The sequence below is a fragment of the Spodoptera frugiperda genome, chromosome 5, assembly GCF_023101765.2.
Source record: "Spodoptera frugiperda isolate SF20-4 chromosome 5, AGI-APGP_CSIRO_Sfru_2.0, whole genome shotgun sequence".
In the NCBI taxonomy this organism is placed as follows: Eukaryota; Metazoa; Arthropoda; class Insecta; order Lepidoptera; family Noctuidae; genus Spodoptera; species Spodoptera frugiperda.
Window position 1 is genome coordinate 8014484 of NC_064216.1, and position 52533 is coordinate 8067016.

The window sequence follows — 52533 nt, forward strand, 5'->3', positions numbered from 1 at the left end:
TTGGGACTTAAATAATCAATGCTATAGTACAAGAGGTTTAGAATTTTCGCCTTGTTTTAAAATTTTTAAGTTATCATAAAAACTTTAAAAGTTCGTAAAAGTTTAGTAACTACACACTTATTGAATTCAAATATTTTTTTCATAACGCAATCTAAAATCCATTTAATACTTTATAATAATAAGTAGATTATAAAATTTTATCTCCAATATTCTCTACACATTTGTGTTTCAAAAATATTCAGTTAAAAATGAGGTGTGATTAAAAGTGTCAGTCAAAACCCCTGTCATCAAAATTCCTCGCGTGCTTTAGCGAAAATGAAGTGCCACCCCGCGAGCGGCGCCGACTCCAAACATGAAAATCATAATTTTTCATGAGCTCGTTGATAGGTTTTCGCGCCGGCCGCGGTTTCCCGCCGCCCCGCGGCCTAATTACCGCCGCCTCGCGATACGTCACCGCGGTGATTCAAAAAAATCCACCCATCCCTCTCCCACTAGGCGGCGGTGAGCGCCGGCGTCCCACTCCAACGAGCATTTTTATAAAAACGCAGACACCGACCGCGGCCGTCCCGCTCGTTCCCGCCGCGACACCGCATCACCCGCACCCTTCGTCTCCTTCCCGCTTTTTACGAGACGTAGGGGCCGCCACCCGGGTGGGGGCGGCGACCGCGCGAACGCAAAATATTGACCATCGGAAAAAGTCGCGTCGTATCACAGTCATCAGTTGAAACTGAGTTCTCGTGAGCACGCGTCCCTTCGCCACGACTTCGGTGCGCGTCGTGAGTCTTCGGCTTGCGGTGTCGGCGAGTCACCCGGCCGCCGTTTATTTTTCCGAGTCCCCCGCCCGGCGTCTTGCCGTCCGCGCCCAACAAGTGGTGTAGACGCTGCTCTCTCCTCGCGGCTCACACGGAGTCTCGCGCTCGTACTTTGCACAACTTTCTGAGCGCTCCGCGCGCACGCGACGCACTTCCCGCGAGTTTGTAAACCGGTCGCGTGTTTTGAAACTTTTACCAAAGTGTTTAGAGACTACAGTGCCGTGACAGAGGACTTCAGTGGCGTGTCAAGAGTCGGTGCGGTGTTCGTACAGGGTAGACTGAAGTCGATGCACCTCCCGCACGCGAGCCCTCCGGCCCCCAGCATGGCGGACGTTTATGCTCATATCCATGAGTACTACCGGCAGAGCCACGGTGAGCTGGTGCAGACCGGCTCCCCAGCCGTGCTGTGCTCTGTGCTGCCTGGCCACTGGAGGTCCAACAAGTCGCTGCCAGTTGCCTTCAAGGTGGTGGCCCTGGATGATGTGCAGGATGGCACCCTGGTCACGATCAAGGCTGGAAATGATGAGAATTCTATGGCAGAATTGAGGAACTGTACGGCGGTGATGAAGAACCAGGTCGCCAAGTTTAACGACCTGAGGTTCGTGGGTCGCAGTGGCCGAGGGAAGTCATTCTCACTGACCATCACCATCAGCACGTTCCCCAGCCAGGTGGCCACCTACATGAAAGCCATCAAAGTCACCGTCGATGGACCTAGAGAGCCCAGAACTAAACAAAGTAAGTTTCTAACTTTCGCAAAGTTACTTTCAAACTTTTTCGAACATTTATTTTTCTCTTTTTTATTATTTTTCTATTTAATAATTTTATTATATTAGTACTAGTATATTTATTTTAATATTTATATATCTATATAAAGATTGTATTAATTTTATTTACTAAATAATTATGTTTCAACAAAATTGCACGCAATTTTTCTAAAAAGGTTTGATGAATATTTTAAAACAATAAATTTTAATATTATATAAAAATACATTAACATTTTGCTTGTTAATTATATTAATATAATTCCGATATTTTTGCAATATCAATATTGTCAGCTAGATGTAGAATGTAAAACTTTAAAATAAACGCAAGAATGTTCGTTTACTTCACCGCCCAAAACATAAAAATTAAAAATAAAATCGTACTTGATCGACCGACATGATTAACTAACACAAAGGATTGAAATATATCACCATTTGTCTGATATCATGGAGAAACAATAAAAAAGTCGAAATCTTTATAAAAACGTTTGTTGGATGCGCGTGCGCGAGTAGCTGGCGCGCCGCCAGTCCACAGAGCCGAGGTCGATTTTGCGGCGCCGCAGCATTCAACCACATTCAAACGAGTTTTATTTAAAAATCTAACATTTATTAAAACGTCAAAATTTTGTAAAAATAGTGCCGAGAAAAATTGTTGGGATAAGTTTAAATTTGTACTGAAACTTTTGGAGATAAAAGCAGTCAATCATTAGGACATTAATTACCTACTCAGTTTAATCCTCACTGCGTTTGAAATTACTGGTTTAGGGAACTTTCTCGAAATAACATCGATTGTCTGCTTTAATGTGTAAGGAGTTAACATTAAGGAGCGTCATGTTTTGACGTGGGGCTTATAAATGGTTATTGGTGTTTACAAGAACACGCTTTTATACTTTCGTGTGCTGTGTAAATGTCTAAATATACGAGTCAATTAATGTAACAAATGAAGGTCAATGTTCATGAAACTTTTTTAAAGTTTGTTGCATTATACTGTTCAGTATTTATTTCGTGACGGCGAATTGTCTTTTATGTTTCTACTCCACAAAATAAATATGTTTATCGTAACAAAATTTGCTATTCAAAAATGCTTTCACGATACTACAATCAATAAAATGATCATTGCCAATAACGTAACTAAACAACCAATGATCAAAAACAACCAATGAAATCAAACCGAAACTACTTTTCAATTAGAACTAGTCATTGAGCCACGCAAAAAATCTACCGCTAATTCAAATAGACAATAAATAACAATCAAAGTGAAGGAATAAAGCGAATCAAACAAGCGATACATTTAGTTAGTGATGCGAGCAATCAACAAATTAAACTGAAATCATAATGTTTTCACACCACAAATCTATTTTAGATGTTACAACGTACCGAGACGTCTGTGTAAACAAACAGTTGCGCCCAAACTTCAACCAATAATAAAAAGACAGTATGCGGAAAAACTAACATCCTTGGACCATAAACTTCAAAGGCAACCAGTTAATAAAGCGATCAATGGAGCTGTCTTAATGACCGTACGCTCTAATTAACATGTAGTTAGTAAAATAACTAACATTTAGACACATTATGAAAGTACATAAATCGTTCTTGACGTGGCTTAGCGTCGGATATATTTAGTATCGGTTTTAGTGCGGATATAAAAATTACATATTTCGCATCACTAGATTTTTGACGAAAGTCGTACGTAGGTATGCGAAACATAATTCAATGTTTTTGAATAGCTAAATAAACCCAATGTTATTTGGATTGTCAGAATAGAAACTAGGGCGAAGTTCATTAAAAGATACATCTGTTTAGGTAATTAAAACGCACGTGTCGAAAAATACGTATGTATGTGCGATATTTTATTGATGACACAGAATTTGCAAACAACGAATATCATTTCAAACTTGTATCTGTAATCAGGATGGCGGTGTTCTAGAACACAATTTAAATATTTAAAATAATTGAAGCGTGGAAGCCAGTCGGCTCGGTACGTTGGTATTACCAGTATAGTTGGTGTAGGAGCGGCCAGCGGTTACCAAGTTCGCCGGTTCGGTGGCTGTAACAGATGTAAACAATCTCGGGCCGCGTCGTAAAGTCCCGTTTGATCTCCCCGCCTGCACCCCGACGCCGGTGCCTCTAAAATATGGATTTTATGTCTATGCTAGCTGCTAAAATACCACATCCATAGGCAGTGACCCTCCTAATCACCCGGCTGGGAACCTTGTTGATATTACCAAACGACTTGCGGAAAATTTAACTAAAACTCATTGAAACTACTTGAGGAGTTTGCTCGTATAGTTCCTTCCAACCCACAGATTATAGACCTAATCTTAAATATCCTCTACTAAACTGAACTAGTGTTAATACTTCTAAACGTCCTCCTTGAGTCCTTAGACTTGTTTTGAGAGTCTCGCGAAGTACCCACACTTAATATTAAGATACTCTTTGCTGCTTAAATACAACATCGCATGTCTTGTTCAACAGTTCCTTATTTAGATCATCAACTGATAGCAGTAAATCGCCATAAACACAGACAATTAAACGAAGACGTATATAATGCGGTGTTAGTTATGGGGCACCGTCGCCACCCTCCGAATTATGAGCCATAACTCTGATTCCATTTATTCAGGAGACTCCTTAACATTAATTTACGAGTGACACGCCACTCGCATCTCATCTTGTCGAGATATTTAACGCTCATTCTGACACTTATATGTCGTACGGTCCGTTTATTGTCCGGAGCGGTACGGATTCGGCCGCGACGCGTTTTGATCCGGGCCACATTCTTAACCATTGTACATTTTTAGGTCGCCGGTGATTAACGGACGCAGAAATAACTTTATAGATTTAACACTTTCACGATGTGAGTGCAGTATTTTTGTTTGATTCGAAAAGCTGAATGTTATCGGATTCCAAGGAAAGTTTTACACAATTTACGCTTTATTTTTATTGAAGTTTCATGCAACTTACACTGAATCGCAGTTTTCACTACAAACAAAAAAAGAGCACGCCGATATCAACCACAGCTAAAAAAGTCATGCCTTCTGAAATGTCGATGTAATAAACTTAAAATTTTCAGAACAAAGTCTGTGTCGGTTAACGTCCCCACTTACCCGAATTAATATTAATTCAAGCACTCAGTAATCATATACCACTTCTCAACATTAGAAATGCTCTCTTTACCGCGTTAATATTCAGAGCCCCGCATATGCAAAGGGTCGGGGAACTGAATTTAATTGAATACTGGCATTAACAAATGGAGCGGCCCGTTTCCGAGTTCCACATTTAACTTATTATTGTTCCATGATGTCGGAGCTCGACGCTCCTCAGCCCCGGATTGGCGCGTGACAGCGCGACGGGCCATCCATCAAGTTCTTAATTTAAAATGCCCGCGATCTGGGAAACGCTCTCACGAAACACTCGCTAATCTCTCCGCGGAAAGGGGTACGCTTCACACAACTGAACTAATTGTTTCGTAAACATTTTAGTGCGCGATAAACCTTCATCTGCTCACTTGCGTTAAGAAGTCTGCACCATACAATGCATTGTTTAGGTAACGATATAATTAGGCTACTTAAACAAAACTCGCAACAACAAACTTCGAATAACGAGTCGCTAAGAAGCACCGCGTATACAAAGTTCAAAACAAAGTAGACAAAGTGCTCGTAAACAGTTTAATCCGGTAATAAAAGCGTTACACCTGATCGCATCAATTGGGACGTCTCTAGATTGGATTAAAAATGTAATAAAACTGTCTAAAATAGACGATGGCCGCTGTCTTCAGTAGTGTATCGATTAAACAAATAAAAAAAAAACGTTTCGCTATGAAAGGCGAAAGGCAACGTGACGTTGGAGGGTCGTAAAAACGTATGGCACAGAGGAGCCGGCTAACTGCAGTAGTAAACTGGCTCGTTTTGTATACAGAGCCCTTGTTATAGTCGTCGGGCGGTAAACAGAGCGCGGCCCGTGTGTCGCCGCCTTTACGGCCACCCTTTGTGACTTTAGTAGTTGCGGACGTGGCTCAAGACGTTAGTGACCTCGCCACGTCAATATCTACTTAATAAGCCATCCCTGCGATGTCTATGGCTGACAATCCCATTTGGCGGCAATTGCGGGCCCCGGTTGAAACTCCAATCATTGTATTTGACCAGATACGAAAAGTATTTACTGAGTAAATTGGCCTAATTGGTATCAGAAACAAACCAAACCCATCTTTATATGTTGGTGCCGATCGTCTTCAAAACAAATATTAATGTTTTTGTTTGTTTGTTGCAGATTATGGCTACGGTCACCCGGGTGCATTCAGCCCGTTTCTGTTGAACCCCGGCTGGCTGGATGCGGCGTACCTCAACTATGCGTGGGCTGACTACTTCAGGCCGCCGCAAATGCGAGACCAGACCGCCTCGCTTGTAAAAGGTAACGTATTTTTTTATTACTCGTTATTTGAATTGTTACACATAGTTTGGAAACGTATTTTAGTTTCATAGATGCTACCGTTAGTCTGAGAAAAAATGCAAAACGATCAAAAACCCCGCGAACAAAAGAATCGTATTACAAAATCAGTATAATCCGACTAGCTCTTAAACTTCCGATCGGTGCACAATAACGGTATTTGTTAATTTAAAAATTCCCGATTTAGCAAACAGCACTCAAAAACATGTTGCTCGGAACAGTACCGCCCCTCAAGGCCGTACAACGCAAAAGCGGCTCAAATAAAAGAAGCGACTCTTGAACTCTGCAAAACAACACCGGCCCGACCGAAGCAAAACCACCCGCTGAAGTCCGCACCACGGGGGAAAGTGGGGGGTGCTACTAAACGTACAAAAAAGCACTGCCTTCACGTTCGAGAGAGTGTGGAGTCAATTTTATTCCAATGTAGGCGACCGCGCCACCAGCCACTTTTTGTTTCCGACGCTGAAACGCGAGGAGCGATGTACTCAAACACCTACAGACTTTTATTAAACCTACGTAGCAGCACGCTCACAAACGTGAGACGTACTTTGGAAATGTGTAATTGATTTGCTCTTTTTTCATCAGGATATGATGGAAATAAAGCAAAAGACTTCGGATTATGTACTTCCCTGGCGTAGCGTATCGATCAGAGCGCACAGAGATATTACATTACAAGAATTAAGAGTACATTCCGTTCTTGCTCGCGGATACTACTCAAACAATGCTCTGGGCGCTGGGGACCGGTTAACCCAATAAATGCTAATTAAAAATAACGGGCAAAGCAAAACAGAATCAAATTCAACGATCGGGAATCACCTCAATCAGGCACGACGCCGATATTGGCCCCCACCTCGCCAAATTACCCCCTAGTTACGTCCCCTTCCACCCCCGTTGCCTTTTAAAGTGGTCTGCGCACTGCCACTGCTGCAAACAGAAAAAGTACAAAAGAGAAACGAACGTAGCACCACCTCCGAGCTCTTTGTGGCCCAATCTGCGCCTCCGTCGTGTCCTTTTTATGCGCCAGCTTCTCTTACACGCTATCGAGAATCAAAGCTTCCCGGGGAAGAACTTTTTGAACACAGCTGCTAATGAAAATTTCACATTTCGAGTTCTCTTTGTCCGGCGCGTTCGTAGATACCTGTACTTCCTTATCGCGATGCTCTCGGCTTTGTGGAGTGCACACGTGTCCGCTGCAACACCTACACACGTGCCCTGCATCAATAATGTGCCGACAGATACTCTAGCGTAGCAGGAGCCGTATCGTACCGAATTACGAAATGCCGTGTCTGTGTTGCAAAGAACTACGTCGTGTTCAGATAAATAAATATTGCACACCCTCACCCTCCCGATATCGCACTAAAAAAACATCCCTTTCGGTGATGCCGCCTTTAAACGCCTACAGATTGTACATTATCCTTAGTACGATTATGCACCCCCGTTGTTCGGGGAATAGACGGAGTGCCCGAGCGCCGCGGGCCATCCCCAGGGGCTCGTCTCTCATATTACGTCATGTTAGCAAATCTACCAACGGTAGTTTTATGTATTTCAATATTTTTACCATTTGCAGTAACTTTACACCAAATAAAAATCTTTTTTGAGACAGCATTATGCTAACGATTCATTTCTATTGTCAACAGGTGGTCCAGGCGCAATAACTACACCCCCAGTGACGTTACCAGGAGCAGAACTCTTCCCCTTCGCACCAGCGATGGCTAACTTGCCAACAGGAGGCTTAATACCACCTCCTGGTGCGTTCTTACCACCGAATGGTCTCCTTCCTTTCGGTCCACATCCAGCAGACCTAGCAATGAAGTCATTACCACCCGAATTATCACTAAAGAGCAGCATCAGTCCATACGAAGCATTGAGACACTTACAAAGCAACGTTTCCTCAATGGATACATCGAGTGCTAGACTTTCTCCAACAAGCAGTAGACAAAGTGGAAGCCCAAGAAGTATTGCCAATGCTAGCCCTGACAGATCTAAAGCTGATTCAAAATCTGAGGTCAATTCGATGCACGATGCGACAATCACTGATGAATCTGATGAAGAACCTATTGAAGTAGTGAAGTCAGCATTCCATCCAACGCGACCAGCGAATGTTGAACTGCAGGAGATGAAGAGAGTGCAGGCAGCCGACTCTACGGTGGCGGACAGACCACGCGTCCGCAACGAACTGAAGGCACCTTCCCAGCGCAGCGCACGAGTTCTTTCCTCTAGTCCTACTTCTACCAAGATCTCAAACGGCACGATACCGACACATAAATCAGTATGGCGCCCGTATTGATCGAGTAGTGCTAGTATTAGTTTAATATCTGTCGCGAAGATGGATTTGTTGAAATGTGATAAACCAATGAGCTTGTACATAAATAGGAGTTAAAAATCCTTTGATTTATATCAGATATTTATTATTAGATTTATTTAGATTTCTAGATGTTAGACTAGCCGAGTACGGAGTAAATGTTGATAGATTATTTGTTAATTTTATTGCAGATGTGTTCAAGCTTATCTATATGATTATCTCGTAAATACTTATAAATGTAATGACATTCATTTGTAATTTATGTATAATTGAAATTTTAATATTCTTCGAGAAATGACTGATTATTTTAATGTTTAGAAAAACAAATGTATAGTTGTAAATATTGTAAAAGGGTATTTATTAAACGAACGAAATGTACAATAAACGTCTGCCACTAGGCAATGTATAATCGAAGTGTATATATGTATCTAGAGATAACGTGATAAATGAAAATCTAAGAAATTAATACTGATTTTTATTGCTAAAAATACCTAGTAGAATTATTCTTCTGATAATCGCAATCAAACAAATCACCTTCCTCAATTGAAGAACAAATGAATGCACGCACAATGTGTTTGGCACATGTGAATACTGTTTACCGTGAATGTGTATAAACATAAACAGAATATAACGATGCAGGGAAACAGGATGAATCCGATCAACAAAATACATTTTTATTATTCTCTTATAAGGAACATAATATACATTAAAAAAAAATGTAAACGGTACCCCACAGTAGGGTTTCTCATTTATCTTGGATGCGTTTACAAACATACAAGTTCATCATACACATGACACCGAGACCCGAAACAACAATTTGTGAATCACACAAAGAGTTGTCCCGTGCGAAAATCGAAACCGCTACACGTTGCGCGGCAGCCGATCGCCCAGCTACCGCGCCAACCGTGCAATCGAAATGTGTATTCATTTCTCTTCATTGCCGAATATAGACCATTATATCAGTGAGCTATGGCGTTAGGTCTTGTGCTCTTCGTATCCAACGACTGCCAATGTCAGCCGATTAGCGAATATTGTCACTCTGTCTAGTAGGTTCCCTATATGCATAGTCTATATATTTTATATATATTTAAAAAAGAAAATTTACTTAGACAATGAGTACCTAGTGCAGTAGGCAGTGACGGCTGTTAATAAAATAATAATAAGTGTTACACATATTGACTCGTGGCTAATCACATACTATGTATGATATACGTCAAGCTTTGTAGTGATGTCAGAGTAGTATACATTCCTCATCACCCCTACTCTTCCCGCGGGTTTAGGCTGTAGCATAGAGATTGAACCCGCCATCGCTTATAAACCTAGATCTTTTAAATCGCGATCGTCAACCCGTTCAGGCGTGAAGATTATGGCTAACCCTTTTATCTAATGTTAAGAAGATACAGAGTTCATCAGTGGACTGTCACAGTGGGTATGTTGATGTGATGACGACGGCATTATCATAGAATGGTGAATGAGCTAGGCTGCAGTGATTGCTTCCTACCAGGTAAGCTCCAAGCTTGTTTTCAACCTCTGTGGTAATACATAAATTTAACAATGATATCATTTGTTAACTGAAGTTTAGTATAGTTAATAACAAATACAGTTTATGTACAGTATATAGTTGCCGTTGACTTTGAAAATTCGTTGTATTTTAAATGGGTACTTGTAGTATTTGTCTCTTCATACTTTACGAAAGACATTTTAAAATTAAACAAGGGCAGGATTACACATATTTGAAAGAATTTATCACCAAATTACACCAGTTAACTTCCATTTCAGACAAAATAGACCAAATTTTAAAACATCTAAAATATTCTATAACACAAACAACTAAATAAGTAGACAAAAAGCGAGAAGACTGAATTATCACGTAGGTGCGTATGAGGCTGGCGGGTTGCTATCAATTGTGTTTGCTCCCGACTGATCTGGTTAGCTGATTGCAAGCGGTCGCGCCGCTCCTCAAACAACGTAACACCCTAACGTTTGGATATGACCACCGTTATATATAAATGTGTGTATGAAATAAGTCATGTAAAATAATGTGAATGGGTGTCTTTGGATCGTAGTGAAAAGGTTCGGTTTTATTTTTTGTGTGTTAATATCTTAATTACAAGGTTTGATGAGATGTAATTTTATTTATTATTCTTAAATCGATTCTTCACGATGATCTTTCGTGACTTTCTTGCGACAGTTCGTATATACTTGGAGCTGCAGACTGCCTAGCGCGTAATCAGGAGTAGGAACGGGGTGGTTTTTAGTCAGTAATAGTCTGACACTCTTTCCGCCTCGTCCAAGGCGGGAGAAGTCATTGGATGATTTCCCCCCCCCCTCAAAAAAACAACAGTCAACAGAATTAAATGTTCGAATGATATAATTAATGTGTTAAGAACAATGTGTATAAACATCTATATAAGATTTTAAACTATAATCGTTATTAAAATCAACTTCTTTAGTCACAATCAAACCTTTCTTTAGAGTAACCTAATATTTTAGTAATTTTAAACTAATTATCATCTGACCATCACGTTCTAATTATGAAAATCTTTTAGATGCAGCCCTACATTACACACACACAAACACAAGTCCATATATCCATGCTATTTGGTCGTATTAAAAACTTGTGGCCAGACAGCCGCGTCAGTGAATATATTCTGAATTTGAAATTTTGTTTGAGCCAATGCACGTATGTTTTCAATGCAAGTGATTACAGAAATACAGAGTGAGGTTTTATCTGTGTGTTCAGAGTACCTACGTAGAATATATTTTACCGTACTTACTTTAGAATTAAAAAACATATAACGCCGTACCCTAAGTAAGTAACCATTTAATGACTGTGACATTAAATGGTTACTTACTTAGGGAGCAATAAAGGGGACGTGTTGATCTTATGATTACCTTTAATTAACTTTCGTATACAACTAACTTACGCTACTTATTAAGGCGACATGTCACACACACTACAACTTAACGAAGTGCTTAGCAATTGTTTTCTGTACAAAATCGTTACTAAGGAATATTTTAAATAAGCATTAAACGTCTCTGGGCACGGCAAAGAACATTTATCAATGTGTACATTAAGACTAAAACAATACTAAATTCGAATCATCATTCAACTCATGCTCTGTGTGTAATTCTGTGGACAACTTCTCTGTGTTTTCCAGAGAGGAATATCAGGGGAAAATTAACGGCAAACTCAATGAGTGCACCGCCATACTTGTTCATTTTTGTTTTATTGACTATACAAGCATGACATCCTTTGTAAGACTAAAACAAAAGTTCAATTTGCTTGGAGTTCACCTTTATATTTTTTATCCTGTGATGCACCGACGCCAACGTCCATGTTTTAAATCTTCTTTTCTGTTTAACTTGTGTTCGTGAGCTGTATTTATATTGGTATATACCTACGCTTGTAATACATGCTTTTTGATCTGGTTTCAAATATGTAGCGAATTTCTTAGATTTATTAAAGTTCTGATATGTAGTCAGAGAAGTTTAGTTGCAACATTTTAATTCGGAATTGTTTTTTTGTTTTTAACATTTATTGTTTTTTTCTGGATCGCACTACCATCTCACTTTACCGTTTCACTCTCACGGAAAATCTCTTAAAACCCGTAATGTATATGTATATCTATTCGAGTTCGATAATATTTTCAGCGCGAATAAATATTTTCAGCCAGCCAGCATCGCAGCTTTAGGCTGAATCGTACTTACCCTTTAAGGATAAAAGCGAAACAGTGCCTACGTTACGTAAAAATAAAAACGTTTTAATTCTACCGTGTCGCAATGCAGGAACCGCGGCTTAACCCGCCGCTGCCGGCGGCTAGCGCGCAACAGCACATATCGATAAGATCGACATCGCACCTGCTTTTATTGTTTCAACCCGTTTCAACCCGCTCAACGGAAGATCGCCCCAGGCAAAACCCGGAAAAAATCTAAATGGAACCATCCTAAATGTCCATGAATTTATCTCACTGCTATCACTTAGCACCCATTAGAATGTATCTAAAGGTATGTTTTAATTATTTTTGGGACCATTTACGCCTAGGCTCACAGATTTGGGAAAACATAATTCAGTAGGTATACTTCACATAACCCATAATATATGGTCAACATTTTCATCATTAGTACCTATTCGTTCACTGCTGAGAGTATATATTTAATCAACAGCATGCTACTTTATTAACTAGTTTTTAGTTGAGCTCAAAGTTACTACTGAAAACTTCCATTTTGAGTTTCGGTTGATGACAGATTCGGCAATTATATCAACTGAAAATAAGAGCACATAATATAGGCTACAAAAAATAAGTCTCAATTAAAATATTATCTACAAATTCCAATAAACAAAAACATTGCAGAAGAATCCCTAAAATATAACAGACAAATCCCTCTTGTCAGGCCACTCGAAAGTCATGAGGGGCAACAGGGCTATAGTGGACAATTCAGAAAGAAATCTCGCTGATAAAATTTTAATGCCTGTATAAAAAGGCCATAAATTTGATTTACGCGCCCCCAGCCGATGTAACGAGGTAATATCGAAAAATAACATGAGATAATGTTGGCTTACTGAGCGGGGCAGGGTAGGATTAGGCGATATTTGCGAAGGCAGCGGCCACGGGACGCGAACCTCAGCGCCACCTACTGACACTACGGAACAAACAAATTGGATCTTTTACCTCACTAATAAACAGGCTAATATTGTTTGACATGTATTCCTAACTTATGTACTACGTTTTCTGATTAATAGTATATTCTATGTTTGCTATTCAATGTCTAGTGCAATTATCAGATAAAGGATTCCTTTCAAAATCGTGGCACGGATAAACTCAATTTTGCTTGCCTTCACTTACTCTGTGCTATTTTAGTCGGTAACTGTGTAAATACTTCGAATTTGATTTTATATTCTATAAACACAGTGCACAAGAGCACCCGGAGAATATCATCAAAATACATACATAAAAGAGAAGGAAACAATGTTTTGTTTTTAAAAAAACAGGCAGGAGAAGAAAACTTACCTCATGAAACACATAAAATATTCGTAAAGAAAGCACTTGGATATAATAAATTCCTTATTGGTCCGCGGCAGGAACACAAAATGAGTAGAAGAAGCCACTTAAAAAGATTGGCACTCAACGAACCGGCATAATCTATGCAAATTACGTCAAATTAGGAGTCGTCAACACGCTTTGCCTCCTCTGCGTAATTTTGAAGGCAAACCCTCCTTTATTATTAATATTTATTCCGCTCCTTCCGTCCGAAATAGGGAAAAAAATAAATCTCGCCGAAACACTTCGATCGGCTAATGAATCGGATAAATAAATTGGTGCAAACATTTCATATCACGTTGAGATTTCTCGAATATATTCTGAGATTTATGAACAACGTTTATTTCGTGTAATGAACTTGTTTTGAGCAAAAAGTACGTAATTGTTTACAATTTCAAAATCATTGAAAGGCAGTTCCATGATGATTTTGGTTACACATTTGATTGAGTTTTTTTAATTAGAAAAATCTCAGTTAAAGAGCAATACATATTTGGTGAACACAAGCCAAATTCAGAAACATTAAACTTATGCAATTTCACGATACTTATATCTGACGATGCTACAATTGTTATTATACGAAGGTTTTCGTTGGATATTGACCTGGTTTTAATACAAACTGACATATTTTATATGACAGTATATTTTTATTTGTGTATTTTCTATACGTAGAAATACATAAACTAAATCTTTGAATTTCGAAGTAATCCTCATGCGTTACAGATTTGAAGCGCCAATTATATTGCCTCTTCATGCTTAACGACAACTTGCAGTAAAGTGAAACAATTTTTCGATGGTTGTCTAAAGCCATCAAAATATTTTAATCCTTTGGTATCGTTGTTTCCCAGAGATAAGCAATGTACTGCTGATTATAGGATTAACAGTGGATTATGGTGATGATGATGATGATGAACGGCTTAATAGAAAAGTAATGTATTTATGTACACAATGGGCAATGGATTTTCTGTTCTATCGTTCGACTAGCGAAGAAATATTATTTGTCTTTTTTGAGGTGGAAAAGAGAGGAGAGATTCGGGAGAAAGAGAGTGTTAGACTAAAAACCACCCTGTTCCTGCTTCTGCTTTTCGAACCCCAGTAAACCCGCTAGGTAGTCCGCAGCTCCGTAAATATCACCATTAGTGCTTACTATAGACAGTACATTATCAGCAAATTAAATCAATAAAGTATAGATACAAGGAAGGGACACTGATAGTAATAATCGCAATTATTACATGTATCATATACTCAGCTTAATTAACAATGTAACAACATACTCCGATTAATTTATATGATGTTAAAACTTCATTATAAATTCCACGAAACAGATAGTTAATTACTGAATATTGTATTATATATGGACTCCGGGAACTAAATTAATATATTAAAATTAAATAATAAGTACGTTGAAATACGAACTTATGTGTGCAGTTTAATTTTAAATCTCGCTTTTGATAAAGTTTAATTATTTTTATTGAATACTAGCTTCTGCCAGCGGCTTCGCCTGCGGTCCCGTGGGATAAAAAGTATCCTATCTGTTATTCTAGACCATAGTATACCCTTGTTTCAAATTCCATCCCGATCCCTTCAGCCATTTTGATATGGTTTAGTAACAAATATACACACAAACATGTAAACTCAGAAATACACAAACATTCGCATTTATAATATTAAGTGAGATACTTTTTATTAGACGTATCCTCACACTAGGACTTTCACGTGTCGTGGCTTTACAAACACATAAATTCACATACTCGTCACACTCAAACTCAAAAGAAGAAACTTTTTTTGAATCTCAGAAAGAATTGTTCCGTACGGGAAATGAATTCGCGAAACATTTCTCTTGTACCTACTAGTTACCCAGTCACTTCACCTAATATATTTTCAACTTTAATAATAGCTAAATGTTTTCAATGTGTTGCCATATCAGAATATACATACATACATACATATATACATACATACATATGTACATACATACATACACATACATACATATATGTAAATTACAAAAGAACATATGTCAATAAAAAAAACTTAACACTACAGGTAACATTTAAAACTAAGAAACGTACTAACCTAAGAAACGTGTCTTAATTTACCTTAAATAGAACCATTACATCTGTGTGTTTATGGCTCCTGTCAAAACAAAAACACAATCGTATACACCAAAGAGGTTTTTGTTTATAGAAAGTATAGTTACCGACTGTCGGCACCTTGAAAGGGGGCTACGCAATAAAAAATCATAAAATGACCCGAAAATATTGTTTGTATAATAACCGTAGCTAAACAGAGTTATAAAAATATACCCTACACCTCATGAAAGCTACTGGTTTTGTGAAACTTACCTTTGTGGAATCATACCGTCTATTACAATTTTTATATCACTTTTTCTAAATAGTAGGTAAAAGTTCTTACTCATGTTGTTTTTTGAAGCATTCTCACAAAAAGGTTGAGATAAAGTAACAACAAGAGTATTTGATAACTTACTGCAATAAGTTAAATTTCATTAGTAAAGTATTATTCAGAACACGATTACTGAATAAAAATATAAATATTAATACCATGGTATTTCGTAGCAAGACCGTTGCGTAGCGTAGTCATGCTACGAAAAGCCTAAGTGCTACGAATACGCGTAGCGCTTCGTAGGCTTTAAAGTCTTTGAAGAAATTACCATGTATAAGTATGTTCATTTGACTAAACTTATCTGTATATTCAACACAACTCAAAAATGTAGAACCAGTGCCAATACTCAGAATTCGGAATAACAAAAAATGTGTTCCGGGAATCGTACACAGAAGCTCGTTCGGCAACTGCAAGATCAAAGAAACAAAAAGACAATAAAATATCAAGCCTATGTCTTTTAACCAAACAAATATGTTTGTACTGAGGACATCAAATCTGTGCTGTGTATTAGTGAACCCCCTCTTAATAAAATCTCCACTAAAATCTTAACAACGTAATTAAAACAGACGCCTCGAACGACCCAGCAATCTTAGGTCCCGCAACTCATAACCGTATAACTAGCGAGCCACCAAAATCCAACCGGCTAACCCCCGTTGCACATACGCAAATTGCACACGCCTAAATGGGTTTCGGCGTCCATCCACTGGGCGGCTAGTCATTAACTCACGGAAGCAAGTACAGCGGACCAATTTCCCCAACCGGTTGCCAATTAACAGCACTTGGGTACCGACGAACTGGCCGCCGGGTTAGCAAGGCGGTCGAAGGGTTAGCAAGATGTTTGTTATGATTTACGATTGAGCAAAGAGGGTTGGGTCGTTCGGCGCCCATGTCGCGTCTGAGGGTTACATAGTTGTAAGTTTTGAATGTTCTTATATTGTGATAAATATGGAAAGTAGTTGTTTGTCTTAATATTGTGTAAGATTTTGTTTTTAATATTATAAAAAATCAACTGAATTTTCAAGGAATACGCATTATGAAAGTTATCTTGGAAAACGTAAACAATACTATGCTGTTGTCCGCTTTAATTTTGTGGTAGATAATAATTATGTTCCAAAAGTTTTAAAGTTTTACGAAACTACATACTACGCATATAAACTAAATATTCTCTACTAATTTCAGCATCAGTTAAGTTACAACTGGTGCCTTAATAAATAAACATTGACTGAGTAAAATATTTATTATACCCAAATAATAATACTTAATACCTGAAGATTCATTAAAGTATAATTTAATTATATGGAATTTCATTTTAAGTTCCAGCGTGAAACGTTGTTAAAATAACTATGTATTTGTATGAATTTACAACGTAACATTTATCCCAACGTATGCGGTAATTGGGCCCGCTATAAACCTTAATTTACTTTTAAAATAACTTTGAATAAAATCCAACGTGTTTACGCTCGACTAACGGTGAACCTTTTTAATGCAAAAATTTTTACTGTGCCATATAAAAATGTCTTTATTTACTTAGGCAAAAGTCGGGCGCAGGGTAATTGGCCCAAATCGGTAAAAAGTGGAACCCGAAATAGCCGAAAAGTAATGCATTTTTTTACAAATACCTTTCACGGGGACCGTTATATGTTAATAACTTGCAACTTAAATGGGGCAGAAGAAGAAATTGTTGCAAAAACTTTAAAACGGTAACTAGACAATGAAGTTCGCAGTAAAGAAATGCAGTTAGAAATTATTATTGTGTAACAGAGTCATTAACTTTTACCAAAAAAGTGATCTGTAACATCGTTTTTTTAAGTTGGCAGCAAGTCTTTGTTTTTGTAAATATTTAGCACTACGTCATGCAAATTTTACGCTTCTTTCTTAGAACAAATTGTAATACAAGCTTATTGTATTATCACGTTGGCTTTCTCCATTGATCTACCGTAACAAGGAAAGCAGTTTAACTACAAATCATTTTCTGAAAGTACTAGACCAAGTGTAATAAGATAGAGTCCGCATAAGTGTGTTATCTATCAGAGATGTGCAACGCTATGTTGCTGTGGATACGTTTGGCTTCCACCAATCATATTCTTTAGTCCTGGTGGAAACTGACTCAGCTAAGCTATATTTTTATATGGAAAGATGCGTGTTATGGATGCGTCCTATGGATGTGTGCTATGTATACCTTCCCTACTATCGATACATCGCATACTCGAGCTGCGCATCTTCCTCGCACAGCTACTTTGCACCGGCGTATCTTCATATCACATTTTACTCGCACAGTTACATGTCTTAGTATCGGTGGACACAGTCACATAGTTTCACAGCTTAGCTAAATAGCACATCTTTAGTTGAAAAGCACCCTAAGATTATCAATAAACAAAATAAATCTACACCATACTTTCATAATGACACAAACATACTTTATAAAATACCAGAACAAAATTTAAAAAAAGATATTATTAAAAGATAAGACGTGTTAAAAAAGCACGTAGCATCCCGCCCACATTTCTTACCACTCGCTTATGACAACATTTCTTTCACCTTCCATTATTCAATTTACTAACAGGTGTGTAGAATATGAATAGGAACGGTGGATGGCCGCGGATCCTCGCGGTTCGACGCGTTTGCGGGAATAGAATTGAATTTTATTTGCGTATTCACTTAAGTAAGTTACGGGAGAAACATGACTAGTATGAATATGGACTTGTTACAATATTGTTGTTGTTTGATAAAGTGTCATAGATTGGTTTTGTTTTGTTTGTGTGAATTGTTTATCAATAGACATTGACATTTGTTTTGTTTATATTGTTTTATGACATTTCCAGTGACGGACATAGATTTTATCGATCATTGAATTGGACAAATTATTTTTTTATTATTTTATTTTATTTTTATTTTATTTTTATTTTATTTTTAATGCATGCCACTGAACACCGATATTAAGTAATTGCTTATCATAAAATTGCATCCAATAATTGCTTGCCACTTGTAAAGAATCGTCTGTCCCTCTAGTACGAAGTGAGATAATTCCATTATGCCCACTGGTAACAGAACCACGTAATTTTCAGTGTACCGAAAACGAGCCAAATAGATATTTTACTACAAAACGAAACACAACACACAACATGAGCGTAAAAGAGCAACGAATGAAGCTAGCGAACGAATTAGTCAAATAAACACCTACAGGCATAGTGCGCCGAAAACGTACGGCGAAATAAAAAACCGGTCAAGTGCAAGTCGGACTCGCGTACAAAGAGCTCTGTAGATACCATTTCTTCATTTATTTATTGGAGCAATACCTAGACGACAATAAAATCAACCTTTATTGGTTTTTTTAATGTGTGTGTAGTACCTACATATAAAAAAGCGGGATAAACATATATCTTTTCTTTCAACCGTACGTACATACATATCGTCACGCCTTTAATCCCCGAAGAGATAGGCAGAGATGCACATTATGACACGTAATGCCACAATGTACACCCAATTTTCACAATTTATATTGTAAGTCCCATGTAATAGATGGTGAGCCTATTGCCGTATACCGGGCACATTTCCAGACTCCGTGCTATCACTAAGAAATTTTCGAAAAGCCGAAAAAAGTCCAGTAATACTTCGTCCGACCCGGGAATCGAACCCGAGACCCCTTGCCCGACAGTCGTACTTGCAACCACTCGGCCAACGAGGCAGTCAGACAGACGGACAACCAAGTTTTAGGGTTACCAGGCTTCCCTGTTTTACCCATTGGGTAACGGAACCCTGAAAATAAAAATTTTTCGCCTAATACTGTGTGAGTTGCAACGATTTTTTTCCACACACGTCCGCGGCGTACAAATTGAAATTCATTAGTACGCGGGAACGTGGGTACGAGGTTCAGAGGGCGTTAAGGAAAATTAACGAGGTATATATGAATTAACACTCAAACTGCTATCCGACCGATCAATACGACCGGCGACACTTTTTCCAAATGTTTAACTCTGTTCAGCTAAGCTTGGTTAACGGGTTAATATGTTTTTGATCGACTCACTGCGCAGTGAAAATAGATAGGTATGTGGAAGATTGGGAATGCAATAAAGTTAACTTTTCCTTACCTCATAGTTTCAATCGTCAAAAAAATTTCCTTGTATTACCAAAAAGTCAACGTCACGCGGTGTTCCCAGGCGGTCACCCATCCAAGTACTGACCGCGCCCGATGTTGCTTAACTTCGGTGATCGGACGAGAACCGGTGTTTTCAACATGGTATGGACGTTGACGACTGTTGTGACAAAATACCAGTTCTTAATAAGGTATTATAGTTGTATTTTTATTGCAGGAACTAACCTCTTCCTTTACCTAATGTAAAATTATTATTAAGTATACGCTATTATCAAACACATTAAAGACTTAATTCTACACCATCGCCCTCTAGTGGTCACTGAAAGTACTAATTAGTGGAAATATGAAGTTGTTTATTGGAATGCATCAGTTTACCACAATTTTACATAAATAAGTATGAGTTCCATTATGAAAACATCGGATCGAAGTTAATTTAAATTCGTCATTGCTCTTAATTAAGTTAATTAATGATTTTATCTGTTGTTTGCAGATGACATAAAATATTATAATTCAGCGTTTGTTGGTCATATACAATACTCATCATCATAATATTCGTGTCCGTTGTAATGTATAAAAAATCAAGATGAAAAATAATCTAGAATTGTTTTGTTCCTGAAAACGTAATTCATTTTGAAACTAAGATAAAGATTAACTAGTTTTAATACAAAATACAACTTTTCTTCGTAAAAGTTTCCATTGTCATTATAAATACCCCAATCGCTTTCGATCACGGTAGCCAGTCTGTCTAACTAGATAAGCCTACTACGCAGAAGATATTTTGGTGCAAAAGAGTGGGCGCAAACAGAGGTGCACTCTCGGTTACCTCACTCTTTGAATCCAACACAACCGGAGAGAGGACAGGCACAGAACCAACGGCTTCATGTGCTTTTCGGGCACGGGGATGAATCACCGCCAAACTTCCTAACTCCGGGCTAGTAATGGTTATTTTACTCAGAAAATGCCGGCGCGTATCAAACCAGCAATACGTTGCACAGCAGCCGGTCACCTAACCACTGCGCCAACCGTGCAGTCAGGCACCCATTATCATTATTATTGCTTAGATTGGGAATGCCTGTTTTTATCAAACATTCTGGGGGTATATTATAAAACTTAACTTCTTTAGCTTCTTAATAACACCAATTTGTATTAAAAACCAAAACAAGAGTATCAACAAATCGTTAAATTGCACGACACGTTAAAGTCAAAGGATGATCGCAACAAGATTACGGCGACAAAAAGAATCCGAGTCGCACGGTGAATGGGGGCCCTTTAATCTATACAAATCCTTCCCTAAATAGCTAAGATGGTGCATAGACGGTGCGGATTAAGAGCGACTTTGTCTTACTCAACAGCTTACGCGTTTAACGCAAGTCAATCTGTTGTGAGTATCTGGGACAAGACTACATGAGTCGAATCGTGTCGTTTGTAGTAAGTCTTCGATGGCATTTCGTAGAGCCGTGACTTCTATTTATGAAGTTCAACAGAACTGCAGTTAGTATCGTATCGATGAAATAGTAAATTAGGTTTTTCAAGGGCCTTTTAGTGGTTTTTTTTTATGTTTGTTTGTCCGTCCGATCCGTCATCATATGACGGATTGAATCAATCTTAAGATCAAAAAGTAGGAACGGAGTGGTTTTTAGTCGACTCTCACCTAGCGCAAGCCGAGTGAACAAATAAGATAATTTTACCCCTTAAAAAAAGATCTTTGGTAGAACTGAATATGTATTTCGTAGCATTTAAGGATCTCACTTCGTCATAGATGAAGTAAATATGTTTTGATGTATGTATTTAGACAAACACAATGTCCTCAATAAATAGGCCTATAATTACAATTCGTAAGTTAATAACGAATAGCGTGACAAAACTTTGTTTGATGAAAATAGTAAGAATAGTACTTTTAAAGTTATTGTATGTTTACTCAAACACCGGTCGTAATGTCATCAAATAGCCAGCATAGAGACAGGCGGTAATCCTGGTTAATCGCTGTCAAACAGAGATGTCACTTCTATGTAATGGTGTGACTAACTTAGATGTTGTATTACAATCGTAATGCTACTCTAAAAGTATACTAGTAAGATAGATTTTTGTATAATTGGAGATTTGGGTATGGGGAATTAGGTGTTAGGTGTGGTATATGATAACAAAAATGATTAGATCGATGCCTATGTAGATAAATTCCGAATAGAGTTAAGATTATACAAATCAATGCAAGTAGGTACTTACTTTGGAAAATATCAGGATGAAGAGTACCTAACTTTTTATTTTTAACCAACTTCAAAAAGTATGTTAAAGTCGGTTTTTAAACGTAGTTTACTGAAAACTATTATTATATTCTCTCTTCGAAAAGTGCTATAATTTACCCCTTTATCGTAAGTATGTTCATAAAGACTAACAGTTTTATATAAACACGATGTAGTAAAATAGTTTGTAACTTTACAAACGCGGGTAACATACGATCTCGTCGCAAACGAAACTAAACCTAAACGGTAACCTTTCACAAAATCAAAACAAACGAAACAGCATTCGATCACTTTCAATAAACTTGGAAATAAAGTAACTGTGGTACAATTTGAAGTAACAGGGCCCAACAATGGCGGTGGCATTGGTCACGCTCAACTAGGAAGTGACAAAACCCTTTCAGGAGAAAGTCCTTTGTACTTTCTTTCTCAAGGCCAACTAACGTTACTCTTTGTATAACAGTCCAATAAAGTTACGGTGCCTTGTGTAATGTCTAAAGGGTTACTCGAAAATGGTTCAGCTAACGGTTATACCTCAATTTTATGAGTAACGGTATGTGATCTAGTGACGTCAACACAATACATCCCGTTAACTACAGTTATGGTAAAAGTAAACAAATGACGTTTAGGGTAATGAGTCGAGGATTCCGTTATAGTCTGATTTATGAAGTCTGTTTGTTGCTTAGCTGCTTGAAAGGGGTGAGGCTCAATTAGGAGAGAGTTTGATTAGTAAACAAAGAGGTTTTGTTTTTTATTGCTATAGTTGTTGTTAGTAGAAAAGATAACTTTCTAGCAATTAATTAATCCTCTAGTCTAAACTGCTATTGCGTCTAATGATACCATGATCAAAACAAAGCACAAATGGCAACTTTTTACACAACACCCTTTTTTACTTTCAACCAACCGAAACGTAAAGCAGTGAATTACCTAATTCCCTTACAATCCTTGGAACATCACAATTTTGCGTTTTGTCAAAAATTTTTTGCTCGTAATTTTATTGTCAAACAGCTTCTGTTGTCATAAATAATATTGTCTTTGGACGGCCACTGGTGTTACCCTGCATTGTTTGCTTTTGTTAAATTGGCAACACAGTCCCAACTTACGGCTGAAGTAAAAACATGACCCATTTTTATAGCCATTGTTTCCACGTCATTATGAACGAGGCTGAAATGTGCTCGTATGCTTTTGGACTCTTTTTCATATATTTTTCTTTTAGAAAACTTATAGTTTTTTAATATGCACTTACTCGTATGTTTGACTAGTTGTCAATTTGAGTGCCGTAATAACAACAATTTGAGCAGTAGATAAACAAAATATTGCAATTTTATAATTTTCAGGAATACTACCAAACGGTGTTGTTTTTTTTTGTTTTGTATACAGTAAATTAATTCTTGTGTATGTGTACATATACTTATCGTTTTACTCTTTCATGAAGTTATAAGTTAAAGTTAACGTTATTGAAAAACGTACTATCAAAACCAATTTCCCGTTACTATCCTGTAGTACAGCTTCATCAATCATCAAGTAATTCACGAAATTCCAACCTGTCCTTACCTCTCCCTAAATGCTTAACTAAGGCGAGCACATTATCGCGCCGTAGGATATAATACTGTAACAATGTGATGACTAATAAACGGACACCTCAATCACCCACGACAGGTCCCGTCGTCACTAATAAACAGCCCGATTCTGTGCAACTACAACCAAAAGGCTACACGTAGCTCCGTGAAATTGCAACACAAAGCACACAATGCACTTAACTACATTTAACTTCCTAACAATTATACAAAGGACAAAATAAAAACAATACAACAATATGAAAAATGCACAAAAGTCTCATTCTCGGTACCATGGGACAATGGCGGATTTCTTTGCCTAATGACATCTCAAACTGGCCGCATTGTGGGCCGTTTATGGCGTCCACGCGACACCATAACACCCATTAGTTCCAGTATTTTGCCAACACTGTTCTCTCTGGATGTGTCGATTCTTCGAATGCAGTGAAACTGGGACGTTTGTCCTAAAAAACATTGCGCGTGCCTCGGATGCCGATTGCTGGTACCGGCCAACTTCCAGTAACTCGCTCGGGATTGACAAATGCATAAAAAACTCTGTTTCATTTATTGAAACGTATACCTTTGTAGTCTATTATACAAATTGAAGTTATTCATTACTTACATTTCTAATAGACTTTTAATAAGTCTAGGCATTCATTATTAACGAAATATTTGTAATAACATTTCTAATCATAAATGAAACGTAATCATAAAAGCATATTTCAAACGAGAATAAACTGCTAGCATATTAGTAGAAGATATTGGCTTTAGTTCATTTAGTTTTGTTTCAATGCTGTGTTTCGTGCAGTGAACAAACAGTACTTGTAAAATGTTTTTTTTCATTTTGTTCTCTCTTTATTTGCAGAGAGATCTGTATAAAATACAAAACACAGGAAAAAAATAGATGCGCTACATCTTTATTGAAGGTGGAAAATTCCATAAAAATATCGTAGTTCAATTGAAGAGACTCGACTAAACAAATAGACTTAAAAATAAGTCGTCCTACGCAGCATTCTGTAGAAATATCATCAACAAGTGAGCACTTTTGTACCTACAAGTACTTTTAATCTTTTTTTCGTGGGGACAGTCTAGATGCATTTTTTCTGTGGACCTCGGAATGACCTATGACGTGGACATTAAAGCTCGCCGGTAGCGCGTGTAATTTTCGACGCGTTGCACTCGTTAACCCCCGGCCTTCCGAATGTTTGTCGGGTGACGGCGACGCATGTCGAAAATACTTAGTGGGGCTGCGCCTCATTATAATCCCTGCATCCCGACCTCCGCCCTCCGAGCTTGATTCGACCGATATATTAACACGTCCACATTCGATACATCTGTGTATGGATACGGCGCGATGGAGGGTATTTTTGCAAGTTACTTTTTGAAATTCTCTTTCTGCTTTTTACTCTTCTTTTAATTTTTATGGACTGCATTATGGCGTTTATTACTGCATAGGATTACAGGCACATGTACATGCTAAAGAAAGGTTGATTTAGTTTTTATCGATAAAATAGTTGATTAGTTTTCTTTACTAATAATATTTTGCTTTGAGCAGGTTAATGTGATCATGCGCAATCTGGTAGCAAAACACTTTGTCACAGGATTTTTAAATTACTTACCATACTTAATGTATAATAGGTATACTATTAATGAAACTATACAACAACAGCTATTTAAACACTCATTGAAACTAGGTAATTGCAAATACAGCTTCTTTCTAAATCACACAAAATTAAATGTATAAGATAATCACAAAACTGGACCGCATATCCAAGTTCTTTAGTACTACGCATGAGTTTATTAAAGTTCATATGGAATATTTTATTTTTTGGCGTATCCACAGTGCGTTGCCGAAATCAGTGAGTGTTAAGAGGGCGCAGAGAGCGCGGTGTTCCATTGTTATAATTTTCAATAAGGGGCGCGATGAGGGGCATCTATCGATCCAGCACTACATACAGGGGGCACACAGCCCAAAGCATCATTCAGCTTCCTTTCTGTGGTGTGCATCCAACTATAAATATCCGCAGTTAGTAAACAGTCACTATAAGGAAACGTTAGGAATCGCTCATGTGTCCCATTCTCTGGATACATACATAAATTCATCAGAAGCAGTAGTATTACAGCCCCACTGCAATTACAGTTCAGTCACTTATAATCGTTATGCACAAAAATTACAAGCGCTGTAACTTCAATAATATTTCTAACACGTAGGATGTTTGATAAAGAATATCATGTTGTGCTGAATCGGAGATGTGGGCAAAGTCAAAATCAAAATTATTTATTTCAAATAGACCGAGAAGGCACTTTTGAACGTCAAAGCAAATATTGCAATATAAAGAAAACAAAATGTCTGTCTGTCGGTCAGTCCTCTAGTGAAGCTATTTGGTCGTTCTAAAGTGTAGATTCCTACTTTGTGCTTAGTTTGGATCAAACAAAAACTTGTCAGAAGTTTTCTTTGCAATTCCCTACCATATTCCTAATCAATAAAGTTCAACATCTACAGTATTTGAAGGATTGAACAAAATGAACAAATCAAGACCAATACCCGAGCAATAACTTTTCCAAATCAATTTCAAACACATGCGTCAAGGTACCGCATGTTGACTACGACGAACAACAATCGTGTAAGTGTACCCAACCGCCCGGGGTGAAGCCGAATTCTATTAAAATCCAAACAATGCCGACATCCCCAACTAATATCTGGACTAAATCCCTAATAAGTATGCCATTGTGTGAGAGGGACGTGGCCAAAGCGACAAAGAACACGTTATAGCGATCTGGTAAAATAATTGACACGAAACAAGCGTAAGAGTCGAAGTCGATAGTGATGTAAAATTGATTTTAGTTTCATGTGTTAAGGTTGCTTTTGCTTTGGGTTTTTGAGTGATCTTACGTTGTTTTGCTGATGTGTTAAGTGGGAATAGTACACGCCGGAGTGTGGTGAACGTCTGGCCATGTAGGCTCACCGTACTTGCCGCACTCCCCTACCGAACTAGATTTGCAGTCCGGTTATAATGCTGTGGCCATTCATTACACTCGCGCTACTGTTTGTCGTGAACTTTAAAGTTTTATTGTAACGTTTTTGTAATTTGTTTGCAGATTAACGATAATGGGTATCATTTATCAACGGCCTTTTTTGTTATGTTGTGTAATAATATATGTGGGGTTTGGGTATGTAGGTTTGTAGGTATATGGAATCAATGTAATATAAAATATTTTCGTTTTTGTTTAAATGATTGATAGAAAACTCTAAAATATTAAACTGACTTAAGAACTTTAAAGGAGTTCTAAAAGATTCATAACTCTTCTGATATTGAGGGTATCCTTAGGCAACACTGATCCCTTACTATTAGATCATCTTTCTACTGGTTTGCTCCCAATCCTAATGAGGAAATTTCTAGAAATTTTCATTGAAATAAAATGATGAAAAATTTCGTTTTTGTAGACTTAAAGCCAGGGGCAAAAGCTAGCTCACAGCAAAATGAACGTATGTAACAGAATAATGAAAAATTGGGCCATGATTTTACGTTATTAACTTGTCCGGCCTGTCAGTCGCTACACTTTCAATAAAGCTATAATAAAAGTGGGTAATGAGAACATAATTATCAGAGGTTGAGTGAAATATTTTATATATTTTAATATTTTGAAGAGCTGAACACAAAATATATTTAAATATCGTATAACTATGCATAATGCTAATACGTATTAAATTATTTTTATTGAGACTACAGCATTGACATCATCGTATTCATCATCAGCCAGAGAACGTCTAAATAGCTATTATGGCAAAAAATGTGTTAACTAATGAATTGTCATGAGAGATACCGGAGTCGATAACATACACCATACTGCACAATTTAAGTTAGCCCACTATTAAATTATCAGTCTCATCTACCTAAAGGGTTTACCATCGTCTCCGCGCATAGTATCATATCTTTTAAGAAATCCTCTAGAACAGACGTTTATATAGAATAGACGTTTTATAAGCTTTTAAAATAATTAGTACATTGTTTTATTATAACTTTCATAAGATATACTAAATTAATTATTATGTTATCGGCTTATATTCAGTAACTGTTTAACGAGGAACTTGACTAGTAGAAATGAAAAAAAAAAACAAACGCTGCGTCGTGTGCTACAGAATGCTGCTCATGAATATGAGCCTCTAGCATGGCTTGAAATTAGTCGTCATAGTCCTAATTACGTAAATAAAACGGATAACATAATAATTAATTTAATACATAGTTCTTAATTCTCAAAAAGAAATGCGAGAATAAATAAAATGACATTGACAAACGTGGAATCAAAGTGTCGGCAGTCGGGGTTGAAGTAGAATCAGTGTAAAGTGTAGTGTCAACAAGGCTAAGTGTTTTCCGTGTCGTCTTTGTGGGGAGAATGGGGCACCGCGTACCGTAGCCCCACTTACTGTTACACAGTACAACTGCGTATCTGGCTTTTGTTGGTATCTAATAATAATTTTGCTAATGATGGCGTTAGTTTGATTTGTGTTTAGTTTTTGTAGGGAGTTAAATGTACGAGTATAGTCATTTTTTGTTAAGTTTCATGTTAAAAATACTTCTCGAAATAAACACTTTTGCTAATACATATATTTTGTTATCACTGTATTTTGCTTAGGTTCGTTATGATACGGTTTTTTAACACGTATCTTTTTGGCAGACACAATATAAGAATAAAAGAATTCAAATAAAATTGTCCTACAATAGTCCTGTTTGTTAATAATTCCAATATTATTTAGCTAAACATGAAAATGTTTCATATGCCAAAAGTACAAAGACAACGCAATACGTTGCAAAAAGAAACTAGGAGTTGCATCTTGTTTCTTGTTTTGCATCTCCAATGTCTCTTAAACATTGACCTTGCCAATGACACAATAAAAAAATAAAAATAACCAAACACTTTACAGCAGAGTTTCCATTCACAACACTAAATGCTATATCCAATTCCAGCCGCAAAACTACTTAAGAACCTAATTATATAGTTATTTTGACATTTAAAAAAAATGTCACTTATCCGGTTCTGTGGCGGTAAGGCGGAATGCAACCGTATTGGGACAGGAGGGCTGGAGACAATAGCGGCTAACTACCCCTTTCTTGTAAACCCGGCGGCCGCGGGAGGCGCGGGCCTAACCAAGCATACATTGCGTTTTGGGGACCCGCTGCGGGGACGCTTGTGTGCTAAAGTGTTAAGTATTTCTAAGTTAATTTGTTGGTAAATTTATTTTTGGTGGAGATATTGAAATATGATGTTTTTAGAGTTTGCTGTGTTGTTTTAAATGTATTCTTTAGACATCATAAGGGATGATGAAAGAATTTGTACCTAAATGTTTCTTAAAAATTTAAAAGCTAGAAAACATTTTACCTGTTTGAATATTTCATATTCAGGAAAACAATCTCATAATTATTATGGAACAAAGAAATCAATAACACTACAGATTTACAAAATCATGATGCCGATCCGAGCGTAATTATTTACGTACAAAGGGGAGGCAAATGAACATCGTAAAAATCAGACAACAACAAAAAAATACAGAATGAACATTTTTAAAACAACAAACAGAAAATGAAATAAGATATCCAACTTTCCACGTTACTTCGCCGTGTGCATTTTTAACGAAACAGAACAAAAAATTGTTGAAAATTGTAAAAGCTTTAAGCGCGATTGTACCCAAAACTAGTAGTGTATGGGGTCCCACAATGCAGATTTGAAACGGGGGCCGGGTAACCGGATCACCAAATTGAAATGTTTTATATCAGCCCCTAGCAGCATTATGTGGATAATGCCGACTTTTAAATTGATAACCAGCCCATGCGTATGCGCTCACATGACAAATATTCTTTATTTTTTTATTTGGTTTAAACTTTAACCGTATCGTCGTTTAGAACTTTTATGTATTTCGGTTCAATTTGCATACGTCACAGGGCCTTTTGTTACAGATAACCAAAGTTTTATTAAGTTGTCTCTTTTGCCATTATTTTCCTTAGGAGATCTTTTACTGTGATTGATAGGAACTAAATCACATTACACATAATAATATTATGTAAGTTACCAGCATGTTTTGACAGATGTTTATTTCAGTTGCTATGCTACATAAAACTTGTATTCATATTCTTTTCTGACGAGGTTTAAAAGGTTACCGTACTTGTAACAATTTTATGGGAATTGTAGGTCAATGTATACGTAGGTCAAATTCAAATTATAATGGCATATTATCGTTCAGTAATAACTATCCTTAATGTGTTTCCTAATATAGGACAATTGATAAATGATATTTATTTTTGTAAATAGGTTACAAGGTAACACTTTTACACGTCAAACCTCTTAAATAACTAGTTGGGCATTTCCTTTCGGACTACTCTGAGAAGAAATGCGGAAACAAACTCAGAGCTAGTTGCGAGAAAAGGATGGTAGCTAATTGAAGCAAAATAATGAGCACCCAGCTTTAAATAAAGTCTGAGCAATCACGCATTAAGCACGTCCGAGTTTTATACCTTTCTCTAACCACTGATGCAAGTCCATACCCAAAAAACTATTTAAATTGTTTCGTTTATTAATTACCTTACACTTAAGGGAATGCAATGAAGTGTGGTAACATGATAATTAAGACGTAGGAAGTTCAAAGTTTATGGAGGACCGTATTTGATAGGAAGGAGGCAATAATAAGGCGTAATAATTAGTAGCGGCCACGGTTGACCGGTGCCGTAGTCGGCCATATTTCTGCTCCGGTTGCGTGACGGAACCGCGCGTCGATCGGTCTGCTGCTATTATCGCAATGATATCGCGATCAATCGAACGGGGGTAGGCAGAGTATGGGGAGGTGGAAGCAAATAAATGTATCGCTGGGCGGCGGGCGGATAAATACGCAAATAATACGAAACTACAAAAATCAAAACCCATCCGCCACTCCGATACAGTTGCAGCGTCGCGGATGTTGCTCTACTTTTAATCTATATTTTTTGTCTTTGAATTCGAACAGGAACAGGGTGTGAGTGAAATCAGTTGATGTTGGTAATTATTAGCAATGATCACGATTGTTTCTTTTCAGCATTAACACAATGCTCTGCATTAAAACAATTTGATAATTTTAATTTCACAACACTTTGAACATTTACAAATGCGTACAATAAAAATAATACGTCTATTTCTAGGACCACTGAATTATGAAAGTAACATGAACTGTAAGCTTAGATAGTGAAAAACGAACGGCTAGAAAATACAACTCAAAGTTAAGCAATCCCTATAACTAATAAACATCAAAACATTTAACCTACTTAAGAAATAATTTCCATAATTACCGCTATACAAAACAGAGTACCTTCCAGAGCATACCGCAGCCCGCGAGGCCATTATCAAGCCTATAGCTATTTGCCCCGAAAAACAAACTCTCGCGGGATGTGTTGGGTCTGCGAGGGGGTGAAGTGAGGCGCGGGGGCGGCACAATGCAGCCAACTGCGCGTTCACAGTACACCCCACCCAACATTTGCATTCAGTGTATGCAGCTACCAACGGCTTTGATTTTGACTGGAACTATACTGATGGGTTATTTAAATATTAAATAGTATTACTTGGTAAGCCTGACGGGCAGTAAGAGATAGCGGCTAATCCGGCTGGCCGTCATGAAAGACTGATTGAGTAGAAGATTTGAAGACTGAAGAATGAAATCACCTCTTGGGTAGTAGCAGGATCTCCAGTGCAATTAATGAAGACATCGTTGGTGTTTCATTTTACATTTTTAAATAGTGTACAAATCACAAATTATCCGTTTTTTTACTTTAAATAAAGTATAGGACTAATTTCAGGATGTATACATTCTTCACATCTTAAGACTCAGCGCGACAATCATCGCGTTGTGTGTCGCGGAATGCTGCTCATGAATAAGAGCCTCTAGTATGGCTTGAAACCAGTCGAATTCCTCGTCAAACAGTGAAATGAGTAAGCCGATAATACTAGCTTAAAAGATGTAATGCTGTCTTATATATTGCCGATAGTAATAATTACTATAACAGCTGGGTGACCAGTTGCTGCATAGCGTGTCCGAATTTTATGTAACCCACGAATTGTTATTCTGGATCAAGGTGTGATGTGCATGTGAAATTATGTGGTAACCACGAAACAGGACACAATCCTAGTAAACAGCAACCAGTCGTCCATCCACTATAGCAACCATGACATCAATAGTACTAAAAATAATACTTACCATTACTTTACAATACAAAAAAGGCTATAATAATACAATTCTGTCAGCGACTGTGTGGAACAGCGACAATTCGCATGTCAATTAATTGGAATCGAATGTTGAATACTAGTTGTTTCATTTATTTACTGCAAACAAAGCTGCTCACTATTATTAGCTTGCTATTTGGAAACACGCTGTGTATAAACTTCAACATTTCCGATGTCTGCGATTGTTTTGTTCGTGGAGGTACTAATCTGATATGGTTTCACGTGAATAATCTATTATATATGTAAAGTTTACTTAACAAAATGTCACTCCTTTAATTCTCCAAAGAAATAAAGAAAAAACATCTATTTTACCAATTAAAGAAACACGAAAATACAAAGATTATTAATAAAAACACAAATACTTATAATAAGATAGGCAGGTATGCGTACACGATTAGTTGTAAGTATGTTAAACCACCAGTCACGCATATGCAGTAGAATTTGAAATAGAAGAACAATAAATAATTCGTATAATTATTCCGTAATTATTTAAAAATGCTTTAAGATACTTATGAAATAGGTAAAACAATGTATTTAAAAAGCATAAAATATATGCTGTCCTTTTTTGAGGGCGGAAGATCATCCAATGTCTTCTCCCAACTTGTGTAACGCTAGAAATAGTAATAGTAGAGTATAAGACTCATACTGCCTAAAACCCACCCCGTTCCTACTTATTCCTGGTTTGAGCCGAAACCCCGGTAACCCATTAGGTAGTCCACAGCTCCTTGTACGCACTTATTCTAGTTTACTTTATTTTCCTTTTTGTTTAACGTTAACAGAAACTTGTTAACAATGTAACGATGATCGACATTCGATAAACTATCATAGATTCTAAACTAAAAAACGAAAAAGAATGGACAGCGAAACATTTCCTATGTCGAATCCGTATAAAACAATAAATCCCGTAGGATTCGTTCAAACTATTTTAAGCTTCTATAGCCTATAGCGGCAAAAGTGAAATGCACTTTTGAACTTATATCCCGGTGTTTTTTATTTATTACAAAGGAAATTCATAACAGTGGCTGTTGGAAAAAAAAATGTCGCGTTGAAATTTGTCTATCGGTATTCGGTAGTGCGTCGGCCATAGCTGGTTCGGTTATGGGTGCGTAAAAAACCTGGCTCAGCCGATTCCATTGCAGCGAGCCGAGCCGATATGACGGCTCAGCGGCTTTGCCAGCACGCCAGCGAAAACTGCAGTTAGTCAACTTGTTTATAATGTATGAAACTGCAAGTTTCACGGTTATTAGAGTCAATTGCGAAAACTAATAGAACTATTTGACTCCTTTACATAGGTACTTTACTACTTTATTTCTCTTTGTCAATTATTTAACAACAATTGCTAATTAACTATTGGCAATGTACAATTATTTCATGATTGTTCATAATGTTGATTATACATATACAATGTGATAGGTGTGGGACTTCTAACCCGTTAAGGCTGAGTACTACATCTAATCGAAAAAAAATAATATGGGGGTTGAACCCCTAATTGAAAATATTGAAAAATAGTGATTTTTTCGGTAGAAATAATTCACAAATGATTTTTTTTCTCACCAAAACATTATCAAACATATGAAAAAAGTAATGAATTAGTTAGCCAAGGTTATTAGCTACCGTTTGTCGTTTTTTTTTGTTTCTACGACGCATACAACCTTTGATATCCAAAAAAGTAAAAAAAATATTAAAATAGCCATAATTTTTAGGGGGAGGGGATTCGACCCCTTCGACCCCCGACTTTTGTCGATAAAATTAGATGTAGAACTCAGCCTTAACGGGTTAGAAGTCTCGCCCCTATCACATTGTATAAAGATAAAACCAAGTATACAACGCAGCGTAAGGAAATTCAACTTACAAAAAATTATATCGGTGTACACATTACGCCATCTATTATTAATCAAAAGAACTACAGACTCAATCCCCAAAGAAAAGTGCATTGAACTTTGATGATGAACCCTTCTGCATAAATTAACAAAACTATGTTTATTTAAAGTGACAGATTGTATAGTTTACATAATATTATATTTTATTATGTATACTCCAATATTACTAAAGTAAACTATTGTAAACTTTGACTCAATTTATCAAATTAGATCAATTAGTTCGAGAGTTATTTGCTTACATGTATGTATGTTCAGTGATTTATTTTACCCAACTGTTATTTATATCGGATCCCATATTGATTCACTGCTCCAAACTGTGTGTGCTGTGCCACACAGTGGAAACACAGCGCTATATTTACAGAACAACACGGCTAGGTCTTATGGTGCATTGGATGCACTCAGCGCATCCAGTCTAACTGATGTCTAGTGGAACCTCGGAAAATGTCAACATTTATATTGTCTTCAGCGAAAACGTAATTATTGTAGCTGAATCAGTGTTAATTGCTTTAAATTGGTTCTTGTGGATAGAAATCCAAAGTAAAAAAACCGCATAATTTTTTTTTTACATACATTATTTTACTGTTTCTGGTGTGTTCATGCAAGAAACCTACTTAGATTCCATTAGATTTCATTGTACGTCCATTTTCCACGTTGAAACAAATCCATATTTTTTTTAATAATTCAGGAACGAAAATAATTTGTAAGAAATACAAGTTAATATTTCTTTTGCAGTCAGTTTTATGTACTGTAACTTAATATGCTTTACAAACTACAAACTGGACACGTTCACCAACTCCTATTACAATACTATCTAAACAAAACAATATAAAATAACACACACACGTGACAATAAAGCATAATAAACATTGTAACAAACAGCCCCAAACCGCCCTCTCCACAACATTCAATAAGGGCAAACATATAAATCTGGACGGTTTTACGTTCCTTGTAGCAAATTATGCCATCAAATTGTACCTCTGGATGGCTGTGACACCCGTTCAGTGAGACGTTTCACCAGATTTCCATACAAATCGGTTCGCTCCGGTCACCCGTCCCCAGCAGTCACACTTCATAAATTTTCATTTTAATATTTGGATTCACCCCTGCCCTGCCAATTCTCTGTTGTGCGACAAATCTTTATATTGTGAATGTTTACGGTATAAAATGTGTTGCTTCGGACATCGATTTTTTTATGTCACGTAATTATTTGGATTAATTAGAGCGATATACGTATGAACTGTACTGTATGCCCCAAAAACTAACTTTACAGTTTTATACCAAACATTCCTATTCATCCAAAGTTTCCGCAATCTTACTCACACTCATTTCCATTACATTTATGCGTAATGACAAGTTATTTAAACCTAAAGCACACACAGAAACCTTTTCTCAACGGTTGCAATCTCATCCCATTCAAAGATACGACTAAATCAGAGGGATCTTGTTTAAAAACACCTTATTTCCTGACGCCCCAGTTCATTTTCCTCCCGACCATAAGCCGTGTGCACACAGGCAATAACAGAGATAAGGTGCCGGGTATAGAGGCAACGGTATCTCTCCTTATTGCTATGTAAATAACCTCCATCGAGACGGAGATCGTAGATACGCCGCCGATGTGGCATCGGCTTTATGGCTCTCATTATTGTCCGCCTCCGCTGGGACGCTCATAAACAATTCCTATTCACGCAAACATATGACGTAGGCATTTTAGTACTGAGTTTTATGTATTTATCCTTTAAGAGGCTGGCTACTTGTGCTCTTTGATCGCTCGAAGGTTAATGGGCAGTTTTACGGAAGTTTTTAATGTAAACTGTTGTGACATAAGCAATGGATATTTTGATCGAATTCTTTTATGTGAATATTTTGTAGGTGATGTAATGGTACTTATGTATATAAAACAACTCAAGCCAAGAGCATATACTTTACTTCAAAGCTACATAAAAGTAACATTTCATTTTAAAACAAAAACAGTACACCAAATGTGTAATCCTATCATCACATCACGATAAACTAAACGGTGTATCAACGCCATAAAATCTACGAATTCAAACGGAGCCCGCTCATTCATACCGCATATCTCTTCATCAGTGTAGATATACGATAAAACCGTATCATTTGCTTAAAATATACCATAAAATTAAACAACGCAACAATAACCCGGAATACAGACTGCAAAAAACTTACAATACCCCTGTTTTTTCCCGTCCGCATTACGGGATGATCCGACATTGTTCGGGGACAGATGCGTTGATAAGGGCGCATCGCTTTATTAGCAATATACGACCGATTTATCACGACCCTTATAAACTATCACAGCGCCCTCTATTATATCCAAAATATTCTTTCAGCGAAGGACGAGGGAGGTCTTCAAATATTGGTGTGATATAACAACACTATCGGAGGTCCGATCAGCACTAGTACGCGGTGTGCACTGATTCGAGATATTTAATACCTTCCCACGAGGACTGGGCACACGTACGTTCGTGGGAAGTTGGCTACTAATACCTAGCTTCCCCTTAATTTTCATGTAATTTGTTTAGACTTGTCACCTTCGATAACGATGTCGATTCATATACATTTTACGGCCATCGGTCGCAATTAATGTTGTGATTGCAATGAGCCTTTTATTAAAAATCACCCTATATTTATGGGGAATATTAATGGGAGATATAAATAAACACTTTTTTATTTACATCCATAAAAATGTAATGGTAAATTCTTTCTCTAAAATACCCCGAAATGTTAGTGGCACCGTGGGCTCCGCGTAATCTCTCCGTAGATATACGTACGTAGACTATGTAAATGGCGCTCTTCGAACATTTATTAAAAGTTACAGGGGTTGTAGGGTAGCCGCATGAGGCCCTAATTAAGCCTCTTTTTACAAAAAGGCCGATGCGTCCGAGGGACCAGACTTTTTACCCTTCTGACTCCTTAATGAGCTGTTGCCAACCACCTAGTGTGGATTTCACGGGACAGTACCTTTGTTTTGATATTATGCGGTGAGTACCTCCCGACATAAATTTGCAATAATAATGCTGGCCGGAAAACCTGGCCGCAACCGCCTGTCTTTTCTCTTTTCATCAGATGTACAAAAACTGAGGGAGAGAATCGACTTCTTTTTGCCTCTAAAAATGTTGAGTGTATTATTTACCTTTACATCACATTAAACAATCATTGCCATCTTCCATGTAGATTCGTAGACATCACAACCCACAAGCAACCACCCTCATACTTCTAATTTGCTTCCCAAATTCGTGTCTACGAAGGCTTCTAAATTAAGTACCTAAGTACACAGCACGGTGACCAAGCCAAAGGTATCCCTCTGTTTAGTTTCGGTCGGAGATCAGTTTAATTGCCTACGACGTAAGTCCGAAGCTTGCCGGAGAAAGCCGAACGATGCCGGACAACGGGGACCTGAGGCCCAAGGATTAACTTGAGCTCATCTTATAATTAGTCACATCAGTCGTTAGTATAGGATTATGTGCCGTACCTATGGAGACAGTTCGCTGAAAAAGGCCGGATTTATCTTCGTCTAGCATTTGATTCCGAAAGATTTTTCTTTTAAGGGTATATTCGTTGCTATTTGTATTTTTGAATATTCTGTTAGTGTCTGAAATTAGAATTGAATTCAAAGTACCTACAGTTTACCAGGAAATAAAATAACATCCAAGCGAAATTAAAACATCCTACTTTTTGGGAAAACGGTTAAAAAATGAACCTCTTTCGTCTCATAAACAAATTAGTAACACAAACTTCTGAATTTAAGATTATTTCATAAGACCACATCCATCCACATAACCAAAAAATCACAACCGCACAGCTACACACAATCATATAGATACGATTAAAACACTACAAAGAAGACGTACACATTTTTTGTCAAACACCAGAACTACTAACACCAATTAACGTTTTGCACTCTCATTTCCTCCTCAGATCAAACCACAATCATATACCAAACAAACATAACCAATAAGAAATAAATCTTAACCCTTTTCCACCAACAAAATGTAAAGAAAAAGTTACATAATATAAAGCGGCGCGAGTCAAGAATCGCAAGTTGTCGTTGGGGGTGGGATATGGAACGTCTTGCCCCCACTATTGGGCTGAATGTGGCCAAATTGGACGGCCGGAAGCCGACAGTCGCCCGCGACTTGACCGGAACTCCGCCGCGCCCGCCCACGGTCTGCCCGCCTTGTCCACTGTTTCCATTGCACGATGTCCTTATTTTTAAAAATAAGTAGTTTATTTATTTAATACATAATATAAAAATCACAAGGTTATTGATACAAATGTTTACTGTTTTTTTTTTTTTTTGTTTGTTTAGAATAGTGGCAAACAACCCTCAGATCAATAGTAAGTATTCAGCGCTGCCGCAACATCAGGGGAGTTACAAGTTGTCGGCTGTTGGGGAAGGAAGATTTTCGTATTACTTCGGATGATCAGTTTCATGTATAAAAAATACACAAGCAAATATTAAACAAATTGTTGGTTAACCTTATGAATTATGTTTAAAGACTTTATATTCATTCGTTAAAAATCGGTAATACCATAAACTTCATTAAAGCAAAGTGAAGGAAATCTCGTGTCACAAATATACCGTGACGTGACGTATGACAATGGAGTTGCTCACTCCACCCTCGTCGGGAGGCAGTTTGCTCAGGTGAAGTAAGCGAGTTTACGATTCGTAGACAAGCCCCGGCTTATTGAGGTAGGGTAGTGCCGCCATCATGCCTAATCATATCATTGACGCCACTGATTTCGCCACTTTTAATGTGTGAATATTTATTTGTATATGAGAAATAAAAAGCTGAGAAAAAATTGAAATGAAGCAAGAAGTTCATATTTAAACTAAAGTCATTTTTTATTTAGAATTTAATTATCGTCATCTAGGTTAAGGGACTTTTGTAAAGACGTAGAATACAATACCGAATTATAATACAAAGTTCATGACGGTGTGGGGTCACAAAATAAAATAAGCATCGTATTAAAAAACAACGATATATCGGGATCAAATACCCTAATACTAACCAAGATGCATATCCAGCCGATATCAAGCCAAACATCCTTTAACGCCTTTATTATGGACATAAATCGGGTCCATTCACAAAGATCGTTTAAACAAAGCGGACTTCAGTGACTAAAGACCCGTCAAATCCTTACAGCCATTGCTTCGCGCACGATCCCGGCAGATGTACGAGCCAGCCCAAACGGACGTATGCTGGAGCCATTCAACTGCCCACTTTTGATTGTGGTCCACCGTACTTAGGGCTCTTCAGAATAACTCTGATTTATTCGAGGATTAAACGCTGGCGACTTTTGTGTGTTCAATCTGACCATTCAATTTTTAGATTGTGATGCCATAAAGGCTTCTGTGTGCTGCTGTTGTTGGTATCTCTCTTTACTAATAGTTATTCATATTGAAATGTGTTATTGACATTGGATCTTGTAATGACATACGTAAAAGTAAGCATTGGTTTATTTAGCGCACTTTGCAGTTTTGAACTAAAAAACGGATCGAATAGAAAACACGCCGTGTTAGCTACTAACAAAGTTTGCACCATACTTTCCCGAGCCTTCCACCTCTTGATAACCTTATTCCCTTGCCATCGTATTTACATCACCTTCGCCCCCAACCGCTCCAGTTAAGCCTAAAAAGCAAGCAAAACCTTTATAATACTGTGATAGTGCGTTCGAAACCCTTTTAACGCGAGCGATCGACACAAAAGCCCCTCATCAAACGTCCATCTCCCAGCCTAGGAGTCCCTGTCTTCGTTTTGGACCGGCGAGCGGGTGCAAGCTGTAAAAAGACTAAGAGTATGTGCTGACCCGATCATTAAATAGATTGATGGCACCTGGGCGCACGGTTCGAGCGATAAATAGTGGCGATTCGGGTAATCCAGCCGGCGGCCGATGGCGGCCGATGGGCGGCATCCATTCTCTTTATTGCACCGTGCTTTATAGCGGCCCAGAGGCTCTGTCGCCTTGATGCGTCCGACGCGGAGGTGCGCCTAACTTATTGCCGAGGCGTTATGCAAACACCAGCCCAGGGACTGGCCGACGCTTCCGATATGCTCGTATATGTACTCCCAGTACTCGGTACTCATTGCTATACATATTTCAGCTTTCCTATTACTTAGATATTGTTTTAATATAGTGTTTTATTTTCAGTGTGGAAGAAAAACGAAAATTTCAAATGTATCCTTTGATATGATTGTGGTGAAATCACCACGATCTCTGATAAATCATATATGACTTAATTATGACTATAAATATGTCATCGTCACTAAATTTCTACAGATATATGTAGGTAGGTACTGATCAACGAATACACAAAACTTTAGTTCAATAGAATCAAAGTCAAAACTTATCACACGACAGTCACACTTCCAACCACTGGATCAGCCCAAAGAAATAAAACAATAAAATAAATGAATAGCTAAAAACGTGTTAAGATAAATAACAGCAGACGTTGCCCAAACTACTAGGATTCATCATCGCATAGCACCTTAACGTTTATAATCAATTAAGGATGCCCAAAACGACAAAAAGTTTATCTATTTTATGGTTTTTAGCAAAAAACTTGGCGTCAGTGGGCAAAACAATGGCAAATTAGCGTTGACGGTTAAAAATGACGTGAGTATTGGTCGGGCCGGTTATAAATGTCGGGTGGAACGGCGACGCGACGGCAGCCGGCAAGTTATTAATTTATAACTTTTGACAGCCCTGCGACTATTTTGTATTAATTGTCATATATCATTTCGTGTATAAATAAAACGTTTTAGTAGTTAAGTTTAAATAAAAGATTGTGTTTGTTATCTATTAAAACAAAATACAAACAATTTTAATTTCTCGCTACTAGAAAATAATTTCTCAATAAATCGATATTTTTTTCAATATAATTCATATTATAAGAGTTTCGGTTGTTTCTCAGACTGAATATTTTAAAATAAACCGTCTTAAAGCACAATTTTCATTTAGAACGACAATCATTATTCAAATAATTTCAAATACAGAACGTACCTACATTCTTAAAAAAAAAAAGTAAACGGGCACAGACACTACCTCAAACATCCAGCCATATCGCACAAAATACATGTCAGGAACCACTTAATTAATGACCATCACATAAGTGCGACTTTTTTGTCGCGATCGCACGCCGATAACACGATGCAGACATCAAGATCGTCGCACGTCGACTTATTGATGTCGCCTTTCAACTACTGTGTGCGGAAGTATTTGTTACAATTTTATTTATGGCCTTCATTAAATTTATGTTAAGTGAATTTGTTTTATTTTTTCTTTTATATATATATATATATATTTTTTTTGTATTTTTACTGCACGGTTGATGCGGTAGCTGGGCAACTGGCAGCCGTGCGACGAGTAGCGGGTTCGATTCTCGCACGGAGCGGATCGACTAATCCACAAATTGTTGTTTCTAGTCTGGGTGTCTAACTTGTATGTCTGAAAACGCACCCACGACACAGAAGAAATCCTAGTGTCGGGCAATTTATTAAAAACAATTTAATCATAATATCAGTTGGTTTTCATTCTTTCAATTCTCAGTAGGAGCTCAAACTCGTGAAATTATGCACAAGATTTTTCAGTACATAGATAATAAATGTGGGTGATTGCAAATGATTGTATTACATTATGTATTGTATAAAAATAATCACTAAATACGGAAAGCTTTTTGACTAGAATATGTTCTATATTGTACTCTGGTTTGTTAAAACTGTGATCCATTAACTATATAAAAGTTTTGGACACACAATATGAGCCTGAACAAATGCCAAAATACATATAAAAAGCTTCTCACGTAACGAAATTATATTTTACACAGCACTGAAAGGTTTTCATAAACAACCCAATTCACATACTCGCGAGTCCTTTATTTACTAGCTATGCCTCATTTTTCGGCCAACCATTGTTCAGTTTTGTGCTGTAAAAAATAGCCCGAAAAAAAATAACAACGTTACGATTTGATTCTCTCGTCGGAATTCCCGATCGCGGTCAAAATAGTACGAGAGCAAGTTTCAAAAGCCAGCACTAGGATACATATTTTATAACTTAGCTTCGATTGTTCCGACCGCGGGGTTTTTCTTTTTTTTTCGTATCATACACACGCCACCGATGTGCGTCGATCGACACATGGCCAGATTTTTTTCCTTTTTCAAAGTGTTCTTTTTTTAAAAATGTCCACCGGATTGTTTGCTAGTAGCCAGTCTTTATAACGTTGAATCCGTAGTGAGGTGACTTTATTTCTAAAAATATGGTTTCATTTTTCTTTCCGGCTTTTCCGAGTACGATAAATTTTAGATGTCAAATCAATGCCTGGTTAGTGTTCACATAGGTACTATTTAAACATAATATAACTGCAAGACACAATTACAGAGACCGTGCTACGTGAGTGCCAAACCAGAAACTATTCTTATTTTTAAGCTATTTTATGAACAGATTTCTATTAAATATTGCGTCGTTCGTATTATAGCTTGTATTTTGACTAGGTAATAATTAACCTATATAATAGCAGTAGCAATTAGATTTACAGTTGATACAACACAATAAATGTACGTTTTAAAAGCGTATAATGTACAAACTATTTGTGATCCAATTTATTTAAATCCGACTAGATTTATTATCCACAGCTCTATCACTGCTAACAGGTCATTAACCTCAATACTTTTATGAATGAAGAAACTAAAATTAGTTCGATTGTCGACGTGACAATTAGTGACATTATTTTTAAATCTGTTGAGAATTTTCTAGAACGCATAGTCGCAAATACGTTCTATTCATATATTCATTTATTTATGTTCTATGTTCAAACTTTGAATTCTACGAAAACAAAAGGAGTTTTAAATTCCCACTTTTTTTTCTAACACACTTCTAAATTCAAAAGACCGTATTAGATTCCATAAATATGGCAGCTATTTGTGCATTGTGCAGCCGTGAAAATTTAATACATTGTAAGTCGAGAACGTCAATGAATACAGTGTAGCTATCAATTTGTGATAAAAAACAACAATGGTGGATATCGATAGTAAGATATAGCCGGGGGCATCGATCCCGGTAGGATCCGTACCCACCGGAAGCTCTTCCTTCTCACACGGCATTCTACCAAACAAAGAGAGTTGTAACATGACAAATTCGACGCGGCCGATTGTCGCCTTCACAATTGTATACATCTGATGAAATTTATTAACAACTATAATACATTTTTTTGTAAATATCTCCTAGTTTTTACAAGTGTTTACTCTAGGTTGAACGCACAAAGACTAAATCCGAGCATTGTTCGCGATCGCGATGCTCGCCAGATATTAAAAGCACGTGTGGCCAAACAAAGGTTGCGTTATGCGGGGGATTATTTGCCAATTTATGGCGCTTTTTGTAAATTCCGTTGAAAGCTCGGCCCCGGAAATTTGGCTCCATTTCAACAAAATGATCTTTTAACTATAAATATTACGTTAATTGTGTATTTGTGTGACAAAAATATTCGGAACGATACCGTCCACCTTACTCGTGGGATTATTTTTTATTACATTTTATACGACGCAAATGATTGAGTGGCCATTGCGTGAGTAGTCAAATTGTAATAGCGACATTGCGTACGAATAACAGTTCAATTGTTGAAGTGACCGACACTATTCGACTTTACAGTCTGTTTGTATAGTTTGCATTTGGATTTGAATTTATTTTTATGTAATGTTGTTGAGACAAACAAATTTCTTTAAACACCAGTTCCAGTTTTCCATTGTAAATGAAAGTTGTCATGATTTACTTAGATTAAATTTTTTCTAATCAATTATTCTATGGATAGCCAACACATTAGGTACTTATTAGTTAGCTAATAAATCTTGAAATTGACATAATTTTTTCTAAACATTTTTAGTTGAAAATGACTTTAATTTTTAAATCAGCGTCATAGTAACATCAAGCAATATAGATAAAAAAGGAAGCTATACCTATTTACACATCAGTCACTCATTCATTACATTTAAGCCGACAGCCTACATATCCCCAAATGAAACGATATTAGACACGAATTAACAATGTACCTGTCCCTCCTAAAATAGATCACCCCTTGTCCCGAAAACAATACATTGAGGTTTCATTTGTAGAGGGCGTTGGCTGAGCTACAGGCCTACAAATCAGTTCCATGCGCCCATTAGAGACTATAAAATTTTACGATTGTTCGCTACTTTCCGAACGCGTCGTGTCGCTCCGTCGCAACGTGTGACGCGAGAATTATTATGCTTTAAGCGCAGTTTATATGTTGTAATTGGTTTTGAAGAATTTATTTGAAATTAGAAGGAAGATTTAAAATAAAATTTTAATTTTTTTCTGATAAAATGATATATGTATTTAATTTTGTTTTTTTAATGGTATAATTAGGTAATCACACACAATGCAAACGTTGTTTCACGTCGGTTATATGTGAGAATTTGTTTCGCTCCGGTCGAGTTGGCTCATTTGTGCCGAAGCATGGCCCTTCCACACTTAAATTAATTTGTTAAAATTAACCTCGTCTAGGTTGCATGTATAATTTACTACATCTACTTTATGCCCCAGTAATGTTATTTTTTTACAACAAAACATCAATACAGCGTATTTTTAACCAAAGAGTAATTCTAAAAATTATTCTTCGAAAATATCGGCTTCTGCAAACTAATAAAACTTGAAACATGCACAACAGTTGCACTCACAAATAGGCCAACAATACAATACTCAATACAATACCATCCAATACACAAACAACACAACAAACAGAAACTAAATACCGTATCCATTTAAGTAAAAGACGTCATGTGAACGCATCCGTTTAGTAAGTCACACTAATTTCGGAAATTTCGGAGTGCATTTAGTCGGCGATTATTTCGGTAATCGGCGTAGCGATCCACTTAATTATACACAATTGTTTACACCATTCATCTAGACAGTCACCGATTTAATGCTTTTAAATGTAGCTCGAAAATAGCTCAGAGGTGGTCTCTAATAATACTTCATGTTAGACATAATGGTTATTTCGCTTTCCATTGCTGTTTTATTATAAAATTGTATCTTATCATCTCCTGGTTAGTAAGCAATGTATTAGAAAAATATAGCTTCATTCTTTTTTTATTTTGTATTCGGAACCCGTAGGGCGGTGCTACTGCGATCTATGTTTTCCTAAACGCATAAAATTTTATGTTATTGGGCTCTGATTATAAGGTAAAAAGTTCAATGCCGCCTTATTTATGAATGTAAGCAAAAAGTGGAACATCTTAATATATTTTTAGTAGCACTAATGTTGAATTTGTTAACCGAATTATGTGATTTACATCGCTTTCTTTATAATGATTGAGGAACAAAAGAACACCGACGCAATTTATCTATGAAGATAGTTTTGTTAATTGCCATTTAAGGACATAAAGACATCATAATATTATGTATATTGAAAGTTTAACTAATATCGTCTAGTGATCTAATTCGGAAATCGAACTTCTAATCTAGACTTTACTATTACAAGTAGTTGATATCCATATTTATTTATTTCTATTTGATGCGAATAGGACTTAAAAATATTTTTAACCGACGTTTGTATGTATGTTTGTGCGTAATTATCTCGCATTTGGCTGTACCGATTTTGATGCGGTGTTTAGCATAGTATTTTCTAGACTTAGAAGAAGGATTTAGGGAACACTTAAAAAATGGAAGCAACTAAAAAAACAAAATGAGGTCTCTTAAAACAAAAATTCAAGAACCAAATGTTTGAACTAATTTATTTTCTTGAACTTTAAAAGTAGCTCGATAAAACTCGTTTCATAACCGAAACTCAGGTGCAAACACTTGCAATACACCTTCAACCACAATCTATTGTACAAACTTTCTCAAAAGTAACAAACTACGATATCTTTATTACGTCCGACCATACACGTCACTTCTACAACAGTTTATCAAGTTGACAACTTAGTAGGAACCCGAAAAAAGTCCGACAGTCGGACGCAGTCAACCCCCCACTGCTAAGCTCTTGCGGTCGCAAAATGTCTCAATCTAGGAGCAACCATTAAAGAAAAAAACTCACTTATAACAGTTTGCTTTGGTATCGCCGTTCTAGTTAACGTACCTGCTGTGACCAGAGATTTATTTGCATTTTTTTGGGGTTGAGATATCAATTAAGTACTTCGGTACTCCAAGTAGAGCCGTTTATCTGATTAGTAGGTACTTTGCCATTTCAGATTTTGTCAGTGTTGTGCCAAAAAGAAAGTTCCTCTGTTCCCGTTACGAATTTTATTTGCCAATTTTTTACATTCGCAATAAAAGGATTCGCTCATTGTTTAAAAAGTATTTATTTATATTTGCCTTTTATTCCCAACCCTAAACTGAAACGGTTATAATACTTGCTCAAAACTGCAATTTGCTAAAAAAGTTAAACAAAGAACGTTTTTGTGCAAAAACTGCGATTTCTACTTTTTTACTCAACCCGGACAATTATGAAGGGGTGTTACGAAAGAAAGTCGATGGCAATAAAAATAAACCTTTCGGCGGCAAACGCACCGCCACCGAAGGGTTACTATTTATTTCTATTAGCCGACGGTTTACGGTACGACACATTCGGGTAAGGCGCTCGTAAAAACAGAAAGGCATCTGAACGTAGCCGGGTGATGAAGACTGTTTGACGTTCCACCTCGCTGCAGTTGTAAAGGACAAAAAACTTGCAACTCCACATTGAAAGCGCTCATAAAGTAATTTGCTAAAATTTGCAAAAGGGTGAAAATTGTGCAATAGAGTTAAACTTTTATTGCAAACACCCGTTATGTATAGGACGCGCGATAAAAAACTGCGACACCGTTAGACTTTTAGTTTAGTAACTCGTTTACGTCGTCCGTTTCTGTGTAATTCCACGCCTTTGTTCCAAGTTTGGCTCGATCATGATAGAGTTTGAAAACGGCTTATGTATCTGGGAATAATGAGGGTACATTCGCGGGTTAATCCGGCATAATTAGGGGTAGGTTCGGTCCTGAAAAAGAAATAAACCGTTTTATAACTTGGACTTCTTTAACCCTGGGTAAAGCCGGCAGTAAAACTCATAGGAAGATGGGATCGGCGATATGAGGCGGAAATAAATCGCCATTTAAAATCAATTTGTGTAAAGGGCGTATAGAAAGTAGTTGGGCTTTGGGGTCAGTGCGGGCGAGCCGGTCACGCGCGGCTCGCACACACAATCGCTCCCACTTGCGCCGATATTGTTACAACGTGATTTCAGATAATAGACGCTGATAACCGATTTGCCGCTGACATTTTATTGCTAATTTGATACTGGATTTTTCTTTACAATTTACGAGTGCGCTATAAAATTGGATTCAAATCTAGAATTAGTTTTAAAGTCTTATATGGATTTTACATGCTATATATGCGTAAGCGTATCGCATATAAAAAGCTTGATTTATGTCATACCGAATTATACCTACGAAAAGATAACTCCAAAACTTTACAAAAAATTATCTAAGACAACCATTTGCACAGAAACCAACAATAAACCTTTGAACGTTAAAAATGATATCAATTTAGGGTAAACACGAATCCTGGCCAGATAGTCACCGCATCAAATGTTCCCGGTAAATACGATCGGAGGCTCACGTCTCGTTTGTTCGGCGCGGGATCGCCTAGGTGAACTTTAAGGGGCTATAGGGCTTACGGAGTGGCGCCGCCCCGCGTATTGGGGGCTTACAGTGATTTACTCGTTATACTTGCGCTTCCTTTTTTCTGTTTATTCGACGGATCAGGGGTTACCCTTTATTGGGTAAAAGTCGGAAAACTGATATTCCGTACGTAACGTAAACTTAGACGCGACTTTATTGTCGCCCTCAGATTTGTATCGGATTTGCTTTTATCGTTCTTTTGTTTTTGTATCAATATGGGGGTGAGTTTGGTGTGTGTGTGATTGTAAATGGAAGAGTTAAACCTAATAGTCATAGAAATCGTTGAAAATTTTCATCTGCGTAATGTCTTATCCTATTATTTAAATACACGTTGAAATTATGTCCATATACATTTATGTTCCATGCAGAATGAAAATAAAAGTCTCTTTATTTTGCATTTTTTTATTAATCATTGAACTACATAGGTAGTATACGTTCACTGAGAATCAAACCTACACCAGCGATCTACCAGCGTAGCAATATAGGTAACAAAGTTTATAAAGCTGTGACCACATTTGACACACCGCACGTGAGTTAAAAGTTATCAACTCGCCCGCTCCTGCTGTCTGTTAATGGACTAACGACTTGACACTAAATGACAGTTAACTGTGTAACTGGCCAGTAGTTTTATTCGTATCTTTATAATTAAGTCTTTGACTGCCAATAGAAAACTGTTGAAGGCAAATCCTCCGCTAACGTCGGTCACCGGTGACCCCCACGGCGTTCAACGTGTTAATTGTAATTACATATTATATAACCTCACGCTTGTCTCCTACGGGGGCAGGTAGAGATAATAAAACGCCAATTGCTACAATTCTTACACACTTCTTTCGCTTCATCAACATTCATCAGTCTTTTCATGCATGCTAGTCGATTACTTTTAATTCACCCTTCTTTTAATATATCGCCAATCTGCTATTATTGTAATTAGCTAAAGTTATTGAACTTCGAAAAGTGTTGTATGTGACGTAAGCCGTGCGGTTACGATGGAGTAGAACACATCTGTCTCCAATCCTACTCCTCGCGCTAGTGTCATAGGATCTGCCTAAGGCATCTTCTTAACATTTTGACAACAGCATCAGAAAAGTGAGACTGAGCAGCATGGTGCTCTCTAACAAATCGTTACATTCTAAAGGGTCAATCTCCAAGGCGGACGTATTCGTGTCATCAATCTGTCTCTTTTCAGATATTTAAGGGTAAGTATGTATCTCACTGAAAATAATGATATTCAAATAAATACCGTAGTTCTATTGTTATTTTCAATGAGATTCATAATTAGCATTAAATATGTATATCGGAAAAGGACTAGAGCGATCACACGAATAGTTTTTGGAGATCGACCCTAAACTTGGAATTTCAGTTAATTTGCAATAAACACAGAGTCCTAAGACAAAATATCATTACAAAATCCAGAACATAACACTCAGCAATACAAAATCACAACGTTATCTCAAACATCTAGTCACAACTACATACATTAATCAAACAAACAGAATGGCGAAGTCTCACAACAAGTAAAACACGTCATTAATCACGGAATACACACTAAATTGCCCATAAATGGCCACAATCTTTATTTACACTTACAGAAGTACCGTGAAATTCCTTAGAAAATGTTACAAAGATGTTCGCACGATTTCAGAAGGCTATTCAATGTGACACAATCACATTCGTACACACGTAACGACTGCTCATCGCATAAATCAAAGTTGAACAAGATATTAACGTAAAGGGAAGCGCCATTGTACAGGTAAGATGGCAGAAGATTAAGTTTGTTAGACTGTGTAGATATGAGTGGAGCGCTCGTAGATGTTTTGTGTAGTTTTTGAGTTAGGTAAGTGAAAACTAATATAAAACTTAGACTTAATAAATTATTATAATTATTCTACTAAATAATAAAAGGATTTGACATTTTTAATCATTTTCAAGTTTCTTAAATTTCTGATGGTACTATAGCTATCAAAAACCTGATAACAGTGATGTACTGTTTGATAAATTACGAAGTGAACTAGGTATTATGTATAAGGTACATTTAAATTCATTAAAATTTTGTATGCAACAAATCCGTCTTCATCATCATCCTTTTGATTACATATAAAATTTAAATATCTGCCTTATTCGACTAGAATTGAGTAATTTGTATTCGTAAGAAAACGCACACTTATCCAAGTCCTAAGTCCCATTTAACCACTTGTATGCCAGTACATGCGACACATTGTTTGTCGCGTAGATCTGCGTTCCCAGCATACTACTTTAATCAACTAAGTTGTTAATCTACTAAGTTGTCACGATACACTTACCAATCCCGCTTGTTGTACTTCTTACCTTCGTCTGTTTGACGGTGAGGTGACAAAAACTATTGTAGGCGGTTTGAATAGGGTTGGCCACTGACTCTGTGGTCGTACGGCCTTTGCGGATTCCTACCTTCTGACATTCTATTCAACACCAGACGCGAGGATTACCGTGGGTACTACTAATGAATGAACAGAATGTGATCGGACGAAACTTTATAAATACTCGTAATTTATGTGACATCAATCCCTGGTATTAATAAAAAATATTAGTTTATTTTTATTTAAGTTGCGAGGCTGGGGTTTTTATTAAATACCAATGAGTAATAATAATAGGTAGCCTTTCTAGAGTTAGGTTAAAAAATGGATTTTGAGTTTAGATAAGAAATGTTTTGGATATAAAAATGTTTATAAGTTTTTTATTTTCATTTAGCTTGAAGCTACTAATTTTTGTTAGTAAATAGGAACGCAACCTTATTGGTATTTTTTTGTGTCTGTGGCGCTGTCCACATGTAATATTTGTTTTTTATGTCATGTAAAAAACTGTCTTTTGTTATGTCGCGTTTTTTTTACAAGTGAATAAACTTCCATTTAAAATATTAAATACGTTTTAATTATTTACCACAACCACGATTAATATTCCTTTATGGTAGCAGAGCGTGGTTGTGTAGTGGTACAGTGCAAAAGTGGACTAACTTCAATCCGAAAAATTGTTGTTGCGATTTGAATTTGAAGTTAAGAAAATCTCGATCACAGTTATAAATTACATATTTTGGGTGAAATCAAAGCAAGATGAGTCCTAATAATATGTTTAATTTGGAGAAATTGATCGGAAGAGAAAATTTTGCAACCTGGAAGTTTAGTGTGAAGACTTACTTGGAGCACGAGGATTTATGGTGTTGTGTTGAACACCCTGATGATAAACCTGTAGATTCAAGTAAGGACATAAAGGCAAAGTCAAAGCTGATACTGTTGTTGGACCCTCAGAATTACGTACATGTTCAGGAATGCAAGACTGCAAAACAAGTATGGGAGAATTTACAAAGGGCTTTTGATGACAATGGTTTAACCAGAAGAGTAGGTCTACTCAAAGATCTGATAAATACTTCACTGGAGTCAAGTAATAGTGTTGAAGACTATGTTAGCAAGATAATGAACACTGCGCACAAATTGCGAAACATAGGATTTGACGTCAACGATGAGTGGCTTGGCACATTGATGTTGGCTGGCTTACCTGAGGAATACAAGCCTATGATTATGGGCCTAGAGAGTTCTGGTGTTCAAATTAGTGCTGATTCAGTAAAAACCAAACTCATACAAGAGATCAACACATCAAAGTCATCTGCTTTCTACACGAACTCAAAGAAAACAGGAAATAATGTGCACTCAGTGAAACCAAAGGGACCCAGATGTTACAATTGTAATAAGAGTGGACATTTTGCCAAATATTGTAAACAGCCAAAGAAACAATCAGCAAGTAAAGGAGAGAGCTCCAGTTTTATAGCAGCTTTTTCAGCAACCGTCAAAGAAAACATTAGAGATGATAAATGGTTTCTAGACTCCGGTGCATCCATGCACATGACATGCAGAAAGGATTGGATGTACAAAGTCACTGAGCCATCTGTAAGTAAAATTACTGTAGCCAACAAAGAGGCGTTAGCTGTGAAGGGAGTTGGTTGTGTAGATGTACATGTAAGTCAAAATAAAGTGATACAAGTCAGAAATGTTTTGTATGTCCCTGGGCTAGCTGCTAATTTACTTTCAGTCAGTACTATTGTAAATAATGGACATAAGGTTATCTTTAACAAGAAGGGATGTGAAATTAAAAACTTGAAAGGTGAGGTGATATGCACTGCAACGTTGAGCAACAAGTTATATATTATGGATACCAGTAAAGAAGTAGCACATTTAACCTCAAGTTCTCAGAATTGTAATAGTACTTACCTATGGCACCTGCGAATGGGACATTTGAATATACCAGATGTGAAGAAGCTGCCCAGTTGTACTGATGGTGTGACTCTGTCTCAGGAAGAATGTAATGTCACATGCACTTATTGTATGGAAGGTAAGCAAGCAAGGACGCCATTCAAAAATGTTGGTTCTAGAGCGACAAGGCCACTGGAACTTATACATTCAGACTTGTGTGGCCCCATGGAAAATTTATCTTTTGGAGGTATGAAATACTTTATTACTTACATTGATGACTACACACGAAAGGTTCAAGTATATTTTCTGAAAGATAAATTAAACATTTTGGATACATTTAAAGATTTCAAGTTTAAAGTGGAGAATGAATTGAAATGTAAGATAACAAAGCTACGTACAGATAATGGTAGAGAATACTGTAACCATAACTTTGAAAAGTTCTTATCTAACCATGGTATAATTCATCAGACTTCTACTCCGTACACTCCCCAGCAAAATGGCATGGCCGAGAGAATGAACAGGACTTTAGTGGAACGAGCACGATGCATGTTGTTCTATGCCAACCTGGAGAAGAACTACTGGGCTGAAGCTGTGGCAACTGCTGCATATGTTATCAATCGTTCCCCAACAAAGTCATTACAAGGTAAAACTCCATATGAAATGTGGAAAGGTAAGAAACCTAATTTATCTCATATGAAAGTATTTGGCTCCGAAGCTATGGTTTATGTACCAAAAGAAAAACGCCAAAAGTGGGATAGAAAATCCTTAAAGATGATACTAGTGGGCTATTGTGAAAATACTAAGGGGTATCGTTTTATGGACCCTAAGACACATAAAGTTGTCAAAAGTAGAGATGTTTCATTT

The 52533-nt window shown here is 37.1% G+C and overlaps 1 protein-coding gene and 1 non-coding gene across 2 annotated transcripts; one reads left to right on the plus strand and one right to left on the minus strand.

The window, feature by feature from the left end:
* The first annotated feature begins 687 nt into the window (after positions 1-687).
* On the plus strand, positions 688-8784 carry LOC118272226 (segmentation protein Runt). The gene is made up of 3 exons (XM_035588587.2): positions 688-1547; positions 5840-5980; positions 7654-8784. Exons 1-3 carry the CDS (start codon positions 1100-1102, stop codon positions 8301-8303), a joined length of 1239 nt encoding a protein of 412 aa, XP_035444480.1. The 5' UTR covers positions 688-1099; the 3' UTR covers positions 8304-8784.
* An 11108-nt stretch (positions 8785-19892) lies between these two features.
* Positions 19893-20011, minus strand: LOC118272288 (5S ribosomal RNA). Its single transcript, XR_004783350.2, has one exon. It is a non-coding gene; the product is annotated as a 5S ribosomal RNA (ribosomal RNA).
* Positions 20012-52533: the final 32522 nt, after the last annotated feature.

Bases quoted from the DNA above. Each gene is read 5' to 3' on its own strand.
- LOC118272226 (XM_035588587.2), top strand. From the start codon at position 1,100: ATGCACCTCCCGCACGCGAGCCCTCCGGCCCCCAGCATGGCGGACGTT. The intron at 1,548-5,839 runs GTAAGTTTCTAA...TGTTTGTTGCAG, and splicing joins AGAGCCCAGAACTAAACAAA to ATTATGGCTACGGTCACCCG. The intron at 5,981-7,653 runs GTAACGTATTTT...TATTGTCAACAG, and splicing joins GACCGCCTCGCTTGTAAAAG to GTGGTCCAGGCGCAATAACT.